The sequence below is a fragment of the Zingiber officinale genome, chromosome 4A (genome assembly GCF_018446385.1).
Source record: "Zingiber officinale cultivar Zhangliang chromosome 4A, Zo_v1.1, whole genome shotgun sequence".
NCBI lineage: Eukaryota > Viridiplantae > Streptophyta > Magnoliopsida > Zingiberales > Zingiberaceae > Zingiber > Zingiber officinale.
Genome location: NC_055992.1, coordinates 115,756,125 through 115,828,213, shown reverse-complemented (window position 1 = coordinate 115,828,213; position 72,089 = coordinate 115,756,125). Strand labels below are relative to the sequence as shown.

General features: G+C 39.2%; 2 protein-coding genes, 2 non-coding genes and 1 pseudogene across 7 annotated transcripts; 4 read left to right on the top strand and 1 right to left on the bottom strand.

Moving 5' to 3' along the window:
* Positions 1–11,316: 11,316 nt before the first annotated feature.
* Positions 11,317–15,605, top strand: LOC121970692 (EEF1A lysine methyltransferase 4-like). 2 transcript variants are annotated; one of them, XM_042521556.1, is made up of 7 exons: positions 11,317–11,477; positions 11,556–11,652; positions 11,741–11,879; positions 11,985–12,067; positions 13,515–13,574; positions 14,918–15,022; positions 15,172–15,605. In XM_042521556.1, exons 1-7 carry the CDS (start codon positions 11,389–11,391, stop codon positions 15,304–15,306), a joined length of 708 nt encoding a protein of 235 aa, XP_042377490.1. In that variant the 5' UTR covers positions 11,317–11,388; the 3' UTR covers positions 15,307–15,605. The 2 variants fall into 2 exon arrangements, with proteins under 2 accessions (XP_042377490.1, XP_042377488.1); XM_042521554.1 differs by having other exon boundaries at positions 13,515–13,649.
* A 5,895-nt stretch (positions 15,606–21,500) lies between these two features.
* LOC121970691 (putative disease resistance protein RGA3) lies at positions 21,501–27,206 on the top strand. 3 transcript variants are annotated; one of them, XR_006108999.1, is made up of 4 exons: positions 21,501–21,669; positions 22,226–26,358; positions 26,546–26,751; positions 26,838–27,206. XR_006108999.1 is itself a non-coding variant. In XM_042521553.1 (2 exons), the coding sequence occupies exons 1-2, from the start codon at positions 22,231–22,233 to the stop codon at positions 26,594–26,596; spliced, it is 4,179 nt and encodes a 1,392-aa protein (XP_042377487.1). In that variant the 5' UTR covers positions 21,501–22,230; the 3' UTR covers positions 26,597–27,206. The 3 variants fall into 3 exon arrangements, 1 of the variants encoding a protein (XP_042377487.1); XR_006108998.1 differs by having other exon boundaries at positions 22,223–26,358; XM_042521553.1 differs by having other exon boundaries at positions 21,501–26,358; positions 26,546–27,206.
* Positions 27,207–45,874: 18,668 nt separating this feature from the next.
* LOC121972662 lies at positions 45,875–67,070 on the bottom strand (annotated as a pseudogene).
* A 1,746-nt stretch (positions 67,071–68,816) lies between these two features.
* Positions 68,817–68,888, top strand: TRNAD-GUC. The gene has a single exon. It is a non-coding gene; the product is annotated as a tRNA-Asp (tRNA).
* Positions 68,889–69,356: 468 nt separating this feature from the next.
* TRNAD-GUC lies at positions 69,357–69,428 on the top strand. The gene has a single exon. It is a non-coding gene; the product is annotated as a tRNA-Asp (tRNA).
* The last annotated feature ends 2,661 nt before the right edge of the window (positions 69,429–72,089 follow it).

The window sequence follows — 72,089 nt, the reverse complement described above, 5'->3', positions numbered from 1 at the left end:
CCACCTCACAATAAAGAGAAGCAAGGAGCACATTGTGTGCTTCTCTTACAATCAAAGAGGACATTACCGAAGTCAATGTCCTAAAGGGAAGAAGTCAACCAAGGTGATTAGAGGAAGCACACATTTAGGGGGAGCTTCTAAAAGCACACCCGAGGTAACCTTTAATAGTGCAATTCCTTTTAGTCATGATAAAATACATGTTAGAAATAACACTTATCGTTTTAATGTAAATTATCATGAAAGTAGGAAGCATGATAGTGTTAAGAGAAAATATATTCCTCCTCATGCTAGAACTACCACACGTAAGGTTAGGAAGGTAAACAATAATTTAGGCAATAACTCTAAGGATTATAGATATATGCCTAAATATAGAAATGCTCATAGGGGTCAAGAAAAATCCAAATCTATGGATTTAATGACGGAGAACCAAGTTTTGAGATCAAGACTTGATAACTTAGAAAGATTAGCAAAAATGAAAAATATGCTTAAGGGTCAAAATGAGCTTAACCTAGGAAAGTCTAGACAAGAGCCATCCAATGGCTATAGAAGTTTGGGATACAAACCTAAAGTCAAGAAGGATTTAACTTTCTTTCATAGAGTTCCATATAACTATGGGACCAACCCTAGGTTTAGAGGTCAAGTCAAAGATACTAGAGAAGGAATCCCTAAAGGGTATTTTGGCAAGACCAATGTGATCAAGACTTCTAAGAAGTCTAACAAAGTCACAAAGAAGGTCACAAGGGAGGCCATCCCTAAAGTTGATTTAGTAAAGGTGACTAAGGCTCCAAAAAGGCATAATAAAGTCACAAAGAAGGTTACAAGGGAAGCAATCCCTAGAGTTGACCTAGTAGAAGTGACCAAGGCTTCGAGGAAGCCTAGAAAGGTCCTTAGGAAGGTATCTAGGGAAGTCATCCCTATTTAGTACCTAGAGCATCCAAGGAGCACCAATAGGTTTTAGGTTCCTAGGAGCATATTCTCTACACCCTAGATGGGTTTAGAAAGTGTCAACTCCTTTTGGAAAGGTAATTAACTCAACCTTGTGAAAGTTGATACTTGAGAGCATTTTCAAGGTTATTGTTAACCTTCGAAAATGAAAAGGATTATAGGGTTACTCTTTGAAAGAGTGATATATGTGCCAAAATTTGAAAAGTTGAACTCAATCTAAATTGTTATACTTAAGAAAAGTATAAGAAAAATTGAGTTAGAATTTTGATACTTTCTTAAGGAATTAAGAGAAACCCCATGCTTTAATCAAATGTGATTAAGCCTTGAAGGGCAAAAAGGTGCCAAGTGTGAGGATTCGAAATTGAATTAAATTGGCACAATTTGGAGAAATATAAGAAATACCAAATTGGGGTTTTGGTATTTTCTTAGGGTAATTAAAGGAAAATCTAGGTCCTAATGTAAGGAATTACTCTTTTGAAAGAATAAATATGCCAAACTTTGAGGAATGTGCTTAACTTTAGTTGGCATAAGTAAATCAAGGATAAGAAATGCCAAGTCGGGGGTTTGACATTTTCTTAGAAGGTTAAAGGTGAATCTAAGCCTTAATTTGATTTCATTTACTTTTTGAAAGAGTAAAATGTGCCATATTTTGAGGAATTTGTTTAATTTAAAATGGTACAAATTTAGAAAGAGAAAAGAAATGTCAAAATTGGGTTTTGACATTTTTGTGGGAAATCATGGGCAATCTAGGGTTAAATTTTGAGTTAGCTAAGGTTTAAGGATACTTAGATAGATTATCTAGGTATATTTTATTTATGCTAAAATGCCATGTTTGTTTGCCTATCATATGTCATGATATCATATTTAGCATTCATATTTTATTATGAAAAATATAAAAATACCATGTCAAGTCATACATACATCATATAGCTATAGGAAATTTTCTTTTGAAAATTCTCTCTTTTTGATGTATGTCATAACATATCATGCATTATGCTAATGTTCTTGTAATTAAGGACAAAAGACATTTACTAAGAATGGTAAATATCCCAACAAGTGGGATTATACCAAATGACATCCTAGATGGATGATCATGATTTTTACAATGCCTAGATATATATGCATGATCGCTTAGTTTAGGGCAAAACCAAATATACATCTCACAAAGAACCATAAGGTGACTTGTATGTATTTTAGTACACATTAAATACAAGTGAGATGTTAGGATGGCGAACAAAACTCAAAATATTGATTTAGTGCATTTTGTTGAGTTTTAGGTTCATCAAAACACATAGTTATGTGTCTTCCAATCATTGGGAAAGCTAATGTACAAGTCATGTGCATTGAGCCCAAAGAACATGGTTGGATATTGGTTTTGGAAATAATTTTAAAATGCTTTTAGAAAACCTTGATGAAGACTATCTTTTGATAGTGATCATCATTGAATAGTTAGACACAAACTTGAAGAAAACACTAAAGTTTTTATAAGTTTTCAAATTTGTGTCAATCTTTGAAAATAAGAAGTATTTTCATAGCAAACTATTTTTACTTGATAAAGTATACCCTAAATAATATCTACATGAATTTTCATGATTTTTAAAATTTTGTAGAATTTTTGGAGAGTTTCTGAATTTCGCTGAAATTGAATTTCAGGAAATCAGAAAGCCAATCGATCAACCAATCGATTAGGATGGGTTCGATCGATCAGCCGATCAATTGGGAAGTTATCTCCCGCGAACAAAAGGGTATTGAATCGATCAGTCGATTGATTGACCCAGGCTGGATCGATCAGTGGATCAATTCAGAGGGTATTTCTGTGAGTAGTAGCTTGCGGAATCGATCAATGGATCGATTGAAGTGATTTCAATCGATTGAGTCCCAACTTCAATCGATTGGGAAGTCGCTTCGAGTCCCAATAACCATTCTGAACCCCTTGGAATACATTTTTAGCCATTTAGGGGGAGTTTTTATGATGAAAACAAGCATGGATTGGTTAAGAGAAACCAAAGTGAAGTTTAGGATAAGGTTTAGTTTCAATTCTGAATTTTTGGAACCTTAAAACTTCAAGTTTTGGTTTTCGAGGGTCATTAACCATTCCTAACTCTTTGGTATACACTTGTATACATTTAAAGGGAGTTTTCATGTTGAAAGCAAGCATGGATTTGTTAAGGCAGACTTAGGTGAAGTTTAGGTTGAGGTTTAGTTTTATTATTAAATTTTGAATCTCAAAACTTTGAGTTTTGGTTTTCCTAATTATTTAGGAATCCCAAGTCATTGTTGATGCAATGATAGAAGCTTGACCATATTTTTAGGGGGAGTTACTCTTTGAAAACATAAAAATCTTTTCAAAGACCTTGGAAGGTGGGTTAAACCTTCGTGTTGGATACTACTCAGGGTCGAGTATTGGGGAGCAATGGAAGATTGGTTATCTTCATTGCTAGGATGATAAATGCTCTCGGATGAGCATTGTGGAGTAGATTACTGCTCAAGGGGGAGCATTAGATTAATGAAGGGGATCAGACCTTCATTGGTAAAGTGAAAAATGCTCTTGGATAAGCATTGAGAAGAAGATTACTGTTCAAGGGGGAGCATTGTCTACAATGAATGGGATTTTCATTGGGAAGTTAATGCATGCTCTGGGATGAGCATTTTGAAGTGAAGTAGAGCTCAAGGGGGAGCTTTGGCGACAATGAAGAGTATGAGATCTTCATTGTGGGGTTGTTAACAACATATGAGGTTGTAAATAATATATAGGTAACTCTTATGGAGAAGAGTTTGTTTTCAGTTTTTGATGTGTGACAAAGGGGGAGAATGGAAGATTAAGTTAGACCTTCATTCCAAGAAGGGGGAGTTTGCCCTCTAGGAAAGGGAGAGAATGAAGGAAACCTTCATTCATGCTTTGTCATGAAAAGGTTAAGGCTATGGGATTTAGCCTTGGAGTAAAGAAGAGGTTAAGGCTATGAGATTTAGCCTTGGAGTAAAGAAGAGGTTAAGGTATGGGATTTAGCCTTGGTGTAAAGAAGAGGTAAAGCTATGGGATTTAGCCTTGTGATAAAGAAGAGGTTAAGGCTATGAGATTTAGCCTTAGTGTAAAGAAGAAGTTAAGGCTAAGGGATTTAGCCTAACTTAGTGGTATTGTCAAACATTAAAAAGGGGGAGATTATTGGGGTAATTTCCCTAGGTCATGTTTGACCAGTTTGACTAAGCTTGAGTTGAGTCAAGCTTGAATCGGGATTTGAGTTTTGATGTTTGACAATATATGGAGATTGCTAGGGCAATTGTCCGGTTATGGAGATGGTCAAAGGGTTGACCAGATTGAAGAGAATACAAGTCAAGTAGGTCAAGGTTGACAAGAGACTTGACTGGAAAAGTCCTAACTGGAGTTTAGGCAGTGATGGAAGTCCTAACTGGAGGTTAGGCAAATTGGAAATCCTAACTGGAGTTTAGGCAGTGATGGAAGTCCTAACTGGAGGTTAGGCAAATTGGAAAATCCAAGTGTGATCTTGGCAAAGGAGAAAGTCCTGGTGAGGAGCCAGGCATTTGGGAAGTCCTGGTGAGGAGCCAAGCAACTGAAAGTCGAAGTGTGATCTTGGCAAAGGAGGAAGTCCTGGTGAGGAGCCAGGCAATTGGAAATTCCAAGTGTGATCTTGGCAATGGAGAAGGTCCTGGCGAGGAGCCAGGCAATTAGAAAGTCCAAGTGTGATCTTGGCAAAGGTTGTAAGTCCAAGCATGTGGTCTTGGCAAGACAAGTCCTAGGGTGATTTGACTAGGAGAACCCGACAACTAGAATGAGGCCGATGGAAGCTCCAGAAGACAAGGCATGAAGGATGGAGAGATATCCGAGGGACGCAAGACTGATGGAGGAGGTTAGAAGACTAGTTCGAGGTTGGTCGGGAGTAGTCAAATGCTAGGCGTGCAAACCCAACAGGTCATGGTTGACCGAGAGTTGTGTTTGGGAAGCTGGACTTGAGTTTGAGTCAAGTCCAGGGCGTTCAATTGATCGGACGATCGATTGAACAGGCTCCAATCGATCAGCCGATCGATTGGAGTGTGCTACGATTGTTGGGATGACCCACTCGATCGGCCGATCGATTGGGGTCAGGAAATCACAAGCATAGAAGCTTTCCCAATCGATCGGGCGATCGATTGGGAGCTGCCAATCGATCGGTCGATCGATTGGGCAGCAGAAGCTCTCGCGCGGACGCGAGAGCACAGAAAGGCTCTGAATCGATCGACCGATCGATTCAGGCAGTCCCAATCGATCGGTCGATCAATTGGGAAGTGACCGTTGCACAGTTGCAAGCGATGGATGGCTGGGATTGCTGGTTGCTGACGTGGCAATCGATTGGGGATGGATTGGATCGATTGGGAGCACTGTTTAAAGCCTTGACGGAGTGTTTTCTCCGCAGTTCTTTGCGAGCTTTCTCTTGCGATTTGTGTGTGATTCACCAGCGATTTTCTACGAGCTTCTCTGCCAGTTCTTGAAGGCTCTTGGGGTGCAATCCCAAGGTTCAAGAGGCAACAATAAGCAACAAGTAAGCAAGAAGAGAGTGTTTCTATTTGTATTTGTATTTCTTCTTCTTGTGTGAATTGTTTGTGTGTGAGAGAGTTTGTACAAGGCTTCTCCGCCTTCGGCTGCGACCGAGAAGGAGGGTTTTCATAGTGGAGATAGCGTCGTGTGTGGATCCTTAGATTAGTCACCTCTTCTTGAGGTGGATACCAAGTAAATCCGAGTGTTAGCGTTGTGGTTGTTTTTGTCTTTGTATTCCGCTGCACATCATCAATATGCAACCGATGAACGCGCGACGAGCCGCTATTCACCCCCTCTCTAGCGGGCACAAAGGTCCCAACAGGGCTCTCTCCAAAAGGCCTCATACAAATGGAGATATCTTTCTCTTATAAACTCATGATCTTTTCCCATGTGTTTTCAATGTGGGACTATGTTTGCAACCTTGCAACCCCAACAATTCCCCCTCAAACAAAGGACCACAGACTTCCCACATCCGATTCTTGACCCACTAGGTCTTTCTGCCCCTCGGTCCACCCGACCTACTAGGATTTCCTTACCTAGCCGCAACTAGGACTTCCTACCTGGTGTCTGGTGCTCTTGATCTGAACATATGAGCCCCCACTTTCTTTATTCGAGGTCAATATTGTATCCACATGGTTCAATTAGATCATAGCTCTTGTGCACAGTCGGCAGTTAAACCTTTTGACAGTCCAGTCTCTAATACCAATTGTATGATCGAAAAGAATTTAGATATCTTCATAATGGTATGATATTGTTCACTTTGGGTCTAACCCTCATGACTTTGCTCTTGGGCTCTCTCCAAAAGGGCTCATACCAATGGAGATATCTTTTCTCTTATAAACCCATGATCTTTTTTCATGTGTTTTCAATGTGGGACTATGTTTGTAACCTTGCAACCCCAACAATTAATAGTTAAATCTATTGGAGATTGTATGGCTGACTAGAAGGGGGGTTGAATAGTTGATGCCCCCAATTCATAGTTCTCTCTTCCTACATGTGTTAGTTGCACATCGGAAATACAAATAAACAAAGCTAAACAATAAGAAAGAACACCGAACCGCTAACAAATTTATGTGGTTCAGAGATAAAGCTCCTACTCCACGGTTGTCTCAAAGGTGGACGATCCAAATCCGTCAGTGGATGCCTCCCTGGAAAACCTCCGGCTAGCTCATGTAGCTCCTTGTGGGTGGAGAAACCTCACCACAACTCTCATAAGAATACTTGAGATGCTAGAGCACTTGGAAGACTACTAATAGAGGTTAACCACATTTATTTTATCAACCAAGGCGAGCCACCATAGCCTTGGTTATATAGGCCCGAGTTGGAAAATCCCACCTACTAGTCGACTGGTAAGTATACCAATCAACTGCCCTATGTGGAATTTGATCGTTTTAACCCAACTGCTCGATACCAGTCAACTGTTCCACACTGGTTGAGTGAACAAAAATATTTTGTTCGCTCCTAGTCGACTACATAGTAAACTACACTAGTTAACTAGTAGCTTTACCAGTTGACTGGTAAACTCTAAAACTAGGGTTTACCTCGAGTACAATTTCTCAGCACTCGAACCTCACGATTCACTTAACTCTTTTTTGCAGCCTTGGTTTTTTGCTTTTAAGCCTACTTTCTTTGGCTCTCATCCCTCGGATGCAACCAAACCCGCGGCTTGTCCCAATGTCATCTTTCGCATATGCCTCAAAGTCACTTCCCTCATCTCTTGTCCTTGTTGTCTTGTCCACAGTCCCTCGGATGCTCCATCCTTCACCGGATTCGAAGCCATCAAGTTGAGTCATATGTGTATCCTGCAAACCTGCACACTCACATACACATATTAAATATAAGGGTAAGCCGTAAACCATCAAAAGCTATGGTCACACCGGACCATCTTAAGGCAAGATTGCATCCAACAAAACCTTCATTAGTATTTCATCCATGATGTCATCATCAATCTTGTTACAGTAGTAAATCATCTGTTTAACTATGAGAATGCAAGCAAGTAGAGCATATTCACGAATCCAACCTTTTTTGGAGATGTTGGCTTCGAAGCCATCTATGGTGGAATCGATGATGAGAATAGGCCTCAGTTAGTCTCATCATCTATTGGCTCGCTAGTTGGCTTAATCTCATCTTTGTAGTAAATTGGATCACCGACTATTTCAATCTTGTCGTCCATATCTTTCTCAATAAAAATTTTATCCAAATTAAAATAAAAGAACTTACGACATTTAAGATTTCGGGCACTATGATCATAGTGTGAGACTTCCTCAGTCGAAACCTATCTATCCTGACCTAGACCATGCACCTCACTATCTTCAAGATCTTGTGCCATTAGACGCTGGGACAACTCTGTGACTTGTCTTTGTAGATCTTCGATGAGTTCGTAGGATATGCTTCGATCCTGGTGTGAGACTTTCTCAGTCGGAACCTATCTTTCATGACCACTACCACGATGATCATCCATGGATGTAAGGCTCTGATACCAACTAACACAAGAGAATGAACTCCGAGTGTGATGCTCGAATTATAGGTTTGCAGAGAAAGATATAGAAAGATAATTCGTAAACAAAGAGGAGTCGCCTCTAGGTTTAAACGAAAATAAACTTTATTCAAATCAAAACCAAAATCAATATTAACCGCCAACATAAACCACATTCTTACAAGAGCTCTAACCCTTATTTAAATAACCTAAGAAAGAAAAAGTTACAACAGAAATAAGAAAAAGTAAAAGAAAATTTATCCTAAACAAGAGATAAAATATAAACTAATTTTTTTAAAAAATGAAAAACTAATCCTAAAAAAATAAAAAGACACCTAAATAATTTTAAAATCTCTAAACAGACTCGAAATACAAAAGATATAAAAAGATAAAAATTACTAATAATACCTAAATTACTAAAATTACATAAAATACCAAAAACCCTAAAATAATAATAATAATATTATTATTATTATTATTATGTGGATCCTCCTACATCAAAAGCCTTGCAACAAGGCTGAACGACTCGCTTTGAAGAAGAAGAGGAAGCAACCTGGCTAAAGAACCACCTATATATAGTTGAGCCTACAATACAAAGTTTGAAGGGAGCTACTTTGATCTACCATTTTGATAAAAGACACATATGTACTAAGCCAATGGGCTTGTTACCTGCTAGAAGGGTAATTGCTCTGCAAATGCCGTTTTCAAAATTATCCATCGCTATTCGGTCGATAAATAGGTTTAGTGGCTGATTTGTGATGGAAAAAAATCGCTAAATTTTCCAAAAAAAAATTGCTATCCAGTCGCTAATTTGGTCTCTCCTTTAGTGACCAAAATAAAATTCAATCGCTATTCTAATTTAGCGACAGATTAAATTTTAGTCGCTAATTAATAATTAAAATATATTTCAATTATTAATTATGATAAAATTTAATTTCATCATTAATTAACGACCAAAATATAATATCAGTTGTTAAATTAGCGACGAAATTAAATTACATCATTAATTCCATCGTTGTTTGAGGATATTCTTATAGTATTACTTGCATGTCTAGCTTTCTAGTTGTAGGATATTAGATCATTCACATCAGTTATTCTATCCAAAGATTTTACCCTAAATTTTGAATATGGTAGCCAAAAAAATCTTTTCATCAACTATTTTATATATTTCTTAAATTTTACATGTATGAATACTATTTCTCTAAATTTAGGGAATGAAATGGGAATGTATTTTATTCCCTAAATATTATAGAGAAGAGAGAAAAAATAGCAAACTAATATGTAGTGAAAAGTTTTTGATATTGAAATTTAATAAAATATTTTTTTTATCTTAAATTATATATTTTGCATAAGAAAATTGATATGAATGCTCTAATTCTTTCATTGTTAATAGGTCGTCTAGAACTACTATGGATAGTTAGCCATATGTATATAATGCATTACACTTTTGCAGGTGATCTCGAGATTTCTCTAGTGATGAACTGAATTCCTTTTCCTTGTGATAGATACTAGAGTCCTTTATATAATTGATTTTTAATCGCTGAGTGCAGGAAGTCATTGAGCAAAAAGACGTGAAAGATGATGGACATGAAGATGTGAATTAATCTCTCTATATCAGCTTCTATGAGCTCGAAAGTTATCTGGCATTATAAGAAAAAATAGATTTTCTGACATTTTCCTAATGACATTTGTTTAAAAGTGTTGTTGATTTATACATACCATGACATTGATTAAAAATAAAAAAATAAAAATCTAATTAGATATATTATTATGATATTTTTAATGAATGTCACTAAAAGATTAATAATTTTTCCAATTTACAATTCCGCACCAAATTTTATACTCACTCCCTCCAATAAAATCACTCACCCCATCTTTACCTCCCTAATTTTTCTTTTCTCCCTCAACAAATATCGTCGTCTTTGCGCAACCTTCCGTCCATTCTCGACATCCTTTTGCACTATCTCCCACTAGTGCTGTCTGTCCCTCCGTCTGCCCCGTTGTCTGTCCCATCATCCATCTGTCCCACTGTATGCCTCATCGTTTGTCACGCCGAAGTCCTTATTTTTTCCTCTTCTATCGTCTCATGATCAGAAGCCCTATGTTATAAATTTCTGTGCGCTCTGTTTCTTTTAAAGATTTTCTTGTTAATTTCTTAATTTCAAATGATAAAAAGGTTGATTTCATGTTGATTTCGGTGATTTATATGAAACCACTATTTTCCACCGTACAACCATCTTGCTTCGATACACATGTCCTCTCCTAGTCCCTTAGGCAACAAACACCCACTAGCCTTGTGCCCTTCGACATCTTCCTGATTTTCTTTCTCCTCCTCGCGTTCTGTCCCATTTAATGAAGTCGCTGTTCATAATCGTTTATCCTTATCATTTGCCATTTCTCTTTACATTCTGTATCACGTCTCGAGTTTGCTAGCTTCCTCTGAATTCTCGTCCTCCACTACTCCCTAACCATGACAACAATACACTCTCACCTCTTAAACTGTCGCGTGAATATGATCTTGGTCGGTTGGATTCACAGTTGTGCAAGATGAGCGAAGCCACCCAAAGACAAGCAAATTGGATTCCAATCTCCTGGGGGCCTCCATGGATGCATGGACCTCTCGGCGAGGCCCTTAAAAGCAAGACCTGTTCATCATCATCAATGAAAATATGTCTTGCACCGGAGGCTGAGACTCAAGCCCTCAGTTGGAATCCTCTCCGATCGGCGTCCTGCAGAAACCTTCGTTTGGTACGCTGACCAGCAGCACAGGAAGTAGCCTGAGGACCGAGAACAACAAGAATAACTGACACATGCAACTGTTAACATCAATTCATCATGAGACTGATAATGCTCGAAAACTTGTTATATGGTTGCGTGTATATATATATATATATATTTCCATTTGCTCTTTTTCATATATATATATATATATATATATATATATATATATATATAAAAGATTGATATGCTGCGCGCCTGTCCAGTGCGCGACTGTGCGCGACTTACCTTCCTGAACCTCCTGATCGGTCTCTGGACCGATCAGGGAACCTCCTGATCGGTCCAGAGACCGATCAGGGAATCGATCATTTTCTGATCGGTCTACAGACCGATCAGGAGGTTCCCTGATCGGTCCAGAGATCAGGAGGTTCCCGATCGGACTGGTGACCGATCAGGAAGGCAAGTCGCGCACAGTCGCGCACTTTGCAGCCGTGCAGCATATCAATCCTATATATATATATATTTCCATTTGCTCTTTTTCGAAATTGCACCAGTTATAAACTACCTTGCTTGAATGAACCAACTAGATATTGGCCCAGTCAGGCCTAATAATTCATGTTGGGCTTTTAATTGGGCCCGTTTCCTCTTAAAAGCCAACTCATGAACTTCAATCGACGGAGCAGAAGCTCGACTCCCTGCTTAGGGCTCACGACAACCGATGGGAGATTCCGGCGATCATGGTCGCCGCAGTAGGCCCGTGGACGTCGCCCCGCTCAACGCTGCCTCCTATCTCGATCCCCACTATTGGTATGGCAGCTCGCTGCTCTTCTCCCTCTCTTTTCCTTCGCTTCGCTTTCTGCCTCAATCTCTGTTCTGACTTCATAGGGACGAGAGGTTCGCCGCCGAGGAGCACTATGAATGGTTCAAAGACTACTCCCACTTCCAACACCTCCTCCGCCCCTTCCTCAATCCATCCCACTCGGTAACTTCACCGCGTTCGCTTTCTCACTGACGCGTCCGGCGTGCGTGCATAGTTATAGCATTCAATTTGGATTCTTTGGTATTTCTAGGTATTGGAAATCGGTTGCGGCAACTCGCGGCTCTGCGAGGAGCTTCGCAAGGATGGCGTGGCCGACATGACCTGCGTCGACATCTCTCCTGTTGCGGTTGAAAGGATGCGGAGCCGCTTTCGAGACAAGGGACTTGAAGGTGATGAGCCTGAGTAGGATTTCCGCTGCCCTTGCGTTGCTTGTTGAAGTGTCAACTTTGACGGTCTGACATGAAGGTTTCTTTTCTTTTCCCTTGTACGGCTAGGCATCAAGGTGGTTCAGGCCGACATGCTGGACCTACCTTTTGGCAGTGAGTCCTTCGATATTGTGATTGAGAAGGGCACCATGGTAAAGGCTGAAATGCTTTTTGGACGATTAATTCACTTTTGCAATCTGTATCATAACTGCATTTTCCTTTTTCTACCACCCTACTTGATTGTTGATATTCATGCCTCATTATATCAACATGCTTACTGTCCATGAAATCGACTGAAGAACTATTTCTATTAGTTTATGCTTGTTCTTTAGCGGCTGCAGTATTAGTTAGATGTCCTAGCATGCAGTAAGGAGAGCACATGCTATTGGTTCTTCATAAGGAATGATGAGCAAACATAAGCTTGTTATTGGTTCTTCACAAATAACACCCTGCAGTATTACCATTCACAAAAAAATTCCAAACACATGCATTTGTTATTGGTTCTTCATAAGGAATGATGGGCAATGCTTCTTTGGTGGAAGGGTTTGAAAGAGAAATGAGGGATGATATTTGCATTCTTTTGCTTGGAAAGCGCATTTTAAGGAGAGCAATGAACCACTTAATATCCACTGGATATCTTTTTCTATATAGCTACTACTAACATATAAGTCTTGATTATGTTCTTTGCAAACAACATCAGCTTTTGGTGCAAGTGGTCACCAATCAATCATAATTGTATCCCAGCAAAAGGTCTTGGCTCTGCATGCTTTTTGTCAATATTTTGAAAAATGTCTCTGGTAAGTCGAGTTGTTCCACCTTTGAATTCAGCAAGTGTAATATAGGCTAGTCTGCCCAGCTACAAGTGAGGGGGAATGTTAAAATGTGTAAGTAGATCTGGTTTTTTTTCACACTTTAATCTTTCCAGATAAGTAGTTTTCAAATCAAACTAAATGTTATTACTCATCCCATATCAATTCCTTTATGCTAATTTTGCTGTTTATCCTCTCATTCTTCTCTTAATTTACTTTATGGAAATATTGTAGTATTATTTTTATTTAAATACTTTTATAAATGTTGTTTGCATACGATATTCAATGTTTGCGATCTTGTGCATATTTATACTGGACAAGATTTGGTTGATTTATGGAAAGAATGTGCAAAAGATGCCCATGTAATTGCATCCATAGAAATTTTTTCTCAAAAGTTACTGAGGTACTTACCTGGTTTTTAATGTCTCCAAGAACTTAGATTTAGTCTTGACGTATGTGAACTATAAGGACTGAATTTTTTTTTATATCAAATATGAAATTGTACTATAGTATTCAAAAATTGGACTGGGTGGAAGGATTATCTGCTTTTAATTGTCACGACAAAAATTATTTATTTATCACTATGATGATATGGGCATGCCGCATATTTTATCTTCCTCATGGAAACCTTTTAAATCTTATATCTTGGTTCATAATTCAAGCTTTTGTTTTTATCACTGCTCGGAATCTTCATGAGTTTGTATCATTAATCTTATTAGTTAGTTTTTGTGAGTTGACATTAGTCCTTTAATAAATTTTTTAATTCTGTCATTAAACATCCTTTTTAAAGGATGTATTGTTTGTGAACAGCGGTGATCCATGGAATCCCCATCCCGAAACAATAAATAAGGTGATGAAAATGCTTGAAGATGTTCATAGTGTTCTAAATTCAGAAGGCATCTTTATTTCAATTTCTTTTGGACAGGTAATCAGCGGAATACGATTCATTCACTTAGGGGGCATTTGGTTTAGGGTAATAGGAGTGGGGAATGGGAATGAGAATGAGAATCATTGATTACCATTGTTAATGTTTGGATTATAGGAATAGGAATACAAATAAAGGAATGAATCCTTGAAATTGGATAATAACTCATTCTCATGTACCTCCCCTTCAATGAGCCATTACCCTATTTTCATCAATCAAAATATTGCCTTATTCCAAAAATACCCTTGACTTAAAACTAAAATTTTCTCCATTAATATCAAATATCAAAATATATTTATTTTTTCTTTCATATCACTTCTCTCTCTTTGTTCTCTCTCATCATTTTATCATACACTCTCTCTCCTTAATCTCTCCTATCACACTCTCTTTCCCCTTTTTTTCTCATTACATTTTCTCTCTCATCATACTTTCTCTCTCCTCAATCTCTTCCATCGCACTCTCTTCCTTCTTTTTTTTTCTCATCACACGTTCTCTCTCATCACACTCTCTCTCCTCAATCTCTCCCATCACATTCTCTTTTCTCTTTTTTCTCATCACATTTTCTCTCTCATCATGCTTTCTCTCTCCTCAATCTATCCCATCATACTCACTGTTCTCTTTTTTTCTCATCACACTTTCTTTCTCATCATACTTTCTCTCTCCTCAATCTCTCCCATCATACTCACTGTTCTCTTTTTTTCTCATCACACTTTCTCTCTCACCATACTTTTTCTCTCCTCAATCTCTCTCATCACACTCTCTCTCCTAATTTTTTCTAATTATATTTTCTCTTTTTATCCTCTCCCATCATACTTTCTCTCACATCATATTTTCTCTCTCATCTTCTCTTATTATGCTCTCTCCAATCACACTCTCTTTTCTCATTTTCTCTCATTACACTTTCTCTTCATTCTTTTCTCATCACACTTTCTCTCTCATCATATTTTCTCTCTCATCACACTTTCTCTCTCATCATTCTCTTTCATCATATTTTTCTCTCACATTCATCTTTCTCTCACATCTATTTTTTTCTCTTATTTTCTTTTAAGGGTAAAAAAGGAAATTTTGATTTATTCCGATAGAAGATATGCAACTAACCAAATATTGCTTTTAAGAGTGATATCCATGTTCATACCCATTCCCATTCCACAATACAACGATTCTCATTCCGATTCCTATTCCTAGGAAAGAACCAAACGCCCCCTTAGTCTACTACTACTCTCTATTTTACCTTTTCATAGTTCTCACATCCCTACTTTAACTTGCAGCCACATTTCCGGCGGCCACTATTTGAAAGAGCTGGCTTTACCTGGTCAGTAGAGTGGAAGACCTTTGGGGAAGGTTTCCATTATTTCTTCTACATCCTAAAGAAGGTTTTTATCTTCTTCTTCAGATGATCCTTATTTGACGATCGGCTTAAAAGTTTTCTTCATATATTATTTTTGTACCAAAAGGACATTTATTCTTAGTGTTTGTTGTGACTAATCAAAATGAATTTCACATATGCATTGACATGTTTCAGGGGAGGAGGATATTGAAAAGTGATGATTGCAAAAATGAAAGGTCGGGTGTTCCATCTATCAATTTATTACACGAAGAGCTGGAGGACGAGGATTACATGTTCCGGACCACCTTATGCGATGAGCTTGAGAACTAAAGAAGCAAATTTGATCACTTGTTTATTCTAAATGATTGCTAACTTGCATCCCTAAGCTGTGAAATGGAAAATCGTCATTGGTTTATAATTGCAACGGACGATGTTGATTGCAATCCCTAATTTTGTAGGTATATAACCATAAACTTATCTATTGAGTTTGTGCCCTTGTGATGTCATGATTAGGCAACATTGTCACCTCTAAGATATTGCCGTATGATTTTCCCTTCATGCTTTTGCAAGAACATCTATTTTATTCTTGTTGTAACTTGTTTCGGTCAATTGAATACAATTTTTTGAAATTATAATGCCTAATTAGTTATCTATTTTGGTTTCTTATTGCTTGAACAGTTGTTGACTAGTGCAGTGATACATTAACCACTAGAGTATTATTAAAAAGAGAGAAGGAAGATGAAAATGAAATCCCATTAGTGGACATAAATTATAAATTGAAAATAGGTAAAATTATATTAAATCCAAAGCTTGTGATAATTAAGCCACTGAGTTAATCAATGAATAGTCTCAACTCATTGAAGTATAAGTATCCAAGTCTAAACCCATTGATATTATTAAATTCTTGGCGGTTAAATAAATAGGTCAGAGCAGTCAGGTTGATTGAACATATTAGGGCTTGCATCCAAGGGGTTTCATGGGCATATGGACCATATGAGGTTTATTTCTTTAAGATTTATTGGTTAGTGGGAGTTTGTGTTCTATGTTAATGAACACATCCATATTTTGAGTATTGTATTTATTACAGTTTACCGATACATGTACATTTTATTTTAGCACGTTGAAATAAAAATATTATAATTTACTATTACAGTTTACCATATGTTATGAATTTGTTGGAATCATATGGATAAATTATGATTTACTGTTGTAGTTTTGTATAAAATGTTTATAAACATGATTTGAACTACTTTATCAAAATAATAAAGTGTATCAGTTAAGAATAGACATGTACAAATCATATTTCGTGTAATTTTTATGCTACACACTTATATAAGATCTATGTATGATATTAATATTACAATCATATTTCGTGTAATTTTTATACTATACACTTATATAAGATCTATGTATGATATTAATATTACGATTACAGTTGGAGTTGGAATTTGTTATGATTATATTATTTGTACTCATGAAATTAATGAACTAAATTATTTTAAAAGGATAATTTTAATTAAGTTCAATTAAGAAATTAATTGTGTTACATATATAATCACAAGTAGCATAAGTGTGAAATTATTAAATTTCTGTTTGGTGCGCTTACATGTCAAGGTTGTAATATGAGGTTTGTTATATTACGGACTCTATCATACGGATTGTTACAGATCATTGCCATGTCATATTATTTTAATATAACATTTTCTCATTCTTTTTTTATTTCTCCTGCTTCTTCATTCTCGTTGCAGCGTTGCTCGTCACCTCGCCGTGCCTCGTTGTCGCGCCTCATCGCCGCACCTCGTCACCGCTGGCCACCTGCCCCGCCGCCGACCGTCTGACCACTGCCGAACTATGGGAAAGCGATCGCATCCGGATTCCGGCTACTGCCGCCTGCCCATCGTTCTCGCCGAACCGAAACAGCTCACCGTGCCTCCTCCGCGCGCCCGCCACCCGCCCGGCCGCCGGCCATCTGCCCACCGCCGGCGGCCTCCGGCCGCCTGGACCCACCCATACTATAGACCAGAAGGTGAACCCGTCGGGGATAGCGTCCGGAATCCGGCCGCGATCGCGCTAGATTGTGTTCCTTCTCTCAGCTTGATTCCAGCCGCGATCCAGCGCTATCGCGGATGTGTTGGGCAGGCGACCATATTCCAGAGCCATGGCGTCCGGATTCCGGCGCCATCGCATCAGGATTCCGGCGCCATCGCTGCCGGAATCCAGACGCGATCGAGTCAGGTTTCCGCCGCCATCCCGTCCGGATTATGGCGCGATCGCGTCTGGATTCCGACCGCGCGATCACGTCTGGATTCCGGCCACCTGCCTCCGGCCACGATAGGAGGCAATGGTCAGCGGCGACGGACAGGCGGGTGGCCAGCGGCGACGAGGCGCGGTGAGGCTTCGTTACAGCGGCGAAGAAGAAAAAAAAATATGAAAAAGAAAATATTATATTAAAAAAATAGATTAACATGATATGGCTGCTATGGGTCGCGGACGAGTCCGCATGCTCGTGTCCGCATTTTAACAAATCTGTACATATATAATCACAAGTAGCATAAGTGTGAAATTATTAAATTTCTCTGTTTGGTGCGCTTACATGTCAAGGTGGTAATATGTGGACATTGTCATTACGGACAAATCCAATAAATGTGTTTTATCATTTGTGTTTATGTTTATTATGAGTTTGTTTTATTAGACATGGATCCTATGGGTAGAAATAGGAATGATAATTTTTTCGGTGGATTTGAGGTCCTGCGAGAAATATTTGAACTGAGGATGAGAATTCTTGATTTTTTTAATGATGGGATAGATTCGGAGATTTTTTTCGAGGATGAAACTAGTTCGAGGTTGATATGGGGATATAGTCTCTATCCCTAAATCTGTCTCGAAAATAATAATAATAATAATAATAATAATAATATTTATTATTATTATTATTATTATTATTAAAAAATATTAATAATAATATTGATAATAATATTAATATTTAAAAAAATTAAAATATTATTATTATTAGTAAAATAATAATAATAAAAAATTAATTTGGGGATAGAAACGGGGATGGGGATTTGATCCCAGTGGTTCGGGTTCATAAATTCCTCGAATTCGAAAAAATAAGAATGAAGCGGGGATGAAATTCGAAGACAGGGATAAAATTCAAGGACTGAGATGAAAATGATAAATCCGTCCCCGTCCCACTCCATCTATTACCATTCCTAAGTAGAAACTCACTGAACTTACTTTTTTTATTATTATTAATGAGCATTCTATATGAGGGTATATGTATAGGTTGTGGTTTCACAGATCAGTATCGAGTACATTCTTTTTTGATCATCCGAAGAAAAGATGAGTTGATCGTCTTTCTGATTCCCATGCAAGATCTGACTCTGGAACATTGTCATTTTCTATTCTTGATTTACAAGTTATTTTAACAATATCAAAAAATGGCATTGAATCTGAACACAGATCAAGACTTATGACTTTAACATTTAATTTTATTTTTCACAACTGTTATAAATCTAGTGTTTATAATGGTACGAGTCTTTTAATTCATATATATATATATATATATATATATATATATATATATATATATATATATATATATATATATATATATATATATATATTTATTTATTTATTTATAATTCATATTTTTAAAAACAAAAAATCCAATAACTAAAAGAAATCACGCCTCAATTTCAATCATTATCTTTTCGTGAGATGGAGGGTCTGGTCCAACATTCCGATCACGAAGTAAATTCAAGCAATAAAATGATTCCTGATAGGATATTTTTTATAGGCCGGATCCTCTGGATCGTTTTTACGATTCAGAAAATACTCTTTTTGCATATATTGGTAGAGATACATGATCTCCACTTGTAAAATAGATGAGGATCATACATCTCTACTAATACATAAAAAGCTAGCATCCTCTATACCAAAAAAACGGTCCAGAGAACCTCCTCTCACTTTTTTAGTTGTTCAAATGTCACATGTATGTTGGGATCCAAGGAGCCAGTGGGATGAATAACTTCTCTCATTTTGCTAATGATAATTCACCGTGGAATATTTTAAACAAAAAATTCTCTAATGATAATATAAGAATTTACTTGGTATACATCTTTTTTGAGATGACTAATTCAATGATTCATACAATGCATACATCTACATTATAAAAATACTCATTCTCGGAAATAATCCAAAGACGGAGAAACCTTGTATAAGTTCAAAAATAAGAATACAACTCAAAATAAAGAAGTAAATGTAAATACAAATCTAAACATGACTTAGTACTTTGAACCTTGATTTGCTTGAGCTTTTTTTACTTTAGAATACCTCTTAAAGGTGGGAAATGTAGCAGCAGTTGTCTCCCTCAACTCTCAAGAACCGGCGTTGAAGAGTAGTGTGAGCTCTCCCTTCAAAACTTCACGAAAACCCTTTTCTAGGGTTCACTCGATGCCTCACAATCAATTTAGCTTTTCCTTAATCAATTACCACATCATCCGACCATCCAATACTTGCAGAACGACTCTTTTTTCGAACCCTAATCGATTGATGAGTCATCTAAATCAATTCAGAGAGCTTTAATCGATTACCCAATCGATTCAGCAACTCTCTGTTCACTCGTAAAAATATCTTAATTGATTAGCTCAATCGATTAAGCATTCTTAATCGATTGCCTCAATCGATTCCCTCTCCTCGTGACAAAACGCTGCCTAATCGATTAGCAGTGGCTAAATCGATTAGACCAATCAATTAAGCCTTGTTTTCTCCTCTTCGTAAATCTCCTGGCCCTAATTGATTGATCTAATTGATTAGGCTCGGCCGAATCGATTGACCAATCGATTCAAGCCCTTTCTGTGTTCTCGCAAAAATCACCTAATCAATTAGCCGAGGGTCAATCGATTACCCAACCCTAACTTGTTTAATCCAAGTTTAGGGTTCCCTTCCTTAACATCCGGTCAACTATGACCTGTTGAGACTTGTCATTGCCTAGCATCCGGTCACCCTTGATCTGTTGGGATTTCTCCATCATATGTCCCGTCAATCATTTGACCCATTTGAATTTTTCTCCTCGTACCAAGTATTCGGTCTTCCATAACTCACTTGGACTTCTTTCCTTATGCCAAGTGTTCGATCTTCCATGACCCACTTGGACTTTTAAACATCAGGTGTCTGATCAACCTTTGACCTAGATGGATTTTCTTCTCATGCCAAGTGTCCGGTCCTCCATGACATACTTGGACTTCCAAACACTAGGTGTCCGGTCAACCTTTGATCCACCTGATTTTCCAATGTCTGGCTTTATTTACCAGAACTTTTCACCACCTACCTTCACTTACTAGAATTTTACCGTCTGACTTCACTCACCAGAGTTTCCATGCTATCTAGCTTCACTCACTAGGACTTCCCAATTGCCTGGCTTCACTCACCAAGACTTTCCATCTGCCTGGCTTCACTCAACGAGATTTTCCAACTGTTTAGCTTCACTCACTAGGACTTTTCATCTGCCCGACTTCATTGACCAGAGCTTTCCACACTTCTTGGCTTCACTCACGAAGACTTTTCAAACCAAGTATCCGGTCAACATTGACCTACTTGATTTTTCTTCTTTTGCCAATCATCCTGTTGGCCTTACCCTTACCTAACCTCCAGTTAGGACTTTCCCAGTCAAGTATCCGGTCAACCTTGACCTACTTGACAACCCTCTCATTTCAAACTGATCAACCTTTGACGAGAGGAAATTTACGTTAACATTCTCCCTTATGGACAGTTGCACTTGCAATCTTTATATATTGTCAAATATCAAAACTCAAGCTTGAATCAACCTTGTCAATTCTAACCCAAAGACAATTCAACCATCAATACATGTGTCGCATGAGTTTCGAATCCTAATTGTTTTGGAAAAGCACTCCGTCCTTGTCACCATAGTATGTCCTAGGGTAAATTTTAATATTCCCTAGTGGCAAAAGGTGAAGTTGTCACTTTACGATCCTTCTAAGCACTCTAGAAGAGGATAAATCATGAGAGTACCTTCTTAGACAGTGATACGTTATAACCAGAAAATTTTGATCCTTCACTAACATTGTACATGTATGTTTCCTTGATTTCAATTGATCTATCTTTGTCATCCTTATAATTTAAGCATAGAATCCTTGTTTAATTCCCCCGCTGAAAATGAATTTCCAAGTCTTTTTATGTGACAGCCAATTTAGTTATTTTCATCTTTTACTGTATTATTTCTAAGTAATAGTCGTTTTAGGTAACAACTCTAATCAATTGTCAACCAATGGGATTCTATGTCAGAAATCTCAAAGAATGAAAAAGTTAGGTTAATTAATTATTATAAAATTATGACAAATAAATTAGCATTAAATTAAATTTTGTTAGAACTTATATATAATAATTTAATTAATGACTATATGATGGTAAATTTGTAGGTATGATATGATAAATAATACTTAGAATTAGGTTAATACTGTTAAATAGTAATGAAAAGTGTAATAATTTACTTGTATCTTTATGGCTCCGGTGTGGATCTAGCTGGATACCACGAGCTATGTTCAACTTTGATCCAAATAATTGATAGGAAAGTGCAGGCAACATCTACGCAGAATGGTAACTCGTCTTAGTTCTTCTGCATATCTAACAGGATAGCATTCGAGCTCTGCACAACTTCAACCAGATAATCAAGCTAACTTTCTTCTTCTCTACTTTTTTTTTTGTGTCAATATAATTTTTTCTTTCTGCTGAATCTTTCTCTTTCTCTTTCTCTCTCGGTTGTATACTGATCGATGTCAATTTATCTGCAGATTAGAGGAAAGTTGTGTGAACAAATATTATTATTATTATTATTATTTGAACAAGTTTAATTGTGAACAAGTAGATCTGATATATTCTTCTTTGATCCTTTTTCTGTTTGTGTTACTATTTTCGTTTTTTCTAAGATCTCGGCTATTATATGTGTTTTTTTAGGAAGTTGAAGATCATAAATAATTAATATCTAGTTTATCTTAAATCATTGATAGATAGCTGAAGCTTTGTTTCATTTACCTTTTGTTCCTGGTGACCAGAGTAAGTTGTCTGAATAAGTTTAATTTCGGTTAACAAGTAGATGTTCCCCTTTTGTTCGTTTACCTATTCTATTGCAGATTTGTTTCTGAGATCCCAACTACTGTGTGTTTCTTTTAATAGATGAAAGATGATTATGAATATTATCTAATTTATCTAAATCATTGATCAATAGCAGCAGCTATGGACGTAGTCTCGCCAATAATGGAGAAGGCAGGTGCACGTTGTGTTATCAATAAACTAATTGATGCAGCCACCACTTATGTGCGAGATCAGTACTACTGGAAAACTGACTTGAAAGAAGAATTGCAAAGCCTGAGACGCTTACTTCCTCAGATCGAAGCAGTAGTTGACTTTGCCGAACATAGATTGACTATGTATGAATCTTCTAATCGAGCATTAATGGAGTGGTTGTGGCAGTTCAGGAATGGGATCGAGGAGGCTGAAGAAGTGCTAGATGAGTTAGAATATCTTGAGCTGAAGAAGAAAGTTAACCGTGACAAAAATAGGCTTTCTTTAACAGTTGATGCTTCTGTTAAAACTGCAAAAAGATTACTGAAATTTGATGATGTTCTTGAGAGATTAAGGACATGTGTGAAGAACTTGAACACCTCTGCTTCAGACGTCCAGAATTTTCTAACACTGGTGACACAAAAGGATGGTAACAGCAATGGACAAATGCAGTGTTATCTTTCAAGTAGAATCACCAATCCTTTGCCTGTATTATCATTCAAGGGGCGTGAGGAAGAAAAAGGGAAAATCATCCGGTATTTGCTGGGAGAGTCAGTGGAAGAATCCAAAATTCAGATGAGTGAGAATGTGCATTGCCTTCCTTTGGTAGCGATGGGTGGTATGGGGAAGACTGCGCTCGCTAAACAAGTCTTTGATCATTTTGAAAACGTGAAGAAGGAACACTTCGACATCAAAATCTGGATATGTGACTCCTTACCTAATCTCGATGCATCAAGTCTTATGAAGAAAATTCTAAAGTACTTAACCTGCCAATCTGAATCTGATCCATTAGAACTAGTGGCAGTGAAGCTCAAGGAGAAGTTACATTCCAAAAGATTTTTACTTGTGCTAGATGATGCTTGGGATGACAAAAATCAGACAGAGTGGGACAAACTATGTGATCCATTACTATATGGCCAAAAGGGTAGCTGGATATTATTAACTACTAGATTGAGATCAGTTGCGAAGATAGTCTCAAAAGTAATCAAAAGAGGCACAATGGAGCCAATGATATTGCAGGGCTTATCAAATGATGCATGTCGTTCACTCCTCTATGAGCATGCGTTTGTTGGTCGAGATCCAAATGGATTCCCACTACTTAGAGAAATTGGCGAAGAAATAATAGAGAAATTGAAAGGTGTACCTCTTCTAGTAAAGTCAATTGGAGGAGCATTGAATAGTAAATTGGAAGCAGATCACTGGACAAGCATTTCAAGAAGTGAATTATGGAAAATGCCACAAGATTCAAAATACGAATTCAGTCCAGTTCTAACACTCAGTTATGTGATGCTTCCACCGCGCTTGAAGCGGTGCTTTTCCTATTGCGGCATATTTCCTCAAGATTATAGGTTCAACAAGCAAAAGTTAGTTTGCATGTGGGTGGCAGCAGGCCTAATTTATTCGGAAGAATCAGAGGCGGGCTCAGATGAAGACATAGCTAACTGCTGCTTTGATATGTTATGCAACAAATCTTTCTTTGATGTTCATATCTATGGTCAGATTTGGAGTTCATTTTGGGAAAGAAATTCTCTCTATGATTTAGAAGAAGACTATTACACCATGCATGATATGCTCAGTTGTCTTGCTTGTCATGTCTCACGCTATGAATGTTGTAAAATTGTGCATGACGCTCCAAGTTGTATTTTGGATTACAATGCCGTCCGTCATTTATCTATTACCAGTAACCTTGTTCAACTCCATGATCTAGCTAAGATGGTGTGCAAATTCCAGCACTTGCGAACCCTTTGGATAGAGGATGATGGGAACCATCAACAATTTCATGAAGTTATTCTAGATGCTTGTAAATCGCCAAGAAGAATTCGAGTATTGATCATGGAGTCTAATTATTCCAGAATATCTTATCCGTGTTTGGAAAGGATAAGTGACTTTGTAAAACTACGATTTCTTGAAATGTCACGTTTTTCAGGACCACCATCACTATCAAAATGTAAGTTCTACTTCTTACAAGTTCTAATTGGATACAATGTCATTCCGACAAAAGATGCAAACAAGTTGACCAACTTAAGACATTTATACAGAGTACATCATGATGCACTTTTCTCAGTGGCAAAAGTAGGAAAGTTAACATCCCTCCAGGAATTATGCTTCACTGTGGGCACAAAACCTGAATATAGAATTGATGAGTTGATGAATATGGATAATCTCCATCAATTAACTATTCAGCAACTTTCCAATGTGCGGAGTCATAAGGAGGCTAGTATGGTCAACTTGGTCAAGAAACGTCATCTCACAAGACTGGCGCTGAACTACTGGTTTGGAGTAAGTAATCCTGACGGAGTAAGTAATTCTGACATTGATCATCAGGAGATTTTGGCGGCTCTACAACCACCTCCCACAATTAGAGAACTTATAATTACAGGGTACAAAGGTGGTAGGCCTGCTCCATGGATGGATACTTCATCTCTTTCTCGGCTCGAATATCTTCAACTGCATACTTGTACAAGTTTAGAAGAGTTGCCCCCTCTATGGAAGTTGCCATGCCTTAAGTTTCTAAAATTGCATGACATGAAAGCTATAAGAAGTTTGGGTTGTCACTTTTCCAATCAGATGGACATACAATTTCCAGTTTTAGAAAATCTTATATTTTATGCCCTTCCACTCTGGGAGGAATGGAATGGTGTGGATAGTCATATATGGTTCCCTCATCTCAAAAGATTTGAAATTTATCACTGTCCCAAACTAAAGAAAATTCCTGACCTTCCATTGTCTATAGAGAATCTCAAAATGGAATATTTGGGGTTAGAAGCTCTTCCACATTCCTATAAGTGTTCTAATGGTACTAGGACATTTGGAGGATTTCAACAGCTGATGTCCCTCGAGTCCCTTCATATTTATCAATGCCCAGGGATTGTACAGATTGGAACAATTGGTGAAGAGGATGATAATCTCCTTCCGTCGTCACTGAAACAACTTGGACTCGGAGGAATTTTTGTGGAGCACAAATATTTAGCAAGTTATCTACGAGGTCTTACTTCGCTCACTCACTTGTCTTTAAGTTGTTCACGGGGCATGACATCACTTCCTTTAGCAAATGAGCTGGAACATCTAACTACACTTCAACACTTGCGTATTTGGGGTGGTGAAGCCTTCATTTCGCCTGGAGGCTTATATATTATAAAATCTCTTAAATCTCTGGAGATTTCAAATTGTCCAAAATTCCTCTCTGCTGAGGCTGAGTCACGGGAATTTTTAAAAGACAAGCCAACGAAGCATGCAGTATCATCTTCCTTAGTTTTTGATCACTCTGCAAGTAATAAAGCTACTAGCATCCTTCCCTCCTCTCTTGTATCCCTAAAACTAGAAAACTCTGACATTTTGCAAGAGTCATTGGGTCGCTGCCTTCAAGGCCTTACCTCCCTCAAAGAGTTGCAAGTATCATATTGCCATCATTTGGTGTCTTTTCCTAACATAGAGTATCTGCATAATCTAGCAGCGTTTGAGACATTGGATATTTCTAATTGTAAAGAATTATGTGAATTGGAGTCATTGACAACACTTGCCTCCCTCAGAGAATTGTATATTGAGCGCTGCCCTAAATTACTCACTACAACATTTTCCACTCTACAAAATCCTGCAGCAACAACAGAACAAAGTGCCACAAAGAAAAAGAAGGGAACATTACCTTCACTTGAACATATTTATATGGACGAGATCTTCTATCTACCAATTTTGCCCATTCCAGAAAGGCTAAATTCCCTTTCTATCGACAACATCTTCATGGGAAATTCACAAGTTTTCCCTTGTTTCCCTTCTGAGATAGAGGAGTGGTTGTTGCAATGTCGGGAGTCTCTGGAAGTTTTAGAATTGGGACAGATGCCTCATCTGCAATCTTTACCCGCAAGTTTGGAGAGCTTTTCATCACTCAGGTCTCTTAGAATAGATTTTAGTCCAGAACTCAAGTCACTGTCCAGGATGCCTACCTCACTGAAGATACTGAAGATATATGGATGCAGTGCAAAGCTTAAGAAGCGTTGCCAAGAGAACATCGGTCCTGATTGGCCTAACATCAGTCACATCCCTGACATTCATATTATAGTGGGTAAAGACGACAAGGACGAGGTGTGTTAATGCTAACAAGGAATCGTCAGTTTGTTCATACTGCATCTTGTGTTTGCTTATTGAATTACCTCATTATCACTTACCATGCCATTGACTAAGTTTTCTCAAATTGCTTGTGTCCATTTTATTCTCTGAGCTATTTAAAAATCTTCATGTTGCTTATTTGTGTTCTATACGATCCCCTCAGGCTCAAGTCAATTGTAATTGTGTTAGCAGCAGGCTTTGGAGTTCCAGATGAACATTATATATATATATATATATATATATATATATATAATACCAAGCACAGGACCTGGTCATTCATCAAAAGGTCAAGTTACCAAGCATAGGACCTGGTCATATCTTTGTTCAATTCATTTTTAAAAAACACCGTATGCACTATCAATTCCAAAGGTAATATACATCTTTTTATGTTAATTAAGTGAAAATATTCAATTTGTTGATCTTTCTTGAGTGTCTGTCAAATCCACATTCAACAGTGAGCAGATATGCTACCGATAATTAGGTGACGATCAAACTTTTCTTCCACTTTTGTCGCTGAACCTACAAGAATTGTAACTTCTGGTGAAATATATGAGACAAAGACTATATATCTGAAGTGCATCTACACCTCAAGCTCTCCCCTCTCCTCTTGTTGATAATTGGTTTGTTTATATGAATTTCGAAAATGTAATTGATCTCACAAGCTTGTATATTTTGTTCAACGTTTGTGTGGCTTGCTTGACATTCATCTTGTGATGCACATTGAGATGATACATTTATATGTTTTTTCTTGATTACTTGTACTTCACTCACATTCATCAGCTGTTCAATTGCTGTGACAACTTCTATGTATTTTTTCCCATTGACTTCTTTGTTTGTGTCTCATTTCTGTACAATTGGTCAAATATAATCAGTGAAGCTTCAATAGTAGTGGTAGAGTTATTCCACTTTATTCTTACAAATATGATGGAACAAATTAAATGGTTACAAAGAATCAGAGCAACATATCAAGAACACAAACCAGTCAACAGAAATATCAGTTGTCGCTTATAATTTTTAAATTCATTTCATTTCACCTCTAAAACTGAGATTATCCTTGAACGCATGTCTTTGAACACTTTTCCTTTCCTGAAAAAAAGGAAATAAATTGAGAAGTTTTCTTTTCAATCAAAGCACAGAAATTATAGGCGTTCTCTATCCATCAATTCTGGAAATGCTTATTAACTAAATGTAAAAGAACTGATACATGACCAAACCATCAACCGAACTAAACTAAAATTAATTTGGCTTGAAAAAAAAAAAAACAATTCCATCAATGAAGTTTAACTCACAGTCTAAAGTTGCAGATCAGTAGATTACCTTGCTGATCATGGCATCAAAAGATTGCAGATTGAAAAACCATGCATCAGTATTATTCAAAGCCAGAAAGAAGTATGAAACCAAACTGACAGCATGATTCAACTCCACCTCCTCCTTGCAGCTATGGGATTTCCTTTCTGGCAAGCAGCACTTCTGTTGCCCTTTGAATCTTCACTAGATTTAGCAAGTTTCCTCTGTTTAAATGCGGTAGCCGGTTCAGATATATATGAAGCCTCCGGTTATCTTTAAGAGGACTAATAGATCATTGCGACCCAGGGCTTTCTGTTGAAAAATGGAATGCTCTGATAAAGGCTGTTCTATACTGTCTACTTTTCTGCTGCAATGCTGCTGGGACTAATCCTTACCAACTGGAAATCGCAAAGGGTGTCCTTTGCTGGCCACGGGAGAGTCAGGATCAGAGGATGATTGACTGGTGCTGCTTATGTCAAAATAAATATTAGTTGCCAGGACTGGAAGTCGTGAACCTTCAGAGCATGAAGCACTAGAGGAATCAGACTCCAAAGTAGTAGAAGAACGTCTTCGGAGTCTCTTAAGTTCAACAACCTACATCAGGTTTTTTTAATCTCATTAGCTAAGCCAACAGGAAATATAATGCTCGTAAATTTCACAATGAATGAACGTCATGGACCTGCCAGAACAGCCATATATATCCTACTTCAATTTGGAGATGACCATAGTCTTCGTTCGTATGATTTCTTCTAGTTCCGTTATTCTTTATTTCAAGAAAGAAGTAAACTTTACTATAACCTGCCTAGCTATATGAATGGGCAAGATTCACCTTAGAGTCAGCAGCCTTAATTGCCTTGCTAGCAGAAGTTAATTCCTTAATCATCACATCCTTCTCGTCGAGGAGATGACTCATATGCTCAGAAGCCAACATGGTCGTACTCGATGGCATAGCCGAAACATGTCACCTTCTAAGGGATGGGACGCACACCGAATTCGCGCCGTCACATAGTCGTGTCAGCGGACAAGGCCGTGCAAGACACGACCTAGCCGTGTCTGGGTCCAAGGGCATGAGCATGTTAGGGGCCCGGCTTGGCTATGCCCCGTACTGTTGTCGCAAGGTAATTTAGGTTTTTTAGTAATATATGATATTTTTAGTCTAAAATATCATATATGTGTTGTACTGGATAAATAAGATTATTGTAACTCTAAACCTAATGCTAATAAGAGAATTCTTGGTCATTTCATGGAGTAAGCACATTACCATGTTAAATCTCTGTGCTTCCTCTTCTCTCATTTTCCTTATTTCCTTTTTGCGATTTCCATCAAGAAAGATTGTCCATATGAAAGGAAAGTAAATGCAAAAAATAAAGATGGTTAATCGAAATCTACAAACATAATAAAAAAAAAAATTCAGAAAGAGGTAATGGTGATATGCTTTCTGTTTTGTCTAATTCAGAGCAATTGACTAATTCTTGGATTCTAAATTTAGCATGTTCATATCACATGACGCCTAATAAGGATTGATTCAACACTTGTAGGTTGGTTAATTTTCGTTCTGTTCTAATGGGTAACGATGTATCTTGTACAGTTATTGGAATAGAGAATGTCAGAATCAATATGTTTGATGTTGTGATACAAAATATGTTGTGTAATTTTCCCTGGGTCAAGGTTGACCAGTTTGACTAAGCTTGAGTTGGCTCAAACTTGAGTCTTGAGGTTTAGGTTTTAATGTTTGACAATGTATGGATATTACAGGTGCAATTGTCCATTTGGGGAGATTGTTGGTGTAGTTTCTCTCTAGTCAAGGTTTGACTAGTTTGATGCGAAGAAGAGTTAAATAGGTTAAGGTTGACCAGAGTTTGGTTGAAAAGTCCTAACTAGAGGATAAGGAAGGGCAAGTCCAACTGAAAGGTTAGCAGAAGATGAAAATTCAAATGGGTTAGTGTTGACCAGACACTTAGTGTGAAAAGCCTCGGTGAGTAAAGTCGGACAGATGAAAAATCCTAGTGAGTAAAACTATGTGATGGAAAGTCCTGAGTAAGTGAACTCAGGCAGTGAAAATTCAGGTGGATCAAGGTTGATTAGACACCTAGTGTTTGGAAATCCATATGGGTTAGTGTTGACCGGACACTTTATGTGGAAAGCCTCGGTGGGTAAAGTTAGGCAGATGAAAAATCTGTTGGGACCGATGTGCCCGCTAGAGGGGGGGTGAATAGCGGTTCGTCGCGCGCTTGCGTCGTTTGCTTCGTCTTGATGGTTTGCAACGGAATACAACTCGAAAACAAATTATACAATGCTAACAAGTAGGATTTACTTGGTATCCACCTCAAGAAGAGGTGACTAATCTAAGGATCCACACACTGACTCACTCCTCCACTATGAAATACTCCTTCTCGGTTGCAGGCCGAGGTGGAGAAGCCTCGTACAAACCCAAACACACAAATACAACTCACACAAGAAGAGAAATACAAAAATACAAGTGAAAACACACTCTTCTTGCTTACTTGCTGTGTGTTTTTGTTGCCTCTTGAATCTTGGAGATGCACTCCAAGAACTCTCAAGAACTGGCAAGAAACTTGGAGGAAATCGCTAGTGAAGATTACAGAAAACCGCAGGAAGAAATCGCAAAGATCGGCGGAGAAAACGCTCCGCTAAGGCTTTAAACAGTGCTCCCAATCGATCCAATCCATCCCCAATCGATTGCCACATCAGCACCGCTCCATCGCAGTCGTCCATCACCTGCATCCTGCCCAACGATCGAATCCCAATCGATCGATCGATCGATTAGGAACATCTGAATCGATCGGTGGATCGATTCAGAAGCTTTCTGTGTTCTCGCGATCGCGCGAGAACTCCCCTGCCCAATCGATCGACCGATAATTGGGAAAGCTTTTGTGCTCACGATTTCACATCCCAATCGATCGACTGATCGATTGGGCCTTCCCACAATCGCAGCACACTCTAATCGATCCACTGATCGATTGGACTCTGGTTCAATCTATCGCCCGATCGATTGACTAGCCTGGAGTTGACTCAAACTCAAGTCCAAATTCCCAAACCCAACTCCCGGTCAACCGTGACATGTTGGGTCTCCATGCGTAGCATTTGGCCACACTCGACCAACCTCGAACTAGCATTCTAGCCTCCTCCATCAGCCTTGCGCCCCTCGGATATCTCCCATCCTACACGCCTTGCCTTCAGGAGCTTCCTTTGGCCTCATCATAGTTGTCGGATTATACCACCACACTCGACCAACCTCGAACTAGCCTTCTAGCCTCCTCCATCAGCGTTGTGCCCCTCGGATATATCCTCATCTTTCATGCCTTGCCTTTAGGAACTTCCTTCGGCCTCATCCTAATTGTCGAATTCTCCTTGCCAAGTCACACTAGGACTTACCTTGCCAAGACCACATGCTTGGACTTACAACCTTTGCCAAGATCACACTTGGACTTTCCACTTGTTTGGTTCCTCACCAGGATTTTCTCCTTTGCCAAGATCACACTTGGACTTTCCAATTGCCTGACTCCTTACCAGAACTTTCTCCTGCCTAGCTTCACTAAGACTTTCCAATTTGCCTGGTTCCTTACCAGGACTTTCTCCTGCCTAGCTTTACTAGGACTTTCCAATTTGCCTAACCTCTAGTTAGTGTTGGGGTTGCAAGGTTGCAAACATAGTCCCATATTGAAAACACATGGAAAAGATCATGGGTTTATAAGAGAAAGATATCTCCATTGGCATGAGACCTTTTGGGGAGAGTCCAAGAGCAAAACCATGAGGGCTTAGGCCCAAAGTGGACAATATCATGCTATTGTGGAGATATCTAAATTCTTTTCGATCCTACAATTGGTATCAGAGCCCGGACTGCCAGAAGGTTTAACCGCCGACTGTGCACAAGAGCTATGGTCTGATTGAACCATGTGAGTACAATATTGACCTCGAACAAAGAAAGTGGGGGCTCCTATGTTCGGATCAAGAGGACCAGACACCAGGCAGGAAGTCCTAGTTGCGGCTAGGCAAGGAAGTCCTAGTAGGTCAGGTGGACCGAGGGGCAGGAAGTCCTAGTAGGTCGGGTAGACCGAGGGGCAGGAAGACCTGGTAGGTCGGGTAGACCGAGGGGCAGGAAGACCTGGTGGGTCAAGGATCGGACGTGGGAAGCCCATGGTCCTTTGTTTGAGGGGGGGATTGTTGGGGTTGCAAGGTTGCAAACATAGTCTCATATTGAAAACACATGGAAAAGATCATGGGTTTATAAGAGAAAGATATCTCCATTGGCATGAGGCCTTTTGGGGAGAGCCCAAGAGCAAAACCATGAGAGCTTAGGCCCAAAGTGGACAATATCATGCTATTGTGGAGATATCTAAATTCTTTTCGATCCTACAGTTAGGACTTCCAGAGTCAAGTCTCCTATCAATCATGACCTACTTGACTTGTATTCTCATCAACCTGGTCAACCCTTTGACCATCTCTACAACCGAACGATTCCCTAGCAATCTGCATATATTGTCAAACATCAAAACTCAAATCCCGACTCAAGCTTGACTCAACTCAAGTTTAGTCAAACTGGTCAAACTTGACCAAGGGAAATTGCCCCAACAATCTCCCCCTTTTTGATGTTTGACAATACCTCTAAGTTAGGCTAAATCTCATAGTCTTAACCTCTTCTTTATAGTAAGACTAAATCTCATAGCTTTAACATCTTCCTTATCACAAGGCTAAATCCCATAGTCTTAACTCCTTCTTTATACCAAGGCTAAATCTCATAGCCTTAACCTTCTTCTTGAGATGAAGGTCTAATTTAACCTTCCATTCTCCCCCTTGGTCACACATCAAAACCAGAAAACAAATTCTTCTCCATAAGAGTTAACTCTTCATTGTTTACAACCTCATATATTGTTAACAACCCCACAATGAAGATCTCATAGTCTTCATTGCCGCCAAAGCTCCCCCTTGAGCTTTACTTCACTTCACAATGCTCATCCTAGAGCATGCATCAACTTCCCAATGAAACTCCCATTCATTATATTCAATGCTCCCCCTTGAGCAGTAATCTTCTTCTCAATGCTCATCTAAGAGCATTTTTCACTTTACCAATGAAGGTCCGATCCCCTTCATTAACCCAATGCTCCCCCTTGAGCAGTAATCTACTCCACAATGCTCATCCGAGAGCATTTATCATCCTAGCAATGAAGATAACGAATCTTCCATTGCTCCCCAATACTCGACTCTGAGTATTAATTCATCACGAAAGTTTAACCCCCTTCCAAGGTCTTTGAAAAGATTTTTATGTTTTCAAAGAGTAACTCCCCCTAAAATTATGGTCAAACTTCTATCATTGCACCAACAATGACTTGGGGTTCCTAAATAATTAGGAAAACCAAAACTTGAAGTTTTGAAATTCAAAATCCAATAATGAAACTAAACCTCAACCTAAACTTCACCTAAGTCTACATTAACCAAACAATACTTGTTTTCATCATGAAAACTCCCCCTAAGTGTATACAAATATATTCCAAAGGGTTAGGAATGGTTAATGACCCTTGATAACCAAAACTTGAAGTTCTAAGGTTCCAAAATTCAGAATTGAAACTAAACCTTATCTTAAACTTCACTTTGGTTTCTCTTAACCAATCTATACTTGTTTTCATCATAAAAAACTCCCCCTAAACGTATACAAATGTATTTCAAGGGGTTTGGAGTGGTTAACGGGACTCGAAGTGACTTGAAGTACTGAAATCAGGCTTTTCTAGCCAAAAATAGACTTCCCAATCGATTGAAATTGGGACTCAATTGATTGAAATCACTTCAACTGATCCATTGATCGATTCTGCAAGCTACTGCTCGCAAAAATTCCCTCTGAATCGATCGACTGATTAATCCAGCCTGGGTCAATCGATTGGCTAATCGATTCACTACCCTTCTGTTCATGGGAATTGGCTTCCCAATCAATCGACTGATTAATTGGTTTCTGATTTCTCTGAAATCCAATTTCAGCGAAATTCAAAAACTCCTAAAAAATTCTACAAAAATCTAAAAATCATGAAAACTCATGTAGACATTATTTAGGGTATACTTTATCAATAAAAAATAGTTTTCTATGAAAATACTTCCTATTTTCAAAGATTGACACACATTTGAAAACCCTTGAAAACTTCAATGTTTTCTCCTAGTTTGTGTCAAACTTTTCAATGATGAGATTACTATCAAAAGATAGTCTTCACCAAGATTTTCAAAAAGCATTTTTAAAATTATTTTCAAAACCAATATCCAACCATGTTCTTTGGGCTCAATGCACATGACTTGTACATTAGCTTTCCCAATGATTGGAAATCACATGACTATATGCTTTGATGAACCTAAAACTCAACAAGATGCACTAAATCAACATCTTGAGTTTTGTTCACCATTCTAACATCTCACTTGTATCTAACGTGTATTAAAACACATTCAAGTCACCTTATAGTTCTTGTGAAATGTATATTTGGTTTTGCCCTAAACTAAGGGATCATGCATATCTATCTAGGCATTATAAGACTTATGATCATTCACCTAGAATGTCATTTGGTATAATCCCACTAATTGGGATATTTACCATTCATGATAAATACCTTTTGTCCTTAATTACAAGGAAATTGACATAATTGACATACATCAAAATAAGTAATTTTCAAAAGAAAAAATAAGTCATAGCTACATGATGTATGTATAACATGACATGATATTTTTGTATTTTTCATAATAAAATGAATACAACATATGATGTCATGACATATAATATGCAATCAATTATGACATTTTAGCATAAATAAAATATAGCTAGATAATCTATCTAAGTATCCTTAAACCTTAGCTAAAACCTTAAAATTAAGCCTAGATTGCTTATCTCTTGAAGGAATGTCAAAACCCAGATCCGTTACCTGCTCCTTTTTCTCATCTGACTCTAGACCTCATGTATGCTGACTTCTTTGAGGGACCTCGTCCTAAAAAGACGTCAACTGTACCCCTTAGTCCAAGAGACAACGCTTTTTATAAGATGATCGTGTCTTGCATTTATCCTTTATCATCTAGAGATCAGGGCGTTTTACGACCAGTTCATCTTTTTCTGATGTACGCCCTTAGACATAGACTAGACTTTAACTTAGGCTACTGGGTATTCAGATCTATCATTTACTATTCAGGGTACAACACTTCATTTAAGGTTCATATGATTCAGTGTCATGTCCTCACTGCTTATATTGCCAATCTCGGAGTAGGGGTTCATCGAGGCGAGTTGATTGAGTTGTCTGACTTTGATCTTGTCGAGGTTAGGCAATTATCCTTAGCTGGGATTAAGACTAGCGTCGAAGGGCTTGTGTACAAACGAACTCATCCATACTACATCCCACCGGCTGTCGATGACCCTATTGATGAGGATGATCCGGTTCCTGTTACTACGCCTCCTCCTGTGGTTATTGATCCTGGATTTGCCATGACACCCTTCTTTGATTTTCCTCAAAGCAGTTCATATGCTCCTCCTCCTCCTCCTCCAACTAGTGACTTCTTTACCCGTCTGCGAGATGATATTTTTAGTCGCTTTGACTCCTTGGAAACAAAAATGGACGACCAGTACAGCTCTCTTCAGGGACAACTTGCTGATTTTCGTCAGGACATGATGGACCGTACTGATGCCTTACAGAAGGAGTAGCAGAGGATTTTTGATTATCTGAGAGATGATGAGGACGAGGATGAGTGATTTCAGGATTTATCTTTTATGACTTATTGTATCTATTACCTAACTTAGATTATGACTATGCTTAATCTTCATTGTTTTTTAGTCTTTAGTAGCTCTTAATAATTTTTGTAGAATAGGTTCTTTGATTTTGAAAATTACTACCTAGTTTATTTTTTCAAATTTATTTTTGTAAAAATTCCCAATTAATTTTTTTTTCAAAATTCTTTGAAATTATTTTTCATTTTCTGGAATAGCCTAGGTCTTACCGTAGAATTACATGATCCTATAGTTCTAGGAGCCAGCATCTCACAAGCACAGTAAGATCCCTTGTTTGTAAACTTAGAATGGGTGAGATGCTTAGATCTTAGCCCTAGATTTCAGATGCTTTTGTCAGTGCATCGCTATAAATCTGGGCTTTAAAAACATATATTGATCAATTTGAGTTAACTAGCTAGTAAAAACCTGGTTAGTACTAAATACTCAAATTGATCAACCTGAGTCAAATTGCTACTATCTTGTGATAGCTAGCCTTGGATAAGGGTTGGACATTTCATCATAAGGACAAATTTTCCTTAGTTTTTCTATATCCATGCTTGGACTTTAGGAATTTCTCAATTTTAGGGGGAGCTTCAAATCAAGATTTTTAAAGCTTATACTATTTTGATCAAATTATTTTCAAAATATTATTTTTTAGAAATTCGTTCTCTTCAAAATATTTTTTCAAAATATTTAAAAAAATCATTCTTTTCTATTTTTTTAAAGTTCATTCTTTTCAAAATATTTTAAAATGTTATTTCAAATGTTTTTTCAAAATTCAAGAGTTTTATGTTTTTTAACATTCATTCTTTTTTCAAAATATTTTTTCAAAATATTTTTTAACTTTCAAAGTATATTTTTCATAATGTTGTTTACAAAATTCATTTTTTTAAAAAAATTTGTTCTTTTCAAAATATTTTTTTTAATATTCATTCTTTTAAAAATAGTATTTTTCATATATTCATTCTTTCAAAATATTCCTTTTAAAAAACAAAAAAAGTTTTCAATATTTTTTAATGTTTTTCAAAATTCAAAAATATAACTTTCAAAATATAAAATTTCAAATGTTTTAATTTACTTCAAATTTTATTCTTTTCAACATATCATTTTTTGAATTTTTCAAAATATTTCTTGACTTAGTAATATATACTTTTGGTTCTGCCCCTATTTTTGATGTGTGTCAAAGGGGGAGAGATAGTGAATTCAGGGGGAGTTTGTTAACTCAAAGGGAAAACTTAAAAGTTAAATTTTTTGTTTATTTACTTGTTGCTTATTTTTAACTTAACTTTGAACCTTGGTTGCCAAACATCAAAAAGGGGAAGATTGTTGGTGCTAGCTGCACCAGAATCAAACCTGAGTTTTGATGTTGTCAAAGGTTCAAGTTAAGTCTTGTTATGATCTAACAAGTTGACTGAGTGTGCAGGATGTTTACTCAAATGGGAAAGTCTTAGCTGGAGGCTAGGCAGAGAAATCTTAGCAGGTCGTGGAACCCATGTGCAAGTCCAAGTGGGTCGAGGCTTGACAAAGTGATCAAGAGGTCTGGAGGACCGAAGATCGAAGGAAAAGTCTTGGGGAGCCGATCAAGGCTGAGTGAAAAGTCCAAACTAGATCTGGAAGATCAATGTTTGGCAGGTAGGTTGAGGTAAACAAACTGGAGGAGCGACAGTGAGGTCGGGTTCCCGAAGGGAACAACCTTAGGTCGCTGATCCAACTGAAAAACCGGGAAGATTTCCAAGTTGAGATCAAGAACAGTTCTACTGTTCTTTTATTTCTCATTATTATACTATTATGCTAATATCTGTGTTGCAGGTTGTTTTGGTCTAACATCTGTGTTGCAGGTTATTTTTAACACTGTCTTGCAGGTTAAGTTGGATCGGTCGACCGAACAGTAAGATCGGTCGACCGAACCTAGTGACTCAACTAAGCCAGTTTGTCAGCACCGATCAGCAAGGAAAGGAAAGAAGGGCTGATCGGTCGACCAAACCCAGACATCGGTCAACCGATCCAATCAACATTAAAGCTGCATTAAATCAAGATCACGACAGATTCTGACGAACAAGGAAAAGCTTGTTCGGTCTATCGAAAAAGGGGTTCGGTCGACCGAACCATTAAAGACCAGTAAATGCAAAAGATTGAGCCAGCTTCGAACTTCAGCCAGGAAGGAAGGGAGCGGGTTCGGTCGACCGAACAGAGGGATCGGTCGACCGAACCTCCAGTACACCTATAAATTCAGACTCGAAGACAGAGGCCACGTGAACAATTTTTCTGATCTATTCAAGTGCATGTCTGCAAGCTTGTCGTGCTACGAATTCTCTTCAGTCCTGCAAAGCTACTCCATCCGACCGAGCTTCAACTTTAAATTTCCATTGTCAGTATATTTCTTTTTGTATTGTACTTAATTCTATAAGATAGTAGAGTGTTACTATCTTACATCCTTGTAACTGTATGATCCACTTCTCTCCGAAGGTTTCGGAAAGAAGTGTTATAGTGGTTTGCCCATCGGTGCGGTCAAAGACCGCGGGCCTTCGAGTAGGAGTCGAGCTAGGCTCCGAACGAAGTAAATAAACGTGTCTCTTTCTTTAAGTTCCGCTGCACATTTCTGATTTGAAAAGGAAAAGAAAAGTTTTAAAACGAGCGATATTCCCCCCCCCCCCCCCTCTATCGCTTCCAACGATCTATCACATGTAACCTCCGTAGTCATGAAGTGGTCCCCGGTTTGTTAGAGTTTGTTAGGAGATGAAGTCATCTTCTAAACTTCGTGCAATAAGTTTTTAAGAAATCTTTTTTGTACCCCAGATGTACCTCTTTTATCGTTTGTGACTCATATTTATGATGAGGTATGCATATGAACACGCCATTATAACTAAGAAGCTTCTAGAAGACATTTCTCACCAAATTTACCAGGCTGTCATACTTATATATTTTTGTTAAGCATGTCTCGACCGATCGTTCAAGCCGGTCGTGTATATATTGAGAATACCTTCTGCTAAGCATGTTTTAACCGAGAATATCTTTGAGCTTTATAAGGCTGAATACCCCTACGCTTGGTCGAGCTCTGCCCGACCGAGCACATATATGCACACTAGTACTTGTTTAGCCTTCAATCGGTCAATAATATGCTAAAAGCTTCTATAAGACTATGTGTAAGCACATGGGTGCTCGCTTGACCTTCACTTGGCCGAGAATGTACTAAAAACTATATATAAGATTAAGTGCCCTTACCCTTGATCAGACTTTGTCCTGCCGAGTGCATATACACATATTGACACTCGCTCGACCTTCACTCGGCCGGTAATACTACAAGCTGTATAAGGCTTAATGCCTTTACGCTCGGTCAAACTTTGTCCAGCTGAGCGCATACACATACTTCCTGGTCAGGCCTCCAGTACACTTCTTGGTCAGACCTTCAGACTACTTTCTGATCAGACCTCCAGAGTACTTCCTGATCAGACCTCCAGAGTACTTCCTGGTCAGGCCTCCAGAACACTTCCTGGTTAGACCTCTAGAATACTTCCTGGTCAGGCCTCCAGAACACTTCCTGGTTAGACCTCTAGAATACTTCCTGGTCAGGCCTCCAGAACACTTCTTGATCAGACCTCCAGATCATTTCCTGGTCAAGTCTCCAGACCAAATCTTGGTCAGGTCTCCGGAGCATCCCCTAATTCGGCCTCGGTAGAATTTCTCGGTCGGGATTCCAAACTCTCGCCCCAACGCGAGTAATAAGTGAGCATGCTCTCACGACCAATGACCTCTCGGTCAAGATTCCAAACTCTCGCCCCAGCGCGAGTTATAAGTGAGCTTGCTCTCACGTCTCCAGACTCTTGCCTCAGCGTGAGTTATAAGTGAGCATGCTCTCACGACCAACGACCTCTCGGTCGGGATTCCAGACTCTTGCCCTAGCATGAGTTATAAGTGAGCTTGCTCTCACGACTCTAGACTCTCGCCCCAGTGTGAGTTATAAGTGAGCATGCTCTCACGACCAACGACCTCTCGATTGAGACTCCCAACTCTCACCCCAATGCGAGTTATAAGTGAGCATGCTCTCACAACCAACGACCTCTCGATCAAGACTCCAAACTCTCACCCCAATGCGAGTTATAAGTGAGCTTGCTCTCATGCCTCCAGACTCTCGCCCCAACACGAGTTATAAGTGAGCATGCTCTCATGACCAACAACCTTTTGGTTGGGATTCCAGACTCTCGCTCCAGTGCGAGTTATAAGTGAGCTTGCTCTCACGCCTCCAGACTCTCGCCCCAGCGCGAGTTATAAGTGAGCTTGCTCTCACGCCTTCAAACTCTCGCCCCAGTGCAAGTTATAAGTGAGCTTGCTCTCATACCTCCAGACTCTCACTCCAGCGCAAGTTATAAGTGAGCATGCTCTCACGACTAATGACCTCTCGGTCAGGATTCCAGATTCTCGCCCCAGCATGAGTTATAAGTAAGCTTGCTCTCACGCCTCCAGATTCTGGCCCCAGCGCGAGTTATAAGTGAGCATGCTCTCACGACCAACAACCTCTCGGTCGAGATTCCAAACTCTCGCCCCAACGCGAGTTATAAGTGAGCATGCTCTCACGACCAATGACCTCTCGGTCAGGATTCCAGACTCTTTCCCCAGCGCGAGTTATAAGTGAGCATGCTCTCACCACCAACAACCTCTCGGTCGGGATTCCAGACTCTCGCCCCACCGAGGAACTAGGAAAAGATGTAGCATTTGAGAATGGAATGGCGGAGCAAGTAAACTGAAGCCTGAGTCTAATCAATCGGACTTGGGCCTCCTTCGACTAAACTTGGGGGGAGGCTTGTGATATGGTGTATGCTGATGGGGTCCGATAAAGATGTGGTAGTCAGAAGTCAAGAGTATGTGACAGTCAGAAGTCAAGGAGACGTGGTAGTCAAAAGTCAAGGGTGCGTGCAGTCAGAAGTCAAGGGTACATGGTAGTCAGAAGTCAAGGAGACATGGCAGTCAACACATCGAGAACGATGTCAGCAACCTGATTCACGGTCGGGTTCCGACAAATCGGAATTCCAGATCTGAAACACCTGGGTAGATAATCGGATGACACCTGACTAGGATTTGACGAGTTGGGCCCTCACGCCCTGGCGGAACGTAAACTCGATGGTCCCAGTAAGCTAAAGCTCTCGGTCAGCCAACTCCTGGACAACGTCGGGACTATCTTTCGACAACCTTGGTCTTCCAAGGTCTAGACCAGGTGTTATACCCGATTGGTCATCCAAGGCTGCCCTATTCCTTCCCGGTCGGGACAAAAAGCGCTACAGGACAACAAGGTCAGAGAATCGTAACTGCCTGTCAAAGAATAACTACCAAGTGTCAGGGAATATTCCAACGGTCGGCAGTCACCTGCGAATGAAACCTTCCTTTAGACCATAGGAGGATGTCACGTGTCCTCCCTCACTTGACAAGGTCTGACACCCGACATTCTCTGACATAAGGCAGGCTTCAGAAGGTACGCACTGTCATATAAAAAGGAAGGTCCTCTCCCTCACATAGGTACGCTCTCTCGCACATTCGCACTTGTCTTCTACTTCTCTTCTGCTCCATACACTATTCTTCTGGGGAAAAGGTACTTGACTTGAGCATCGGAGAGCCTGCTCCGAGGACTTGTTCCCTGATTTCTAGCCTCTAACACTTGTGTGCCTGTCTGAGTGTGCGCAGAGCTCAGGTACTGCCGACGCAATCATCATCATCCATCAACACCACGCAGGAGTCTACTTTTGGAAGCAAGTACGAAAAAGGCATCAGGGTCACCCCTCCGTCAGCATCCGCAACAGCTCATCTGTCACTCGTCTGACTCAGATTTTGAACAGGATTAGATATATAATTGAGAAAGAAGATATGTGATCTCTGTTGGATCGCTGGGGTTGGCTAGAAGGGGGTTGAATAGCCTACAAAACTAAAAAGACAACCCTTCTCGACTTTTCAACAGAATAACACTTGCATAAAATAAATAAGCAGAAAGTAAAATAGAAAAGAAGAGGCTCACAAAGATTTGACTTGGTTACAACTGGGGAGGTTGTTAATCCAAGGAAAGTATCATACTAACTATATCCTTCAGGCGGAGAAGCCTCTTACAATGATGAAGTGCAAAAAGAAAGAAGTTAAACTCTAAATGAAAGCTTATAAGTGTTGGAAATGAATTGCTTAAGTTGATGAAAAGCTTCTGGACCAAGGCTATATTTATAGCCTTGGTCGGGGCGCCCCGAAGGGGTTCCGGGCGCCCTGGGGGGATAACACTTTATCCCTAACGAAACGGATCGCGCTTAACGCGATCTGGTCAAAAAACCACTTCTGGGCGCCCGTACCACTAAGTCAACCAGGTTGACTTTCTGGTCCGGGTCTTCTGCTCCGGTGCTGCCCGCCTCGGTCCGGGTCTTCCGCTCCGCTCCACTTGCTTGGGGGATCTCTGCCATCCTGAATAGGGCTCACCCGAACCCAACTTCTGGTCTTCTGGAGCAGGCTTCCGCTCCGACTTCTCATCCCTCGGAATCGTCGCATGCTTCCTTCTCATCTGCCAGCGTACTCATCTGCAATCTTCGTCCCTCGATCGTACCCCGTGCCGATCTTCTCGCTAGCTGTGTCTCTTGCTCCCCGAGCAGTCTTCCACTCCGGCTTCTCGTCCCTCGGAACCACCGTACACTTCTTTCTCGTCCGTCGGTGTACTCTTCCGCAGCGCCTTGTCCCTCGAATGCACCGCGTGCCATCCTTCTCGCTAGCTGCGTCTTCCGCTCGACTACCTGTGCTCCTAAGTTCCTGCACACTTAGACACAAGGTTAAAAACACACAGGACCTAACTTAACATGTTGATCACACCAAAACAACCTTGGGGTTCCAACAATCTCCCCCTTTTTGATGTGAGCAACTCAAGTTAAGTTAGGGTAAATAGACAAAAAAAAAAAACTAACTAATTTTGTAATAAAGTGCAAAAAAGATAGAAAATTAAATTTTGTCTACCTCTCCTTAGACTTATACTTTTCCTTCTCCCTCTTTGATCACATAAAAGATTGAGGTTCTAAGAAAACTCTAAGGGTAAAAAAAATTTGAAACTTTAAAAAATTTTGCAATAATTTTCAACGAAAAATATTCTAAGTTAAAAAATTTCTAAGTAACATGTTAAGTAAGAAAATTTTCTAAGTAAAGTTTTAAGTGAGAAAATTTTCAAAAAAACATTCTGACTTAGGAAATTTTGCAAAAAAAATTTTGAAATTTTTCTAAGTAAAAATTTAAGCATAAATTTCTAATTTAAGAAGAACTTTTAACTTATTTTTCTAAGTAAAAGTTTTACGAAAAAATTTAAAAATTTCTAAGTAAAAAAATGTTTAAAAGGCTTTTTAAAGCATTATTAAATTTCAGCCTTAATGCTTTATCAGAAAGTTAATTAAACATTTTATTTCAATATTTTAGCTTCCAGGTCATGACGAGACACTAGGTCTTTTTGCTTATTGGAACAACAATCACTTCCTTAGACAAAACCTCATAAAGAAACTCACTGTTTATTTTTCTCACTGAAATTGCTAAATCCGATTAAAATTTAGATTAAGCATGACTTTGGAACCCAATAAAGGTTCCAGCCTACTGAATTAACTAAAAATTTCTTAAGGACATACTTTTTTGCAATGTTCCTAATTTGTCCCTTATGATATCTAAAATACCAATTTAAATTGTTAAATTTTCTGACATGGGTATTAGATGAGCATGCATGATTTTTCAAGTTATTTACTTGTACTTTTAAATTATCATTTTCTACTTTTAATTTTTTATTTTCTAATTTAATTCTGTCGAATTCTTCTATTGGGCAAGATTTAGCTAATATTATTTTTAAATTTTTAATTTCTTTTTATAACTTACAACAATCTTTGTTAACAGTTTAACAAACTTAAACAATTTGTCGGGAGGAAGAGATCGTACCTGACTTACCTTGTCGATCTCGTTGTTCGTGTCTTCCCCTGAACTGTTGCTATCTTTCGACGTGGCTCCCCCTTCATCGATGCTCTCGATACTCATTTCGGAAGAGCTTGACTCACATTCGTCGTCTTGATGACTTGCCATTAGTGCAAGTCCAGAGAAAGCTTCGACTTCCGATTCAGACGACGTATCATCCCACGTCACTTTTAATGCTTTGCGTTTTTGAACAGGCTTCTTACCTTTATCTGTGCCCTTATTTCTTAGCTTGGGGCAGTTGTTCTTGACGTGCCCTTCTTCGTCGCAATGGTAGCAGCGGATGGTCCTTTTCTTTTTACCCTGCGGATGGTTAGTTTTTTTAGACTTACAAAGATTCTTGAATCGTCTTACCATCATTACCATTTCCTCGTCGTCGAGAGAAGACTCCGACTCAGGTTCGCCTCTCGATGCTTTGAGGGTGATGTTGTTCTTGGGCTCTTTCGTACCTGCGCATCATGATTCGTGCACTTTAAATGTGGAAAAGAATTCTTCTAATGTAATTTTTAAGTCTTTTGAAATATAAAAGACATCTACTAGTGACGTCCATTTTGAATTTTTAGGAAAGGAATTTAGTGCGTACCTTAGCGAATCTCGCTTACTTACCGTCACTCTGAGATTCGAAAGTCCGGTGATGATTTCTTTTATCCTTGAGTGCAGATGCGCAACTGTCTCGTCTTCTCCAAGTCGCAGGCTGGTGAGCTGGTTGCGGAGTAAATCCCGTTTTGCGAGCTTTGCTTCAGACGTTCTTTCGTGCAGCTCAAGAAACTTTTTCCAAAGTTCCTTCGCGGAGTCGTAGTTGCCGATTCGGTTGACTTCTTGTGGTGGAAGAACGGTTAGTAGATGATACTCTGCTTTGTCGTTTGCCACGTAGTCGGCCTGCTCCTTTTTCGTCCAGTGGTATTTCTCCTTACCTTCTAGTGCTATAAAACCAAATTCCATAATTAACATTAAATCAAAATCAGTTTTAAAAAATACCTGCATTCACTTTTTCCAGCTAGCGAATTCTCCTTCGAACTTTGGCGGGTAGATGCTTGGTCCGACCATTATTTTGTTGTTTCGTTCGACGATTAGTCTTCTTGAAGCGCCTTGGCTCTGATACCACTTTTTGGACCGTTGGGGCCGGCTAGAAGGGGGGTTGAATAGCCTGCAAAACTAAAAAGACAACCCTTCTTGACTTTTCAATATAATAACATTTGCATAAAATAAATAAGAAGAAAGTAAAACAAAAAAGAAGAGGCTCACAAAGATTTGACTTGGTTACAACCGGGGAGGTTGTTAATCCAAGGAAAGCATCGTACTAATTATCTCCTTCAAGCGGAGAAGCCTCTTACAATGATGGAGCCCAAAAAGAAAGAAGCTAAACTCTAAATGAAAGCTTACAAGTGTTGGAAATAAATTGCTTGAGTTGATGAAAAGCTTCTGGATTAAGCGTATATTTATAGTCTTGGTCGGGGCGCCCTGGGGAGAATAAAACTTTATCCCCAACGAAACGGATCGTGCTTGACGTGATTTGGTCAGAAAGCCACTTCCGGGCGCTCGGAATGGTTTCGGGCGCCTGGACGGTCTGGCGCCCGGAATGGATCCGGGCGCCCGTACCACTAAGTCAACCAAGTTGACTTTCTGGTCCGGGCCTTCTGCTCCGGTACTGCTCGCCTCGGTCCAGGTCTTCCGCTCCGGCTCCGCTTGCTTGGGTGATCTTTGTCATCCGGAATAGGGCTCACCCGAGCTCAACTTCCAGTCTTCTCGAGCAGGCTTCCGCTCCAGCTTCTCGTCCCTCGGAATCGTCGCGTGCTTCTTTCTCGTCCACCAGCGTACTCATCCGCAGTCTTCGTCCCTCGGTCGCACCCCGTGCCGACCTTCTCGCTAGCTGCGTCTCTTACTCCCCAAGCAGTCTTCCGCTTTGGCTTCTCGTCCCTCGGAACCACCGCACGCTTCCTTCTCGTCCGCCAATGTACTCTTCTGCAGCGTCTTGTCCCTCGGACGCACCACGTGTCGTCCTTCTCGCTAGCTGCGTCTTCCGCTTGACTACCTGTGCTCATAAGCTCCTACATACTTAGACACAAGGTTAAAGACACACAGGACCTAACTTAACTTGTTGATCATACCAAAACAACCTTAGGGTTCCAACAATCTCATGGTAGCTTCTTCTAGTTCTCTTGTGAAACTTATGTGGAATCATCAAATGGTACAATTATGGGATTAGAATCTCTACTGCACTAGAACACTCTTTGTTGATGATCCTTTGACAATTTCTAGGATTCCTCGAATAATGTGATATGTCACACTGGGTCCTCTTACTAATACTAGAGAATGTTGTATATATTATGACCGATAGCAGTTCTTATATTGTATGGACAATATTAAGTATATAAGCATTCAGGTTTTTTGCACAACTAAGATACAAATATTGTTTTTGGCAAATTTTCAGTTCATGGATAGAGGGAAATGTCCAAAGATAGGATATGAATCGAATTTCTCTACTTAATGAGAAAAAAAAAGTGTTCATCACAAAAGTATATGTGAAATCTCATCATAGGCATTTTGAGGAGAATGATACCTTATTTTAGCAGCTTCTTCCTCATCTTTGCATTCTTTGTATTTCATAGTTTCCTTCTCAAATCCAATAGTAGAGAACTGTTTTGCATATTCCTCTACGTCATGGCGAAGCTGCTTAATCTCAGATTGAATGTTAGTATCTGTCTGAATGGTGGTTAGAAAGTCTTGAGCTTTGTTCCACCTAATTCAAATTTCAGAAAGGGGAAAAACAGCAGTTTTAGTTTATTTTTTGACACATAAATGCAATCATGATAATCCATAAATTAAAAACCAATAGAAGAAAAGATAATGTAAACCTTTTGTTTCAGTCTTGATCTTCATTGCCAAATTCACAGCAGTGTCCAAAAATGTCAGCAACTTTGGCAATATCTTCTTCGATGAATCCTCTTGATGTAAGAGCGCCACTAAGGAGTTCCTCAAAATGAATAGAACAGGACATGTAAGAACTTAATCTCTAATGTATTTTTAAAGTTTAGCCGATATGAAGAATATGTCCCCATCCTGATGCCTCCAGGAATCATGGCAGAAACATCACCAGGTACAGTGGTCTTGTTAGCCGCAATGTGAACTAGTTCAAGCACCTTTTCAACTCTAGATCCATCAATTCCCTGTACATAGATTGAGAAACTTAGGACAACAATATTTTAATAGATCTTGGTGTTGGACTACCACCATTAGCATCTTTACAGAAGTAATCTAAATGAATCATTACAAAAATGACTGAAAATGATCCAGTACGTTTAACATATTTGGCCACGAGTTCGATGGGCATGAGAGTTTCCTGTTACCTTGTTCTTAAGATTGACCAATACCAAATGGTTCTTTGTTCCACCGGAAACAAGCTCATAGCCTTTTGAGACCAAACTCTGCAACACAAACCGTCTTTTAGCTTTAAATTGGTTTAGATGAACTGATTTAGAATTTAGAATTTACCTAACTTTTGGACCAAGGTGTGAACTTTTCTGTTTGTTTTTGAATAAAAAAGTAACATTGGAATTTTGAACTTATAAAGTAACCTGATTCTGTAAGTAGGTAAGCTTAAGGAATATCTGAGAACTTATACATGAACAGACAAATAAAGAATCGACAAAGGTAATAACAAACCATGCTTCAACGCCATGTTAATCTCAACTATTTGGGGTGTTCAATGAAATACTGATTTATACCTGAGCAAATCTTGCACAATTGCTGAGTACTTCCTCTTGATAGGCTTTGTACTCTGGGGTGGTGGCCTGCAGGTACTCAAATGAAAGAAGCTACGGATGATATATGATAACAAGTTACAGTATACTAAAATTCATCAGCAAGTAATACAACATATATGGACATTTATTTGTTTGTCTTCTTTCTTGGACACCAGTAATGCATGATCATTACAGTACTACCAATCCCAAACTGTCCATCTTCTTTCTTGGACATTTATTTTTTCAAGTGATAATCACAACAATTTGGCCTGGTCTTATGGACCAGCATAGCTAGAAGTGCAGCAATTTTTAAAGTATATGACTAAAATACTTATATCAACTACCTTTCTGTTTTCTTGTCCTATAAGGGGTTGAACAACTAAATTTACATTATTATGTTCTTCCCCATATCTTTCTATGGTCTCCTTGCATGACAAGGAAGCAAGGGACAAAAGAAGTTAGCAGAATAGGAATGGATTGACAAGGCATACCTGTTTGAGAGCAACAGCTAAACCAGCAATAGTGTGGTTTTGTGGACCACCTTGAAGTCCAGGGAAGACTGCTTGATTGTCTTGTCTTCAAAATCTTACAAAACCTTAAAAAATGGTAAACAGAACTCTTGTTAGTACCATCCTATGACAAGAAGGGTTCTAATGTTATCACAAAATTACAATCAGAAGTTGTTAAGAGCTCCCTAATAATGATAAAGTTTTTCAAATAACCTCTTCCACTTGTTTGTTGATGTCCTTCACTCCTTTCCGGAAGAATATCATGGCTCCACGTGGTCCACGGAGTGACTTATGAGTTGTAGTTGTAACAATATCTGCATACTCAAATGGGGATGGAATAACACCACCAGCAACAAGTCCACTTATATGAGCCATATCTGCCACAAGGATAGCTTTGTGTTTGTCACATACCTGTTTTACACCAAAAATATAGCAGATGCTAGGAAATAATCCTGATAAAAATCATAATGAAAATACCAAACTAAAAATGGGTAGAGTGGCTCGGTTAAGTGCCTGGAAATGAATCTACCTTCCTGATGCACGCATAGTCATAAAGACGAGCATAGACACTATCACCAGCGACAATTAATTTTGGCCTGAAGAGTGTAGAACTTTTCTCCAGCTGCGTAGAAAATCAAGGTCAGCCTGAGTGTGACAGTAAGTTTTTCATGCTAACACAAAACAATAAAAGAAACCATGACAAGGATGATCACAAATGAAATTGCGTTATTTATCTTGTAAAGTGAAATTTTTGGTCGTCGAAATATCAATATGTAATTACAATTCAAATAGAGATGGTATGACGGGATAGAAGAAGAGGGTTGACACTGATCTTGTGAAGTCTAGTATGACTAGCTAGGTCAAGGGCTGATAAAAAAGTGGTGGTTGATACTGTTGGGATGGAGATAGTAAGTACTATTGAGGCGGAAGTGGCAGGTACTATTAGGGTGGAGCTAACAAATAGAGATGAAGCGGGCAATATTGTTGAAGTGGAGGTACATAATGACACTCATTCGGGACCGTAATCGGTAGAGTTGTGGTTGTTGAGAAGACTACGTAGGTGGGGGATTTTGTTGTTGGTATTGTTGAGATCTCTATGTGTTGTGCCAAAAGAATATGCGTACATATTGTACGATCGTAAATACGGTAGAAGGGGTGAATAACGTTCGTCAAAAATTACGAGTTAAAATGAGTTACACAACGAAAAAGGGAAACAAAAAGACAACGTTAACAATGTCAATTTTTACTTGGTTCGGAGCTTGTGACGACTTCTACTCCAAGGCTCATGATCGTCGATCGTTTTCGTTAGGCAATCACTATCAGTTCGTAAAAGGATTACAATAATTGAGTATTAGAACTGAAAATAAAATTAGTTACCAACAAATAGAAAGGAAAATGAAGTCTTTGTTCCTCGAACTTCAGAGCAGTCTTTTGATGTCATCGGAGCATTTTCGAAACAACACTTTGTTAGGACCAAAAGTAGCTAGAGGGGGGGTGAATAGCTCGTCGCGTGCTCGTTGCTCAGTGTTGCTTGTTTCTTCAAGAATGCGCAGCGGAAAATACATAAACAAACACAAACACGCTAACACTAGGAGTTTACTTGGTATCCACCTCCAACGGAGATGACTAATCCAAGGATCCACACCACGCACGCACCCTCCACTATGAAAACACTCCTTTTTGATAACTACCGAGGGCGGAGAAGCCCTACAAGACTCTCAGTACAAGAAGAAGAAAGGGTAGTAAAGAATAAGCAAAAGCTTACAAGAAATGCAGTAAAAACCCTAGCTTCTTCTTCTTCTCGTTGCAACTCGCCTCTTGACTTGGATAAACCTCCAAGAACCTTCAAGAACTGGCGGTGAGGAGCTTAGAGAGTGCTGGGGAGGAGCTGTGTTGAATCTGGAATGAATCGGTGAAGTACTGCCGAAGGAATCGCACGCCAATAGCTATAAACGGCGCCAACGGTCGAATCCCAATCGATTGGATTGCTCCCAATCGATCGGGGAGGCTTTGGATCGATCCACGGATCGATCCAGAGCGCCTCTGTGCTCTGGAAACATGCCTGGATCGATCCACGGATCGATCCAGCGCTTATCGCGCAAAGCAGCAGCGTCCCAATCGATCCACTGATCGATTGGGACCTCTGGATCGATCCACGGATCGATCCAGAGGATTTCTGCTCACTGGGAACTGTCTGGATCGATCCACTGATCGATCCAGAGATCGGTGGATCGATCCAGATCTTCTGGATCGATCCACGATCGATCAAACCTGCTGGATCAATCCACGGATCAATCCAAACCTGCTGGATCAATCCACGGATCAATCCAAACCTGCTGGATCAATCCATGGATCAATCCAGATCTTGGTTTTTGCCCAAAACCAAGTCCAAAGCCCCCTAAACCAACATCTAGTCAACCATGACTTGTTGGTACATAAGACCTAGCATCCGGTCACCCTTGACCAGCTAGGACTCTCTCACCAAGTGTCTGGTCAATCCCTTTGACCCACTTGGACTTTTCTCTTCTTGCCAAGTATCCGGTCAGTCCCTCTGACCTACTTGGACTTTTCTTTCTCGTGCCAAGTATCCGGTCAATCCCTTTGACCTACTTGGACTCTCACCAGATGTCTGGTCAACCTTGACCCATCTGGATTTCTCTTGCCTGGCTTCACTCACCAGGACTTTTCCAATTGCCTAGCTTCACTCACTAGGTCTTTCACCTGGCTTCACTCACCAGGATTTTCCTCCTGCCTAGCTTCACTCACTAGGACTTCCCAATTGCCTAGCTTCACTCACTAGGTCTTTCACCTGGCTTCACTCACCAGGATTTTCCTCCTGCCTAGCTTCACTCACTAGGACTTCCCAGTCAAGTATCCGGTCATCCTTGACCTACTTGACTCTTCTTCAATCAACCTTGCATTGTCAAACATCGAAACTCAAACCAAGACTCAAGCTTGGTCAACCAGGTCAACCTTGACCTGAGGGATGTTGCACCAACAATCTCCCCCTTTTTGATGTTTGACAATTCCAACACTATCACTTACAATACCACATGTAAGTTAGGATAATCCCATAGCCTAAACCTTCTTCATGCCACTAGGTAATGAATACATAAGTTAAGCCCTTCATTCTCCCCCCAAGAGGGCAAACTCCCTCTAGGTAATGAAAGCCTAACTTACTCCCATTCACAGGTCCTTTCATTCTCCCCCTATTGGCACACATCAACCCATCTTTGGGCACACATCAACCCATGCCCCAATTTTGGGTACACATCAACAAATCCATTTGTTGACGACTCTCCCCTTGAAGAGTTGCTCATCGTTGTTCACAACATCACTCGTTGTGATCAACACGATAATGAAGGTCCCATACCCTTCATTTATCCTTAACTTCTCCCTCAATGTAGACAAATACCCAACCTTGAGCATTTTCTAACCACTTGAGTTTCCACTTGAAATAATGAGGATATCCACTCCCCATTTCAAGTTCAAAAGCTCATACATGAGTATTTTCTTTAAAGAAGGTTAACCACCTTCCAAGGTTCATGAAAAATAATTTTTCATGTCTTTAAAGAGTCCCTCCCCCTAAAGACATGGTGGTAACTTCTGTCATTGCACCAACAATGATTTGGAATCCTAAACCTTTAGGAAACCCAAATTTAGAAGTTTTGAGGTTCAAATACTCAAAATTTGAAACAAACCTCAACCTAAACTTCAATGAAGCCTTCCTTAACCAATCCATCCTTGTTTTCACATGAAAACACCCTTTGTATATATACAAATGTATTTTAAGGGTTTGGAATGGTTACCTAGACTCAAAGAGGTTCAAAGATGCTGCAATCAGGCCTTCCCAGCCAAAATCAGCAACTTGGATCGATTGGAGTGGGGTTCCAATCGATTGAACCTTTCTGAATCGATCCACTGATCGATTCAGACTACCTGGATCGATCGGCTGATCGATCCAGCGAGCTCGCGGGAGATTGCCTTTGAATCGATCCACGGATCGATTCAGGCACTCCAATCGATCCATGGATCGATCGGAGCTCTGATAGTTGCTGAAATTCCATTTCAGTCAACTTCAGAAACCCCTAGAAAATTCTACAAAAATCCAAAAATCATGAAATTTCGTGTAGACATTATTTAGGGCATACTTAATCATGGAAAAATAGTTTTCTATGAAAATACATCATATTTTCAAAGATTGACACAAGCTTGAAAACTTGCTAAAACTTTAGCGCTTTCTTCAGGTTTGTGTCTAACTATTCAATGGTGATTACTATCAAAAGATAGCCTTCACCATGGTTTTCCAAACACATTTTTAAAAACATTTTCAAAACCAATATCCCTTTATGTTCCTTGGGCATAATGCACATGACTTGTACATTAGCTTTCCCAATGATGGGAAAACACATAACTATGTGTTTTGATGAACCTAAAAACTCAAAAGAATGCACTAAATCAACATCTTGAGCTTTGTTCATCATCCTAACATCTCACTTGTATCTAATGTGCACTAAAACACATACAAGTCACCTTATAGTCTTTGTGAGATGTAGATTTTGGTTTTGCCCTAATCTAGGGATCATGCATATCTATCTAGGCATTTTAGAGATATTAGACATCCACCTAAGATGTCACTTGTTAATAAGTGTTGTTAAATATCATTTGTCCTTAATTACAAGGAATTAAACTAATGCATGATAATGTTATGGCATCCATCAAAATAAAATAACTTTCAAAAGAAAGATTCCTATAACTACATGATGTATGAATGTCATGACATGTGATGGGCAAACAATCATGGCAAGATTTAGCATAAATAAAATATACCTAGATTAACTATCTAAGTATCCTTAAAATCTTAGCTAAACTTACAACTTAAACCTAGATTGCCCTAAAGTGCTTCAAGAAAATGCCAAAACCTAAATTGGCATTTCTAATTCCCTTAATTAATGTATGCCAATTGAAAATAAGCATATCCTCAAATGTTGGCATATTTCATTTTTCCACAAGAGTAGCACCTTTTAAATTAAGGCCCGGATCGCCTTAAATTTCCTAAGAACATACCAAAATCCCAACTTGGTAGTTCTTATGAATTTCCCAATATGTGTCATTTAAGATTAAAATCAATTCTTCCACCATTAGGCACATTTTACTCTTTCAAGGAGTAAATAATAATTCCATTTCATTTTCAAAGGTTAACAAAACCTTGAAAATGCTCCTTGAGTGTCAATTTCCTCAAAGTTGGGTTAACTACCCTTCTAATTGGAGTTGACACTCTCTAACCCATCTATGGGGTAGAGAAGATGCTCCTAGGAACCCAACACCTATTGGTGCTCCTTGGATGCTCTAGGTATTCACTAGGGATAACTTCCCTAGATACCTTCCTAGTGACCTTGTTTGGCTTCTTGGAAGCCTTGGTCACACTTTCTAGGTCAACTCTAGGGATAGCCTCCCTTGTGACCTTGTTTGTAACTTTCTTAGACTTCTTAGAAGCCTTAGTCACATTTATTGCAAAAATACTCTTAGGAATGACTTCCTTAGTATTTTTGGCTTGACCACTAGACCTAGGGTTTGTTCCATAACTATATGGAACTCTATGGTAAGAGGGCACATCCTTCTTAGCCTTTGGCTTGTATCCCAAACCTCTATGGCCATTGGATGTCTTTTGTACCCCTAAACCTAAGTTATGCTCATTTTGCCCTAATAGGATATTTTCCATCCTTTTTAGGGTCTTTTCCATTTTATCAAGTCTTGACCTCAAGACTTGATTTTTCATCACTAAGTCCTTAGTTTTTGGTTTTCCATTAAGTTCATGAGCATTTTTGTTTCTAGGCTTGTAGCTACAATCCTTAGAGTTCTTGCCTAGACTTTTACCTACATTCCTAGCCTTAGGTGTAGTAGTTTTAGCATGAAAAGCTATATGTTTTTCTTTAACGCTATCATGCTTTCTATTTTCATGGTAAATAGCATTAAAATGATATAAGTTAGAACTATCATGCTTTTTACCATAATGTAAAGGGATAGGCTCAATGAATGTTACCTTCTTCTTTACCTTAGAGGCTCCCCCTTGACTAGAGCTTCCTCCATGAGCCTTGAACACCTTCTTCCCCTTAGGGCATTGACTTCGGTAATGCCCCTTTTGATTGCAAGAGAAGCACACAATGTGCTCCTTGCTCTTCTTTGTCCTGGGGGTGGTCTCCTTGGGCTTCTCCTTGCCCTTTTGTGAGACTTGGCCCTTCTTCTTGGCCAATTTAGGGCACTTGCTCTTGTAGTGCCCATGTTCCCTACATTCAAAGCATATAATATGATTTTTATTATTAATTGAAATGTTTATACCTTTGCTTGTAGGGGTGACATCTTCTCCTTTTGATCCGGAGGTAGAAGCTTCCTCTTGATCCGAAGATATTCCTCCATTCGATTTTGCTTGACTTGCGGAGGTGGAAGCTTCTTTATCCTCATCTTCTCTTGACCCGGATGTGGAGAATTCTTCTTGCTCTTGCTCCGGTGTCAATGAAGATTGCTCCCCCTCAATCCTAGAGGTGGAGGCTTCACCTTCTTCTTCATCCTCTTGTACATGAAACAAGGAATATGCTCCTTCCTTGCTCTTTTGATTGCACTCCTTTGAGGATGAAGCTTCTTGGACTTCCTCTTCTTCGGAAGTTGAGCATCTCTCAACTTCGGAGTCCTCCTCTTGATCTTGCTCCAATGAGTCACCCTCTTTGGATTCCTCTTGATTCGGTACAGTGGAGGGTTCTTCATGGATTGTTGCCAATTTGCTCCAAAACTCCTTGGCATCGTTGAATTCTCCGATTTGAGCCAAAATGTGGCTAGGAAAAAAAGTTGACCAAAAGCTTGGTCACTTTATCATTTGCCTCGCTCCTTTTAATTTGCTCCAAGCTCCATTTGCTTTTCTTGAGAAGCTTGCCCTTGGAGTTTGTTGGAGCCTTGAAACCTTCCATTAGAGCAAACCATTGCTCTATCTCCATCATAAGAAAATTTTCGATTCTTGATTTCCAAGAATCGAAGCTTGTGGATGTGTACGGTGGAGCCACCCTTGTGTCAAATCCAAGTCCATCTTGGAATTGCATCTTGAAGTTGAGCTTCTTGAAATCTTTGACTTTTGATGAATTTGCTTCAACTTCTTCACCCTCTAGCTTTGCTTGTTTTGTTTTTCCCTTTCCGGCGATGATTCCGGTGAAGAGCGACCTCGCTCTGATACCACTTGTTAGGACCAAAAGTAGCTAGAGGGGGGGTGAATAGCTCGTCGCGTGCTCGTTGCTCGGTGTTGCTTGTTTCTTCAAGAATGCGCAGCGGAAAATACATAAACAAACACAAACACGCTAACACTAGGAGTTTACTTGGTATCCACCTCCAACGGAGATGACTAATCCAAGGATCCACACCACGCACGCACCCTCCACTATGAAAACACTCCTTTTCGATAACTACCGAGGGCGGAGAAGCCCTACAAGACTCTCAGTACAAGAAGAAGAAAGGGTAGTAAAGAATAAGCAAAAGCTTACAAGAAATGCAGTAAAAACCCTAGCTTCTTCTTCTTCTCGTTGCAACTCGCATCTTGACTTGGATGAACCTCCAAGAACCTTCAAGAACTGGCGGTGAGGAGCTTAGAGAGTGCTGGGGAGGAGCTGTGTTGAATCTGGAATGAATCGGTGAAGTACTGCCGAAGGAATCGCACGCCAATAGCTATAAACGGCGCCAACGGTCGAATCCCAATCGATTGGATTGCTCCCAATCGATCGGGGAGGCTTTGGATCGATCCAGAGCGCCTCTGTGCTCTGGAAACATGCTTGGATCGATCCACGGATCGATCCAGCGCTTATCGCGCAAAGCAGCAGCGTCCCAATCGATCCACTGATCGATTGGGACCTCTGGATCGATCCACGGATCGATCCAGAAGGGTTCTGTTCGCGGGGACTCACCGGATCGATCGGCGGATCGATCCAAATCTTCTGGATCGATCCACTGATCGATCCAGATCTGCTGGATCGATCCACTGATCGATCCAGATCTGCTGGATCGATCCACGGATCGATCCAAACATGCTGGATCAATCCACGGATCAATCCAAACCTGCTGGATCAATCCACGGATCAATCCAAACCTGCTGGATCAATCCATGGATTGATGGTTTTTGCCCAAAACCAAGTCCAAAGTCCCCTAAACCAACATCTAGTCAACCATGACTTGTTGGTACATAAGACCTAGCATCCAGTCACCCTTGACCAGCTAGGACTCTCTCACCAAGTGTCTGGTCAATCCCTTTGACCCACTTGGACTTTTCTCTTCTTGCCAAGTATCCGGTCAGTCCCTTTGACCTACTTGGACTTTTCTTTCTCGTGCCAAGTATCCGGTCAATCCCTTTGACCTACTTGGACTCTCACCAGATGTCTGATCAACCTTGACCCATCTGGATTTCTCTTGCCTGGCTTCACTCACCAGGACTTTTCCAATTGCCTAGCTTCACTCACTAGGTCTTTCACCTGACTTCACTCACCAGGATTTTCCTCCTGCCTAGCTTCACTCACTATGACTTCCCAATTGCCTAGCTTCACTCACTAGGTCTTTCACCTGGCTTCACTCACCAGGATTTTCCTCCTGCCTAGCTTCACTCACTAGGACTTCCCAGTCAAGTATCCGGTCATCCTTGACCTACTTGACTCTTCTTCAATCAACCTTGCATTGTCAAACATCGAAACCCAAACCAAGACTCAAGCTTGGTCAACCAGGTCAACCTTGACCTGAGGGATGTTGCACCAACACACTTGAATATAAAAGTTGTAGTCAATGTTACTCTGAAGTTACTAGTCAAAGGCCCTTATATAGGCCCATTATGAGCGCCTGACACTACAAAAAAAAATACCCATATAGGGATGGGTTTTTTTTACTTTTAAGAGCAACTTTCAACCACTCCTACACTTTTACTAACAGTTTAAAAACCGTTCCTCTTGTCGTCGTCTCTATATCCTATCGAAGCGGTTTTCGTAACCTTGGTAAAAATTAAAAAACCGCTCCTATTATACTTTATAGGTATGGTTTGAAACCGATCTAAAACTCTTTAAGTGTTAGAATGGTTTTAAACTGTTGGCTCTTAACCGGGTCAATAGGTCAAGTGCCCATTGACTCTATTTTTATTTTTATTTTCTTTTAAAGTTGGCAAAAAATTAGTTATTACTGGGATTCGAACCTAGGTCTCCTAAATTGTAACCTAATATCCTAACCAGCTAGACTGCAGCTATTAATGTTTTTATGTGTTAGTTAATTATTTAATAACTAGTCAATAATTTCTTTTGTTATATTGTTATTCTTAGTAATTAGGAGAAGATTAAGAGACATATTTATTCATTTATTTATTAATTTATAATCGCTTATATGCTAGTTAATTATTAAATAATTAATTAATATTTTTCTTTTAATATATGTTTATTTTTAATAAGTCCAACAATGTCAGGTTTAGTAAACGATTTTGATTACCTATGTGAATATGAGACTAAGAAGGTCGGTTTTAGTTGATGCTGAAAAGTAGAAAAGAAAAAATGTAGGTTAGCTTTACTTGTTATTAGATGCTAATAAAAGTAAAAATTTAAGAGAAAAAAATAATAAGGTTAATATGTTTTAAAAATAATGGTTCTATATAAATAATAATAATATTTAATAATATTCTGATCATAAATAATCTAATATTATTTTTAAATTTTTAAATAAATAATTTTTAATAAATGTCATTATAAAATATTTATAAAAAATATCAAAGTTATATTTTAGTAGTACGAATTGGAGGATGGATAAAATCGAATAAAGAAAGAGAAAGATTTTTCATAGCGAGATTTAGGATTTTGGAGTTGAATAGAGGAAGAAGAAAAGTTTTTGACGTGAGATCTAGGTTTGGAGTTGAATAGAAAAAGAGGAAAGATTTTTGACATGAGATTTAGAATTTCGAAGATAGGTAGAGGAAGATGAAGGTGTGGAGGTTGTGTGCGATGCCGTGAATGAAAGTTATGTGTTTAGGGGAAAAATATTAAGGACAAAAATTTAAGGAAAATACATATAAGAAAATATATGAAAAGAAAGAAAATTGGTATATATAAAATTAAGAATTTTCTTTTAACAAAAATAAAAATAAGAAAAGAATGAAAACCGATATAAATAAAATTAAGATTTTAAAAGTTATTTAAAGAATAATTTGTTTGACTAATAAATATTTATATTAAATAAATAAATTTAAATTTGAGATGTATAAAATAAAATTACATTAAGTAAATTGTACACTTTAATTGTTATTTTTTTTAAAAAAAATATTGATCAATTTTAACTTCGATAAGAGTGGTTTACAGAATGACTGCTAAAAGTATATTGTTTGATAACTGTTATTAGAAATTAGAGCAATAGAAATAATTAGTAGCGGCGTTTAACATAGAACCGCTGCTAAATGTACCCAATATCAGTAGTTTCAAGATTGCTTTTAATAGATGAATCATTAAGAGTGGTTTCAACAGCGATTTATTCAAATCGGTGTTAGAACTATTCAACAAGAGTGGTTGCAAAACCGTTCTAAAAAGGTAAGACATTATAAATAATTTAGTTCAAACTGTTTCTATTGTTTGATTTTTAAGAGTGGTGTTAAAATTGCTCCTAATAAACCGCTCCTATACGGGTAATTTTTTTTAGTGTGGAACCACTCTGGGCGTCTGGATCATGCTGACGTGGCTCAACCAGTCGATGGACTCCAACTCAGCTCCTGGATAAGTTTACTAGTCTAGGCGCTTATACCAACTCCGAGTACCCGGACCGCCCGGGTGCCTGCAGCACCTATCTGGGTAAGCTGGTCCAGGCGCCTAGATTAGCTTCCGATGCCCGGACTCCCTTTTTTCAACAGATTCTTCCCTGCAAAAAGGATTAGTCCAGACAACAAAAAATACATTTATCATGTAAAATAGAGTTAGCGCAACATTAATAAAATAGGAGTAGCAATTAGATCCTATCTCCCTGAGACTAGGATCTAGTAAAAGTCTCAACTTATGTTTCCCAAATAGACCTAAGTTGGACCGATGCCTACAGTTCCCTCAATCGGGAACAGGTCCTCACTGGATCTTTCCTCCAGTTGCTTACCTCTACTTACCAACTGCAGTCACTTGACTTGCCTTTAACTCACTAGGTTTTCCCACTAGTTGTCAGGTCCCGCAGACCCAACTGTATTTCAGCTGGTTGTCAAGTCCTAGGGACGCAACTGAACTTTCGTTAAATATCGGGTCCTGCGGACCTATCTGAACTTCGTACCAGCTATCGGGTCCCGAGGACCTAGCTGAATTTCAACCTAGTGTCAGGTCCTTTAGACCAGTCAACTCCTGGACACTTGGTAGAAAGGTCAGACAAACAACACATCTAACTTTAACCTATTTGTTATACATCAAAACCTAATTATTAGTATAACTTGCACCAACAAATATTTCCATAATAACATGATATTGTCCATTTTAGGCCTAAGCCCTCATGACTTTACTCTTGGGTTCTACCCAAAAGGTCTCATGCTATTATAGATATCATACATCTTTTTAAACTCATGATTTTTTCCATATTATTTCTAATGTAGGACTTTAATTAAATCCTCAATAATCCTCCTCTCAAAAGAAGGATCATCATTACTCTCAAGTGTTGGGACCGAAATGTAGCTAGATAGGGGGGGATGAATAGCTCGTCGCGTGCTCGTGGTCGGCGTTGCTTGTTTCTTCAAGGATGTGTAACGGAAATAACCAAGAAACAACTACAACAACGCTAACAAATGGATTTTACTTGGTATCCACCTCACAAGAGGTGACTAGTCCAAGGATCCACGCACACACAAACACCTCCACTAATAAACACTCCTTTTCGGTAACTACCGAAGGTGGAGAAGCCCTACAAGACTCTCAATACAGAAAGAAAGGAAAGGGAACAAAAGTATAAGCAAAGCTTACAATAAATACAAGAAACCCTAACCCTAGCTTTCTTCTTCTTGCTTTTGATCTGCCTCTTGACTTGGAAGAGCCTCAAAGAACCTTCAAGAACTGGTGATCTAGAGCTTAGAGAGAGCTGTGGAGTTGCTGTCGAGGATCTTCAGTGAACAGTGCAACGTCTGCCGAAGGAGTCGAACGCCTGCAGCTAAATACGACGCCAACGGTCGGATCTCGATCGATTGGATTGCTCCCAATCGATCGGGGAGGCTTTGGATCGATCAGTGGATTGATCCAGAGTGCCTATGTGCTCTGGGAGTTTTCCTGGATCGATCGGCTGATCGATCCAGGGCTTATCGCGACAAATCGCAGCTTCCCAATCGATCCATTGATCGATTGGGACCTCTGGATCGATCCACTGATCTATCCAGCAGGCTTTTGTGCGCTCGCGACTGCCTCCCAATCGATCCACTGATTGATTGGGGCGAAGGCTTCTCGCGGGGACTCCCCAATTTATCGGCCGATCGATTTGGCTCCAACCAATCGATCAGATGATCGATCCAGCTGCTGGTTTTTACCCAAAACCAAGTCCCAAGCCCCTAAACCAACATCCGGTCAATCCCTTTGACCTACTTGGACTTTCACCATATGTCTGGTCAACCTTGACCCATCTGGATTTCCCCGTGCCGGGCTTCACTCACCAGGACTTCCCTTCTACCTAGTTTCACTCACTAGGATTTCTCTTCTGCCTGGCTTCACTCACCAAGACTTTCTCCTAACTTCAGTCACTAGGATTTTCCTTTGCCTAGCTTCACTCACTAGGACTTTCACCTGGCTTCACTCACCAAGTCTTTCACCTAGCTTCACTCGTTAGGATTTCTCTTCTGCCTAACATCCCAGTTAGGTCTTCTCAGTCAAGTATCTGGTCAACCTTGACTTACTTGACTCTTCTTCAACCAACCTGATCAGACCCTGATCAGAGGGGAATTGCACCAAACAATCTCTCCAAATGAACAACTGCACCTGCACTTGTCCATATCACCGAAGTCTTTGTATTGTCAAACATTGAAACCCAAACCAAGACTCAAGCTTGGTCAACCAGGTCAACCTTGACCTGAGGGATATTACACCAACAATCTCCCCCTTTTTGATGTTTAACAATACCTCATTAAGTTAGGCTAATTCCCATAGCCTCAACTTCCTTCATGCCACTAGGTAATGAAGGCATAAGTTAAACCCTACATTCTCCCACTAAGAAGGCAAACTCCCTCTTAGATAATGAAAGTCTAACTTAAACCCTACATTCTCCCCCTATTGGCACACATCAACAAATTCACTTGTTGAAAACTCTCCCGCTGAAGAGTTGCTCATCGTTGGTCACAACTTCACTCGTTGTGATCAACACGATAATGAAGGTCCCATACCCTTCATTATCAACCCTACATTCTCCCCAAATGTAGACAAATGCCCAACCTTGAGCACTTACAACTTAACCAATGAAAATATCCACTCTCCATTGTAATCCAATGCTCAACATTGAGCATTTTTACTAAAGAAGGTTAACCACCTTCCAAAGTTCATGAAAAATAGTTTTCATGTCTTTAAAGAGTACCTCCCCCTAAGTACATGGAGGAAACCCAAATTTAGAAGTTTTGAGGTTCAAAAGTTCAAAATTTGAATCAAACCTCAATCTAAACTTCAATTTAGTCTTTCTCAACCAATACATCCTTGTTTTCAACATGAAAACACCCTTTTTATGTATACAAATGTATTTTGAGGGGTTAGGAATGATTTTATAGACTAAACTTGGTTTGGAATGCTGAAATCAGGCTTTCCCAGCCAAAATCAGCTTCCTCAATCGATTGGAGTTGGGTTACAATCGATTGAACCATGTTGAATCGATCCACTGATCAATTCAGATAGTGTGGATCGATTGGTGGATCGATCCAGCGAGCTTCTGCTCGCGGGATTTGCCTTCTCAATCAATCTCCCGATCGATTGAGGCACTCCAATCGATCGGGTGATCGATTGGAGTTCTGATAGTTGCTGAAATTCCATTTCAGTCAACTTCAGAAACCCCTAGAAAATTCTATAAAATTCCAAAAGTCGTGAAAATTTGTGTAGACACTATTTAGGGTATACTTTATCATGAAAAAAAATAGTTTTCTATGAAAATACATCATATTTTCAAAGATTGACACAAACTTGAAAACTTGCAAAAGCTTTAGTGTTTTCTTCAAGTTTGTGTCTAACTATTCAATGGTGATTACTATCAAAAGATAGCTTTCACCAAGGTTTTCTAAAATTATTTTAAAAACATTTTCAAAATCAATATCCCACCATGTTCCTTGGGCTTAATGCACATGACTTGTACATTAGCTTTCCCAATGATGGGAAAACACATAACTATGTGTTTTAATGAACTTAAAACTCAAGGAAATGCACTAAATCATCATGTTGAGTTTTGTTCATCATCCTAACATCTCACTTGTATCTACTGTGCACAAAACACATACAAGTCATCTTATAGGTCTTTGTGAGATGTAAAATTTGGTTTTGCTCTAATCTAGAGATCATGCATATCTATCTAGGCATTTTATGGATATTTAACATCCACCTAGGATGTCACTTGTTGAAACCACCTGTTGATAAATATCATTTGTCCTTAATTTTAAGGAGATAAACATAATACATGATAATGTTATGACATACATCAAAAAGAAATAATTTTCAAAAGAAAATTTCCTATGACTACATGATGTATGTATGTCATGACCTGGTATTTTTGTGTTTTTCATCATAAGGTATGAATGCAAAAATAATCATGATGTCATGGCATATAATGGGCAAACAATCATGGCAAGGTTTAGCATAAATAATAATATACCTAGATTATCTATCTAAGTATCCTTAAGCACATAGCTAATCCTAAAACTTAAACCCTAGATTGCCCAATTTCCTCAAGAAAAATGCCAAAACCCAACTTGGCATTTCTTTAATTTCTTGAATTAATTATGCCAATTAAAAATTTAAAACATTCCTCAAATGTTGGTATATTTCATTTTTCCACAAGAGTAGCACTTCAAATTATGGCTTAGATTTGCCTTAAATTACTGAGAAAATACCAAAGTCCCAACTTGGTATTTCTTATGTTTTTCCAAATTGTGCCAATTAAGATTAAAATCAATATCTCCGGAATTAGGCACATTTTACTCTTCCAAAGAGTAAATGATAAATCTATTTCATTTTCAAAGGTTAATAATAACCTTGAAAATGCCCTTTAAGTGTCAATTTCTTCAAAGTTGGGTTAACTACCCTTCTTCTTAGAGTTGACACTCTCTAACCCATCTATGGGGTAGAGAAAATGCTCCTAGAAACCCAAAACCTATTGGTGCTCCTTGGATGCTCTAGGTATTCACTAGGGATAACTTCCCTAGATACCTTCCTAGTGACCTTGTTTGGCTTTTTAGAAGCCTTGATCACCTTTTCTAGGTCAACCCTAGGGATTGCTTCCCTTGTGAGCTTCTTTGTGACTTTCTTGGACTTCTTAGAAGTCTTAGTCACATTTGTTGCAAAAATACTCTTAGGAATGACCTCCCTAGTATTTTTAGCTTGACCACTAGACCTAGGGTTTGTCCCATAACTATATGGAACTCTATGGTAAGAAATTACATCATTCTTGGTTTTAGGTTTGTATCCCAAACCCTTATGACCATTGGATGACTTTGATACTTCTAGACTTAGGTTTTGACTCTTGGACCCTTGTGGCATATTTGTGATTTTTCTAAGAGTCCTCTCTAATTTGTCAAGTCTTGACCTCAAGACTTGATTTTCCTTCCATAATTCTTCAACCTTAGGTTTTTCACTAAAACCTTGATTTTTCTTCTTCTTAGGCAAATACCTAGAATCCTTAGGGTTCTTGCCTAAATTCCTATCTACCTTTCTAAACCTAGGTTGAGAGGTTTTAGCATGATAAGCTACATGATTTTCCTTAACTTTATCATGCCTCCTATTTTCATGGTAAATAACATTAAAATGATATAAGTTAGAACTAGCATACTTTTTACCATAATTCAAAGGGGTAGGCTCAATAAAAGTTACCTTTCTTTTTACCTTGGAGGCTCCCCCTTGAATTGAGCTTCCTCCTTGAGCCTTGACCACCTTCTTCCCCTTAGGGCATTGACTTCGGTAATGCCCTCTTTGTTGGCACAAGAAGCACATAATGTGCTCCTTGCTCTTCTTTGTTGTGGGGATGGTCTCCTTGGGCTTCTCCTTGCCCTTGGGTGCCACTTGGCCCTTCTTCTTGACCAAGTTGGGACACTTGCTCTTGTAGTGCCCATTCTCCCTACACTCAAAACATATAATATGATTTTTATTATTAATTGAGATATTTTTACCTTCACGTGTAGGGATGACACTTGGTCCTCCATGTGATATGGATGTATAGGCTTAATAAATCCTGGCGAGTGAAGCCAGGTGAAAACCATAGTGAATGAAGCTAGGTGAAAGTCCTGGTGAGTGAAGTCAGGCAGATGGAAAGTCCTGGTGAGTGAAGTCAGGTAGACGGAAAGCCCTAGTGAGTGAAGCTAGGCAGAATGAAAGACTTGGTGAGTGAAGCTAGGCACGTCAAGATCTAGGTGGGTCAAGGTTGATCAGACACCTGGTGTTGGGAAGCCCAAGTAGGTCAAATGATTTATTAGATACTTAGTACGAGAAAATCCAGATGGGCCAAGGTTGATCGGACATCTGGTGGAAGTCCAAGTGAGTCATGGAAGACCGGACACTTGGCACAAGACGGTAAGTCCAAGTGGGTCAAGGTTGAGTGGACACTTGGCACGAGGAGAAAAGTCCAAGTGGGTCAAAAGATTGACCAGACACTTAGTGAAGAAGTCCCAGTAGGTCAAAGTTGACCAAATGTTAGACAAAAGGAGTCCCAACAAGTCACAGTTGATCGGATGTTGGGTTTAGGAATCTTGGACTTGAGTTTAGGCAAGTTAAGGTTGGGGCAATCGATCAGCTGATCGATTGACCTAAGCCCAATCGATCGGCTGATCGATTGGGAGAGTGTTGCGACAAGCAACGACCCAATCGATTGGTCCATCAATTAGGAGCAATTGTCGCGAGTACAGAGCGCTGCTCAATCGATTAGCCGATCGATTGGGCAACGCCAATCGATTACCCGATCGATTGGAGTTGGGTTTCTCGCACAATTGCGAGAAAGCTTGAATCGATCAGCTGATCGATTCATGTCTTATTCCAGAGACCACAGAGGTGTTCTGAATCGATCAACTGGTTGATTCAAGTCTCCCCAATCGATTGGTCGATCGATTGAGATGTGACCGTTATGCAGGATGCAGGTTTTGGACAGTTGGGATCATGTTGATCTGATGTGGCAATCGATTGGGAGTAAGCCCAATTGATTGGGAGCCCTAGAAGTGCAAGGTATAAAGCTGTGGTGAGCCTTTGTCTGCGCAATTCTTCTTCTCCAGCTCACGTGATTTTCTCCGATACTCACCGCCAGTTCTTGGAAGCTCTTGGGGACAAGTGTTGCTACATTTCCAAGGTTCAAGAGGTGATCAACTACAACTAGGTCAAGCAAGAAAAGGTTTTTCCTTTGTGTACTTGTATTTTTCTTCTTGTGTTGTGTTTTGTGAGTCTTGTACGAGGTTTCTCCACCTCCGGTAGTTACCGAGAAGGAGTATTTTTCTTAGTGGAGAGCACTGTGTGTGTGGATCCTTGGATTAGTCACCTCATCTTGAAGTTGATATCAAATAAATCTACTTGTTAGCATTGTAAGTGTGTTTCGTGGTTCATTCCGCTGCATATCATCATCACGACACAAGACAATGAAGCACGACGAGCTATTCACCCCCCCCTCTAGCTACAAATCGACCCTAACAAAGGTGACTGGATACTCATGGGGGAGATCCTGGCAAGGTCAAGGTGACAAGATGCAGATGCTTGCGGGGAGGCCCGGAGCAGGTCAGAGCAACCGAATGTCCACGAGGAGGCCCAAAGCAGGTCAAAAGTGACTAGATGCAGATGCTTGCGGGAAGCCTAGAGCAAGTTAGGTTAACTGGATACTCACGGGGAGATCCGGGAGTAGGTCAGAATGATCGGATGCTCATGGAGAAATCCAAAATATGTCAAGAGTGACTGAATGCTAGCAGGAGAGCTAAACTATGAGAGTAATTATGGTCCTTCATTTAAGATAAGGATTGTTGGGGATTCAATAAAAGTCTCATATTGGAAAGATTTGGAAAAGATCATACGTTTAAAAGGATGTAAGATATCTCCATTAGTATGAGACTTTTTGGGTAGAGCTCAAGAGCAAAATCATAAGGGCTTAGGCTCAAAGTAGACAATATCATGTCATTGTGGAGATATGTAAACATCCTTCGATCACAACACTATGGACCTCTCTACTACCGAGGCTATGGAGGTCATGATGTACTTTGAGTTGCTAATACTATGAACCTCCTGCTTGATGTTGTGCTTTCAAAGTGTAATCTTTTTGCATATGTCCTGCAGTTTACAATAGAAACATATACTTTGATCTAGTGGACATTATGATGCTGCATGATTTGGTGCACCACATTGAAAACACTTTAGGGGTATCTGGCCCCTCTATGATGGGAGTGAAAGGATAGATCCCTGTGATATCTTAGTCACCTTTGTGACCGTGAAGACTCTATAGTTGTATCCTGACCATAGGGTGGATAACCTCAACTCTGCTATCTAGAGTGTGAGGTCTGCGAGGCATGTTGGCTAGCTTCCCTTTCTAGAAGACTTGTTGATGAGTCATCTCAATAAATATGGGTTGATCAAGTGTTTCCCGATAAGTAGGAAATGGGAATCCATACATTCTAATCTGAATATATGCTGCAAGCCCTTGTGTAAAGTGAAACATATGATCTGAATCCTGAGCTACCATATGTGAGCAAAACTCGGCAAGTGGACTAAATTTTGCACTATAGTCTAGCATGCTTTGGTCACCTTGCTTGAGATTCATGAATTCCTAGTGTTAAGAAATATAAAATGTCACAGGAAAATATTGTCTAACACCTCTCTTAATGATTTCCAAGAGATACTTGATCCCCAAAAATAGTCTTTTGCATAAACGGCTAACTCTATCTTCTGTGTGTATAAATAGAACATGTACCCAAAAGTACACTTATTGTCCTCCAACTATGTACGTGCCACCCAAGGATCGGTGCCTCCATGAAATAGTGTAAAATAATCATTTGCTAAACTAACAAGCAATGGAATATGAGCCTTTTCAATGAGAACAGATGTTGTGGGGATGGCTGGTCTGGCTACATGAGCTCAACAAGATGAGGTTACCCCTCTGTCTGACCATCAACTCCAATACTGAGACCAACTTAAGCTTCTAGTATCATCCCAAATGAGGATATATGGGCCCCATCCAAACCATGATCAACCCTCTACCTAGCAGAGGCACGTCGACGTGCACAACCACTACCTCAGCCACTACCCCCATTGCAACATAGTTGCGACTACGAGCACGAGTACTACCCCAATCATGACCATGAGCTCATGGCATTGCCTACAAAATCAAATAAAACTTTTCAACAATCAATCATAACAAAAAGATAGTTAAATCAATGAATGACTCTTAAATCCTATAGTTCAGAGATATAACTCAACTTGCATAAAAATTCTTTTGCTCGAGAATCACATAAGCAGAAAACAAATATTTCAAAATAAGATTGAAACCCATGAACATAAATTACAAATCGAACTCTAATACCAATAAAATTAGCATGCCCTAGAGTGTATTTCCAAGAACCCTACTCGATGATAATATAATAAAGGAAATCCTAAGAACTATATAAACTGAATAACTAGGAAATTCATCAAATTTATATATATCATATTCTTAGTAGATAACAAAACTATATAAATAAAACAACATATGAAATAAAACATAAATATAACAAAACAAAAGTAAAACAACCCAGGAATTAACACATCAAGATCTCTGAACAATTCTATGTAAGATCGAAACCAACTATAATATTAAAAAGATCCATGTGCCTACAAAACTAGAGGCTATGGAAAGCAAACAATAAGTTAAATAACTAAATGAGTAATTAAGAAATATGTACATAAATTTAATTTTATTTAAGAGGTCAATGAAGCACAATTTACTCTTAATTCTTCTTTAAGTTTTTAAATTGTACATAAATGCATGTATATTATGATCACTAGCATTTGTACGCTAGTATTAGAATTCATCTCCATATATTATCATTAATTAAAGATCAATTCTTAAATTTTATTATTTAATTAACAGGTATATAAGTCATCCATGGTATAATATCAACATGGGTAAATGTTATCAACAATAATGTAAATATGAAAAATCAACTAAAAGTGAACAATTGGGACTAATATCAACAGAGTATAATAATATCTAATTTTGATCCCCGTATGAACATATATGTGAATAGGAAGTAATATTATTAATTTACACTCTAATGATTTAATTGTTTTAAATCCTCATTTTACTATTTTAAATGTCATTTGATCCCCATAGAATTCTCATCCTCAACTACTTCCAACCATGACAATGATTTACTCTTGATCGCCCCTTAAGCTCTCGCATGAGTATGATCTTGTTCGGTTGGATTCACAATTGTGTAGGATGAGCGAAGCTAACCAAAGACAATCGAGTTGGCTTCCAATCTCCTGAAGGGCCTCCATGGGTGGACCTCTTGGGACTCAAGCCCTCGGTTGGAATCCTCTCCGACCTGCGTCCTGCAAAAACCTTCATTGATGCTGATAATGCTCGAAAATTTTCTTTTTACAAAACTGGAGAGTACCTTGTATTTGATATGAATCGGATCTAGATTGTGCGAACCTTTAATTCGATAAGGGTAGCTGTGTGAAGAAACCTCAGGAACCATGCGTCTAAATCCTGTCGCCGGCGGCAAGGCAGATTCGGTGCCTAGCGCACCGGCAGCGGGGGTGAATGTGCTCCTTGCATTGCCGCCTGAATTGTGGGCACCCTAAAATAAATATCTACTAGTGTTTTAATGAGACTCCAATAATGTCACTGTCGTTGTAGTATAGTAGTGAGTATAACCTGTCACGCGGGTGACCCGGGTTCGATCCCCAGCAACGGCGTTTTTAATTTAGCCTTTTTTTTTCCCCTTCCATTTGCTCTTTTTCGAAATTGAAATAATTAAGCCTTGTAAAATTATCCAAATAACTTGAAACAAATGTCGTTGTAGTATAGTGGTGAGTATTCCCGCCTGTCACGCGGGTGACCCGGGTTCGATCCCCGGCAACGGCGTTTTTTTGGAGTTATCCTTTTTCTGTATTTTTTTTTCCCTTCCACCTACTCTTTTTCGAAATTGCAGTAATTAAACATTCAGACAATATCCAACTCACCAAAGATATGTGTCGTTGTAGTATATTGGTGAGTATTCCCGCCTGTCACGCGGGTGACCCAGGTTCGATCCCCAGCAAATGCGTTTTTTTGGATTTATCCTTCTTCTGTATTTTTTTCCCCTTCCATTTGCTCTTTTTCGAAATTTCAGTAATTAAGCCTTGAGAAAAATATCCAACCCACAAAAAACAAATGTCGTTGTAGTATAGTGGTGAGTATTCCCTCCTGTCACGCAGGTGACCGGTTCGATCCCCGGCAACGGCGTTTTTTTGGATTTATCCTTTTTCTGTAATTTTTCCCCCCTTCCATTTGCTCTTTTTCGAATTTCAGTAATTAAGCCTTGAGTAAATATCCAACCCACCATAAACAATTGTCGTTGTAGTATAGTGGTGAGTATTCCCGCCTGTCACGCGGGTGACCCGGGTTCGATCCCCGGCAACGGCGATTTTTGTTTTTATCCTTTTTCTGTATTTTTTTTTTCCCCTTCCATTTGCTCTTTTTCGAAATTGCAGTAATTAAGTCTTGACTAAATATCCAACTCGCTATAAAGAAATGTCGTTGTAGTATAGTGGTGAGTATTCCCGCCTGTCACAGGGGTGACCCGGGTTCGATCCCCGGCAACGGCGTTTTTAATTTAGCCTTTTTTTTTCCCCTTCCATTTGTTCTTTTCCGAAATTGCACCAATTATTGCTCGTGCAACTGAGCCAACTAGACATGACCCAGTTAGGCCCAATAATTCATTTTGGGCTCGTTCCTCTTCAAATCCGACTCATGAGCTTAAATCGACGGAGCACAAGCTCGACTCCCTGCTTACGGCTCACGCCACCGATGGGCGATTCCGGCGATCAAAATCGCCGCAGCAGTCCCGTGGACGTCTCCCCGAGCACCGCCACCTCCTATCTCGATCCCCACTATTGGTCTGGCCGTTCGCCACTCTTCTCCACCTATTTTCCTTCGCTTCGCTTCCTGCCGCAATCTCTGTTCTGACTTAATAGGGACGTGAGGTTCGCCACCGAGGAGCACTGTGAATGGTTCAAAGACTACTCCCACTTCCAACACCTCCTCCGCCCCTTCCTCAATCGACCCCACTCGTAACTTCACCGTGTTCGCTGTCTCACTGACGCTTCCGGCATGCGTGCATAGTTATAGCATTCAATTTGGATTCTTTGGTATTGCTACGTGTTGGAGATCGGTTGCGGCTACTCGCGGCTCTGCGAGGAGCTTCGCAAGGATGGCGTGGCCGACATGACCTGCGTCGACATCTCTCCTGTCGCGGTTGAAAGGATGCGGAGCCGCTTTAGAGACAAGGGACTTGAAGGTGATGAGTCTGAGTAGGATTTCCGCTGCTCTTGCGTTGCTTGTTGAAATGTCAACTTTGACGGTCTGACATGCACCGCCAGGCATCAAGGTGGTTCAGGCCGACATGCTAGACCTACCTTTTGGCAGTGAGTCCTTCGATATCGTGATCGAGAAAGGCACCATGGTAAAGGCTGAAATGCTCTTTAGACGTATAATTCATTTTGCAATCTGTGTCATAACTGCATTTTCCATTTTCTTCCACCTTGCTTGATTGTTGATATTCCTGTCTCATTATATCAACATGCTTACTGTCAATGAAATAAACTGAATAACTATTTCTATTAGTTATTGGTTGTTCTTTAAAGAAAATCTAATATATTTTCTATCCAATTAAGTATTATTTTAAAAAAAAATCTAATATATTTTCTATTCAATTATGTATTATTTAAAGAAAATCTAATATATTCGAGTATATTTTCTATTAAGATTATCTTTCATATTTTTTAGGTATAAATAATCTAAAAATGAGTATAATACCTATTAAATTCAGTACTTTAAAGTAGCATCGAATATATTTTCTATTAAATTGAGTACGACTTTTTTCCTACTTAATTTCTATTAAACTATTTTTTTCCTAAATTCAATATCATTTAAAGAAAATCTAATATATTTTTTCCATCCAATTGAGTATCATTTAAAAAAAATCTAGTATATTTTCTATCCAATTGAGTATCATTTAAAGAAAATCTAGTATATTTTCTATCCAATTGAGTATCATTTAAAGAAAATCTAGTATATTTTCCATCTAATTGAGGTGGAAAAATGATCGTGCTCAATTTGATAGAAAATATACTAGATTCTAGTTTAATATACTGAATTTAAGAAGAATTATATTCATTTTTAGACTTTTTACACTTAAAATATCAGGAGCAATTAGGTAAGTATATTTGACTAGAGAGTGGAAATAAAGATTTGTTCCAATAGGGATTGCATGCAAAATTATGTCTGTCAATGAGGACTACATACAAATTTTCCCAATTAAATTAATGGAATAATGCTAGTTTGAATGACTACGAACCTCAATTAACCCTAGTATTCTTTTTTACCCTTCACAAAAAATTTCAAACACATGCACTTCTTGTTGGTTCTTCGTAAAGAATGATGGGGATTGCTTCTTTGGTGGAAGCGTTTCAAAGAGAAATGAGACATGAGATTTGCATTCTTTTGCTTGGATGGCTCATTTTAAGGAGAGCAATGTGTTGGTCCTTTGCGACCCGTAAGAGAATGGTGGATTGCCTTGCACAATAAAAAAAGTGTTTTTCTCAAACAATTAGACTTGATAATTACACACTTAAAAGAATAAAGAGTCAAAATAAGTATGAGACAAGTAAAGATTTACTTGTTTAGTAATCAGATGATTGCTACTCCAAGAAAAGTTGACTCAGTAAAACAATCTTCTTCTTGAATAAAACGTCGGAGGCAGAGAAGCCTTGTACACAAAAAATATCACTTAGAAATGAAAAAAGTAATAAAACTTGAAATACAGAGTGTTGTCCTGAAAGGAGAAGGCCAGGACTTTATTTATAACCCATTAGTCAAAATTGGCCATTGCTAACTGGCACGGTCCGAGTGCCTGAAAGGACTCCAAGCGCCTAGGTGTGGATAAAACTTTATTCATGTCGTAATGGTTATGCAACGGGCGAAAGATAATATTTTATCTGGTACGAGCGCCTGGAATAGCTCTGAGCATGTGGACTGCCTTCGCCCAGGGGTGCCTCGCCAAGACGCCCCCGACTAGACCAAACC

Excerpts from the sequence above, each read along its gene's own strand:
- LOC121970691 (XM_042521553.1), top strand. The coding sequence starts at position 22,231 with ATGGACGTAGTCTCGCCAATAATGGAGAAGGCAGGTGCACGTTGTGTT. Across the intron at positions 26,359-26,545 it reads GTAAAGACGACAAGGACGAG|GCTCAAGTCAATTGTAATTG; the intron begins GTGTGTTAATGC and ends CGATCCCCTCAG.
- LOC121970692 (XM_042521554.1), top strand. The coding sequence starts at position 11,389 with ATGGGAGATTCCGGCGATCATGGTCGCCGCAGTAGGCCCGTGGACGTC. Across the intron at positions 12,068-13,514 it reads TGATTGAGAAGGGCACCATG|GATGTATTGTTTGTGAACAG; the intron begins GTAAAGGCTGAA and ends TCCTTTTTAAAG. Across the intron at positions 15,023-15,171 it reads TCTTCTACATCCTAAAGAAG|GGGAGGAGGATATTGAAAAG; the intron begins GTTTTTATCTTC and ends GACATGTTTCAG.